Raw genomic sequence first — 72,089 nt, forward strand, 5'->3', positions numbered from 1 at the left:
ATCAGTGCAGCCTGTTTGTGATGGTACAACGTAGTACACTGACTAAAAATTATAGTATACCTATTAGGGATGAGCGAGTACAGCATTATCTGTATCTGTATCCGTATCTGTTAACCATATGAATTATCTGTATCTGTATCCGTACTATGAGTGGGTGGGGCCTAACCCGGAAGTAGGTGGGGCTGTTGTCTTGAAAGGGGCGGGGCTTTAACCGGTAATAATTAATTTGTAATATTTATAACATTAGCTTACTACCTTTATGTTTTTATGAAATACAGCAAAAACGTGTCAGACACTCAGTGTCTGGTTACTGGTTAGAGACAGCTGAAGGTTTAAAAAAGAAAAAATCTCCGACAGGCAGAGATGCAATGCGAGTCGCATTCTACCAAGCAAGCACCACGTCTGAACGAACCCACGTTTACCAGAACTCTACTGGTTAGTAAGTACGTATTATTAACGTTACAACCCGAAGTAAAAAGCTGAAGAAACCCTAAACGTTAACGGAAAAGTCCCGCGAACCCGAGTGACTGAGGGAGAGACAGAGAGCTGTTCTGTGTGTGACTGTGAGTGAGCAGCGCGAGACACAGCAACACAATACATCTGCATGTGTGTAGGGGAGGGGCGCTGTGACTAGCCTATCACAGAACGCTGACACAATCAGCTACCCAATGATGATTTTAATTCAATCCGAGCACAGATATTGACTCGTATTACTCGTATAATACTCGTACTCGGCAGAAGTGCTTTATCCGTACCGGATACTCGTTTCAGCCGAGTATCCGGCTCATCTCTAATACCTATATTTTAGATTTCATCTTAAATTTTGTCTTTACACTGTACAGTTTTGACATTTTGCTGTCCTTTAGACTGTAAGAATGGAATTAAGAGAAGTACTGTAGCAAATTTCTTAAATCAAAAGATTACACATTTAGTGCTGGACCTGTAGTAACTGGGTCACTTCGATTTAACACACCTGAGCCTGCAATGTCAAAGAGCACCAAGTATCCTTCATAAACTACTGAACATTCAATAATAAAGTGTCCTTCAATGTTATTTCCATTTTATTAAAAAAAAATGTTTGAAATGTTTATCTATTGCTATTTTGCTCCCATGTGGTAGTAAAAGCTTACAGTAGCATAGCTGCAAGTACATAATAGCTTTGCCTTTCTAGCTAGCATCTGGCATGACTAGCTAGTTAAAGTAAGCTAATAACAAAGGACTTTTAAAACATCCAGGAACATTAGATTGCACATTATTACATTTCCATCACTAGTTTCAACAAACTAAAAGTTACACAATAATATTCTTTGATACCAGTCTGTATTTTAAACACATTTATGCTAAATACTGACTATGGCTTAATACCACAAACAGAATGAACAGACTTTAAAACAAAATTAAAGAGAATGGTCTGGTATAGCAGTCTCGTTTGCTAATTTTAATAATGTCAGAATCCTTCAAATAATCACCTCCTACACCCCACTTCCATCACACTCTATGAACGGTCGTATCTCTCAGAGTGCTGTATAAACAGAGGAGAGCATGTTGTGATATATAAAGTGTTATCTATGAGACTGGTAAAAGTTTGTGTGTGTGTGTGTGTGTGTGTGTGTGTGTGTGTGTGTGTGTGTGAGGTGCTGGATTACAACAGTGTCCCTCTGTCCTCCCCATGGCCTCTCTGACTTGTCAAACAGTGTGTTACAGATGAGCTGCAGCCTCAACATTCTCCTACATCCCTCCTGTCTTTTCCCCCACCGTCGTCTTTTGGCAGTTTTATTCTTTCACACAGCACAGGTGGAGCGAGGCGTGTTTTTATTCCTTCTTAAACATGTCAAGCATGGGGACAAGGTGTAATCATAAGATTTGCAGATTGTAGTCTAAAATAAAGCCTGATGGACTTTAAGTAGATGTAAATAATGTCTCTGCTCTAAAATAATGATAGGATACAATTACAGGAGTTAGCAAGTTGGGAAAGTACAGTGCTTTGTACAGTACAATTCTACATAAATGTTTTAATGAGCGCTGTGGCTTTCAGACTGCACAAAAATAGTGCAAAACTATTAAGTAAGTTTTTTTAAACATCATACAAAGATGAAGCATCTGTTTTCACTTTAAAAAATCACCGTAAGAGCTGAATAAACAGAGAACAAATATGCGTATATATCTCCACCATATACTTTAGCTGCACTACAGTCTAAATACACAGTACTGTATATTATGCAACACTCATTACATTACAACAATAGACAAATATGCACAAACTATATGCCTTTTCGGGGAGGTGCCAAACAACTATGTAAGCATAGGAACTACAGTAAAGTGCACGTTCCCTTTCATAGGAACTACAGTAAAGTGCACGCTCCCTTTCATAGGAACTACAGTAAAGTGCACGCGCCCTTTCATAGGAACTACAGTAAAGTGCACGCTCCCTTTCATAGGAACTACAGTAAAGTGCACGCTCCCTTTCATAGGAACTACAGTAAAGTGCACGCTCCCTTTCATAGGAACTACAGTAAAGTGCACGCTCCCTTTCATAGGAACTACAGTAAAGTGCACGCTCCCTTTCATAGGAACTACAGTAAAGTGCACGCTCCCTTTCATAGGAACTACAGTAAAGTGCACGCTCCCATTCATAGGAACTACAGTAAAGTGCACGCTCCCTTTCATAGGAACTACAGTAAAGTGCACGCTCCCTTTCATAGGAACTACAGTAAAGTGCACGCTCCCGTTCATAGGAACTACAGTAAAGTGCACGCTCCCGTTCATAGGAACTACAGTAAAGTGCACGCTCCCGTTCATAGGAACTACAGTAAAGTGCACGCTCCCGTTCATAGGAACTACAGTAAAGTGCACGCTCCCTTTCATAGGAACTACAGTAAAGTGCACGCTCCCGTTCATAGGAACTACAGTAAAGTGCACGCTCCCTTTCATAGGAACTACAGTAAAGGGCACGCTCCCGTTCATAGGAACTACAGTAAAGTGCACGCTCCCTTTCATAGGAACTACAGTAAAGTGCACGCTCCCGTTCATAGGAACTACAGTAAAGTGCACGCTCCCGTTCATAGGAACTACAGTAAAGTGCACGCTCCCGTTCATAGGAACTACAGTAAAGTGCACGCTCCCTTTCATAGGAACTACAGTAAAGTGCACGCTCCCGTTCATAGGAACTACAGTAAAGTGCACGCTCCCGTTCATAGGAACTACAGTAAAGTGCACGCTCCCTTTCATAGGAACTACAGTAAAGGGCACGCTCCCGTTCATAGGAACTACAGTAAAGTGCACGCTCCCTTTCATAGGAACTACAGTAAAGTGCACGCTCCCGTTCATAGGAACTACAGTAAAGTGCACGCTCCCTTTCATTAACCCTGAATCATTATTGCTCAGGAAGCTACATTATCCGTCAGAATAAAGGTTCTGCCTTTTTAATTAATTGGAATCAATCCTTATTAATCTACAAACTTAAAAATATCAAATGAGTATTAAAACATGTAACATATTCTGAAAGTGATGACAATTAGGTCCGTTACAATGATTATTAAAAAAATTTCAGTCAGCCAGTGAACCTAAAGCAAACTTATGAATGCAGAGGAAACCCATACGGATATGTCATAGCATCAAAACTGCACACAAACTGTAACTGCAACTTAGGATTGAAACATTTTTATTACATTTTTATTAAAACTACAAGAAATCCACTGTTTTGCATGTATGATTGACAGCAACCCACCAGGAATACCGCTAGTGCTAGTGCAAGAAAAGCATGCATGGATTTTCAAGAGACATTGTGTTTGTTGTTCTAATAAATATTAATAATATGTACTTTTGCATATTTCCAGCAGCATAGTGCTCACGATAAAATGACAGTGCTGCAGGCTAGTCTGTAAGAGAGGTGAGCGTTGGTAATTACACCACTTCAGTGCGGCTTTTTTCTGTTTGGAATGTCCTGCTTTGCCACTGATCCCATAGTTGGACTCCTTTCATTGAGACAGGGACACATTTTAGTCTGTGGTGTTTTAGGTTCCAGCTGCAGGCTGAATAGCTTACTCTTGGAAAGTCCACAGCTCCAGCAAGGGGATCACCGATGAAGCTGTCGTCATCAGTCTAGCATCCTCAACAGAAGCCTGGTTGACTCTGATTGGTAAGTGTAATATTATCCTTCACACATTTTAGTGTTAAGGAGCTTTTCTGTGGGTTCACTGTGAGACTCAGAGCTGTAATGTGGATAATGAGGGTGGATGTGTCCTGGATGGCCTTCACTTTTGTTGGCACACATGGTAGTCTAATAACGCATTATACGGATGCCACTGGCAATTATGGGAGACACGGCTACTTGGATACTACTGGAAAACAAGCGTAGTGCTAGGGATAATGTGCTGTTAGTGAGTGAGTGAGAGAGAGAGAGAGAGAGAGAGAGAGAGAGAGAGAGAGAGAGAGAATGTATTCAGTATTTTCACCACATAGCAGAACTTGTCTGGAACCCTGCAATCTGAGAGAAGGAGAAAAAGAGAGAGAGTTTGGCCTATACTACATGTAAATCTAAACATTCAAAGGTATAATGTTCATATAATATAATAATATTTAAACTAAAGTGAGACAAGATGTGGGTTTATCAGGACAGACAGGGTAAAACTGTTTGTTGAATTAAACTGCCATAAAGTGAGACATAAGAATTGTAATTTATTTGGAATGATTCGTAGATACTTATCGACTGTAAGGTTTCCTTTGCTGACTGACTTCTGACTTCAATGCCTCTGCGACTCCTTTACTAAATATATTTTGAGCTAAAATAAAGATCATTCACAAACAACACACAAGTCAATGTTTGTCTGTTTTAAAATATTTGCTGTGTATCCCAATGATGAAGTGCGCTTTGTGCGTCATATCTCTAAATATCCTTGACACGTGGCGCTGGAGTATGAAGTTCTGTTTGAGCTGCCTGTGGCTCTGGTGCTGACAGCGAGGGTTGATATCATCTCAGGGAGATGAAGAGAAGCACTGTGCCAGTCATGCGTTATACAAGAACAGCCTTATCCTTGTGCCGGGATCAAGCCTCCATCAGAGACACCCAATACAATGCAGGCCTGGATTAAACATGTCATATTTCAGGTCTGTTTGTCATCAAACCTGGATGGCACCTCTTGCTATGGGATGCAGCGAGGAAGTGATGGCATTAACATGCTAACCCTTTTTAAGACTACGAACACTAGCCTAAACACTGTAGGAGAAATTGCAGAACTGTCTTCAGATATTCCATTCGAGGAACTACTGTATATCTGGCTGGTGATTTGATTTCATATGTTGACTTTTACAAAAGTATCTTTCAAGATACTTCACACTAAATCGAAACTAACTTGACAGTTAGTGTCAAAGTAAACTAGCTAAATATGGCAAACTCTGAAGAGTTTCACAAGAGCCCAGGCTCGATGTTCCTCTACAAAAGATAGCACTTTCCTCTAAACATGTTACATTGCTCTGTGATGGAAGACCTGCACCAGACACCATATACATTTTTGGGATCCATTTAACTGAATGAACGCAAGACTAGTACAGGATAATTCATAATTTTTCTTAGTGACGAACTAAGTGGTAGAATAGTGCTTAGTGTTGGACCGCTAACTGGAAGGTTGTACGTTTGAATCCCAGGTCTACAATACTGCCACTGGCACTGCCACTGCTCTGTGGAAGGGCCTTAACCCTCATTTGCTCAGTTAGATAAAATATATATTTTTAGCCACAGCAGATCACATGGTCCGCATATTAGATTAAGCACAGGTTTTACGCCAAATGACCTTCCTGAGAGTTATCTCTTCAGTGGCTGGGTTAACACCCTGCCCAGGAATAGAACCCGGGCTGTGGCAATGAGCACAGGATCCTGCTGCTGGACCACCTGGGGGCAATAAATCTCTCTCGCTCTCTATATATTATATACCTTTTCTTTTCCAGTTATAGTATAGGATAACACTATGGGACAGACACAAAAAAGTTGCCAATGTTTTGATTTCAGGGGCACTTTTAGGAATACTCCAGTGGTTTCTAATCTAATCTGCTGTAAATGAATATTAACCTAAAGCTAGAATTCTTTAGTTGATCTATCATTAGAAATTAATTTCAAATCTATTCACTGATTTAAATGTGTCAAATATCGAACATATAACATGAATTCAAAGCTACACCTGTTACGCGATAATAATAAAGGTCTAGATATAAAAGTTATTAAACTTATCTGTAAGTAAGTAAACTTATCTGTTCTTTCCATAAGGATGAGGCATACTGAGGCATTGCTGCGTTTACATATGGGTCATATAACTGCATACATCTGAAAAAATACAATCAGAAATCAAAAAGGACAATTTCTAAATCTTTCTGCTCTATTCTCAGTACAAAGTTATCATGTATTTCAACTTTAGGTTGGCAAAAAAAACAAAAAAAAAAAAACACTCCATTATACTTTTAATGCACACACAATTATTATTGTTGGTCTGAGAGATTCACCCTGACTCAAAGGACACACTTTGAATGATTTATCATCCCATTCTAGTGAGTGAATATGTGTGACACGCCGTAGATGATGATCCTTTATATTACCTACTGTAAAGGTCAACTTCAAGAACTACTCAGCAATAGATGCACAGTTCAAAGAAGAGAGAGAAACCATGACCTATTGTATATCATGCTGGAGTGCTGAATGTATGTGTATGCAGATCCAAACCTCTGTATAACTAATGGAAGAGAACTGGCAGACATTAATGTCATCTTTCTTGTGTTAAGGTTAAGGAGATGCAGACACAAGAAAAGTATCAGAGATCACATACACATGGAAAACAAGCCCTTTGTTAAGGGCTATAACTTCACCCATGATTCCAAATGAACACAAAATGTTTGGAGTTTGTACTTTCAGAACAGTGATTGAGATTAATATTTTTAATAAGGATTGATTAATAAACGGACAAGATTCACACACGGACTGACTTAAGTCTTGAGTCTTTCAGCTGTCTCTGCCATCATCAGTTCAAGAAGTGAAGAAACTAAGAAGCTCTACTAATTTCCTCTAAAACCTCTAAATTCTCTGCCATATGCAATAAATCAGAAAAAAGTACCTCAAACTTCACATTTGATAACAGGCCAGAAATGTTGCTTAGTTTGACACAACTTGTGTTGATGTAGTTATGATATCATCATTTCTGTATGTGTGGTAAACAATAATCATACTTATGATTCAATAATCATACTTAAAAACATATATATATCAAACAAGCTAAAGCTAACAGCTAACACTTAGAATAAAGACTCGCAAAAAGTGACATAAATGAATCTAAATAAGTGGTTCAGATTACTTCAGAGATATGAGAAGTGGTATTTAATACAGCAGACAAACTATCCAACCTTTCTTAAGGCTATTTAGGATTACTAACAAGTCCAGACTCGCACAAGTTATTCGTGAAATTAATTTCGACACTGTCACTGCTTGTTTCTAATATCTCTTTGTGAGATAATGACCCAGAGACCTTGTCTTTGTTGCTTGTCAAAACAAAATTAAAAGTTGAAAAAGAATAAAAGCTCGATTTATTCATGTTCGTTTGAAGCCTTGGCTTATGGCGCTTTTATCTGATTAAAGGAAGACGTGGAATAGTTTTCTTGGCTTCATCCTGTGCGAAGATGAAAAAAATCACTCATATAAATATTTATGTGTGTGTGTGTGTCTTTCCATGTCAGCACAGATATTCTGAATGATTCTCAATGAACAGCTATTATGCTAACACACCAAACTTCCTACGATGGCATAATCATATTTAAACACAGGAAGAACTCCTAGACCTTAATTAATCCAATATGTCCATCTTTATTCGAGATTACAATCAACTCTATTATACGTGCATGACAAGTGCACAGACGGTTAAAGGTGCCGTCTGCATTATTTTGTGCTCTTTCTATTCCAATACAAACCATATAATTTCAAGCACACCTAAAAAAAAGTTGTAATCTAGAATATTTCTGTGCAAAGGACATGTGTATTTTCTGCAATTTAAAGCTACTGATTACATTTTACCAGCCCAGAAATGATTAGTGCTCCCGCCATGAAACCCACATGTTTTTCTTTAAAACCCAACTCATGGAGTGTGTGTAGTGTACAAGGGTGGGGGTGGGGGTCGTTTTGGACAGGGCACGGCTGGTTTGTGTCTTTGAATGTAATTGGGATTTGCCAACTACAAGCTGTAAAAATGACAAACGGCTCCTTTAATAGCTTTAAGCATTAGGTATAAGTATATGTAACAGACTAGTGATTTCTCACAGAACAGTGATTTGTGTTTTCTAAGAAATCCTGGTTTAGTATTTTATTAAATTTAGGTTAAAGACTATTTTTACACACTTTTTTTTGCACATGACTGACTGCATAACCACACAACGACACACTGCCCTACACAGGTCATTTAAGGATAAGGGGGAACTTCAAGCTGTACAGGGCAGTAGATCCCCATGACTGAACTGGAGACCCCTTGCTATAGACAGAACATTCATCATTGTAGAAGAGGAAAGGTAGAACCTTGAGCACAGGCTCTGCATCGGCTCTGTAGCACAAACAGCGTGGATCCCGCTAAGCAGACCAGACCACCCAGTATGACCACTGAACCCCCTCCACCTCCTTTCTCTATCCCTCGCTCCTTCCCCCACACCCTCTCACTGCTTTCTGCTCTCGGATTACACTGCTTTAGTGAGCGAGAAAAGGAAAACGTCACCAAAAAAAAAAAAAGGAACTTGAACTTCAAACAGGGGCTAATCTGAAGGAGCACCAGCTAATCGCCTGCATCTGTTCCTCAGAGGAAAAAGAGAGCAAGAGAGAGAGAGAGAGAGAGAGAGAGAAGTGTAGAATTGTGTTAGACATGTTGTTTGTAGACTGTTTTGGTGATTTGTTATATTAAAGGAATACTCAAGTGTAATTTCTGTTCACTGCTGCTGTTACATATATGTGATTACAACAGAGCAGAATATTGACATGTTTACCTGCACTGAGAAAAGTACACGCTTCCTTCTTTACTGAAAGCTTATTTACAATGGATGTCAAAGCACATTGTTGAAATTCATCAAGAGATTCTTAGGAAAGTAGTAAAAAAAAAAAAGGGTTGCATACAATTTTCTTTTGAAAAAAAAAAAGTGAAATAAATGAAATAAATAAATAAATAAATAAATAAATAATTGAACACAATCAATCGAAGAATGAATCAAAACAATGATATGCATTTTTAATTTAAATTTAAACATACGCGTCCAACAGGATTAAAAAAAAAAAAAAAAAAAGGTAAAATATTCCCACCAAAAGTTCAAGTTAGGGTGAAATCTTAAGCTCTTGAGACCCATGTTCCTTTTTTTTAAAAAACCTCATCAACCCTCGCTCCCTTTTTTTTCCCCCACTATAGTGTCTGCATTCTTTCTCTTGACAGAAAAACAGCGACTGCTGGGTTTCGTCTCCAACAGAGACTCGGCTTGGTGATAGCAGCTGAAAGACATGTGGCCAATGCCCTTGAAGGCAGCTCAGAAACGTGTGTTAGCTACACACCCACACCCACACCCACACACACACACACACACACACACACACACACACACACACACACACACACACACACACACACACACACACACACACACACACACACACACACACTCCCCCTCAGGGTCACCCTAGCATGGCTGTTGGAAGATGATTAGGCAGATGCCAAAATCAAAGGAACCAATTGACTAAATTATAGGACTGCCTAAGACGTTGATCTCTCTCGCGTCCCTCCCTCTGTTCCATGTTAGAATGAAGAATGCATTTCATTCGAGGAGCTCTCTCTAATTTAACTCTTCTCCTCTGCAGATGGATGGAAGTGTCAGTGAAGCTGATTTCCCAAGTTCTCCCCCTTGTCAATAGGAGAAGTGGATGTTTGCTTAGAGGCACGTTCATTCACCGGGGGTGATTTCACTCTTACTGCTTTTAATTTTCCCTTTGCTATTGAAATGTAATGTTTTACCTGCTTTACAGTAAATATTTCTCAAACCATTTTAGGGATGCATTTTTTTTTTTTTAATTTTTGTTTTGCATTGAAAATTCAGTTTTGTTCTTTTGTCTTTTTTTTCTTTTAATTATTTTTTCATTAGAATTTAAATTCAGAGAAAACTCTAGGATTGGCAAAACAGGTATAAGGTGTTAACTATGGTTTTACAAGTGAAACGTCTCTACTTTATCTGATATGAACCAATAAAAAAAGTGCATTTATTTGGGCTACACTAAATTTTTTAAGTTTGGAGTCATTTTTCTCAGATTGTGTGGGCACCGTTATTCAAATAACCGTCTAAAACTTTTATTTCAAGTTTATTAATCAGCATTCGTATTAAAACTTATTATTCATATTGGAACTACAGTGAAAAACAACATTTTCACAATAAGATATAACAGATGTTCAATAACATTCCTTCACCAGGAGTTTGTCAGTAAACATGATCATTTATCTGTTTCACTTGACATTTAGTGGCTACAAAAAGCTTTTTAATATATTTTTGTGTCACTTTAAAGTTTGTAAGCCTTGAATGTTCTGAAGGCAAAGGTTGAAGGTAAAAGTGTGAAGAATTAATAAAGTATAATATATACAGTATTATTTAATACCTTTATACCATTTGGCAGATGCCTTTATGCAGAGAGTCTTACATTATATCTCACTAAGCATTCAAGGGTTACTCAGGGGCCCAGCAATGGCAGCTTAGTGGACCTGGGATTCAAACTCACAACCTTCTAATTGGCAGCCTTCTAATCCAAAACCTTAATTAACCACTAGGCTAACACATTTAGCATATTGGAATATAATTAGTCTTAGTTTAACTCTTGATAATAATAATTATTGTACTAAATGTAGTTGAATATTAAACATCTATACACATGTATAACAGGATTAAATGTCCAGGTCATGAGTGATGTTCAACAGGTACCACAGCATTGCATTTACACCATCAGAGCAGACGGATAACAAGAAGCACAAACAACGTTAAATACGCCATGAACTTAGCATAACTAAAAGGAAAAAAAACACAATAAATGGCTCCAGTTTTTTTCACAACTCTCAAAACAAAAAATAAATAAATAAATGACCCATAAATGGACACGTGAATGAGTGTGTGTGTGATTCTCTGTAAGGGATTCATGGCATGTTCTGCATGTCCTCTTCCTTTTAAACTATCTGTTTTTGTTACACAGGTTATACAGACAAAGATTAATACAAAGATTAGTACCAATACAGCAACTATGCCAGGCAGCTACCTAATATTAGTGACAAAACTATATAACTTATATAATGTTAAAATAGCTTCTTCAGCAGATGTTTAGTATCCTGCTTATTGTACAGTCAATCTAGCAGCCAAGACCGTTTTGTCTGCAATCATTAGCTAGTTCTACTAGCATTAATAAAACTTTGAAATGAAAACACTACAGCAAATTAAACCACGCAGCAACAAAAGCATGAAAAATCACCCAAACGAATCAGAAACACAAGAGCAAATTTGGAAACACAAAAGCATTAACTCAAAACAGAAAGAAAGGGTCAGTCCTTTTTAAACCTCACATGTTCGCTGCTGATTGACTACAATCTGAGACGATATTTACAGTCAGTGGAAATATAAGCCTAAATAAATCTACTGATCCTTTCATTTGTACATTTTAATAATCAGGGGAATTCATACAATGTTCTTTATGATATGCTGCCAGCATCGTCTGGCATTAAAATGAATATGAGACTGGTGGAAGACTGACTGTAAGAGTTATTCAGGACAAAAACAAAAAAATAAAATCACTTTTCACTGTAATAACTGTACATAACCACATTAAACTGTATTACATTATAGATAGAGATGGCAAGAATGAAAAAAGGTTGTTTATGTTCATTCTTTGTGATGAACATAAACCATGAAGAATCAGTAACAAGCTTGAGATGTTCAGTGTGGACTTTCTCTTTCAATTTTATGCCGAGGATAATGTCTCTAAATGGTTTCTTTTTTTTTTTTAAGCTTATGAGCCAATTTATCATTTGATTAGTAGGGTTGGAAATAAAATGAAAATAAAAATAATGAATGAAAAAACAGGGGAAAAAAAGTCACAACATTGCACAGACTTTTTAACTTTAATTTAAATCCATTACTTTTAAATATTATACATTTAGATCCAGATTTGCAGACTTTTTAAACTTAATTTTAAATGTATTACTTTATTTTTTTTTAGAATTTATTGTATGCCTTATTGCCCAAGTTTGTGGATACTGTTGGAATTTGTGAAATTCCCCACTGGAACAAATAAATAAATAAAATATATATGTATGCATGTGTCATCCATCTATCTATCTATATTTTTTTTACTCAGCTCACACACTGACAGTTGGATTAACATTTAAGTTACACTTAACCAGCCTCAAATATCCCCTAAACATTATTTTCACATTTGGCTTAGACCATTACAGCAGTACATGTAGCTATGCTAGCCAGCTACCTAAAGACGGCAGTGTGCTAACATCCATCAGCTAACCATACAACTTAGCTAATGTTAAACGAGCTTCAGCAAGTGTTAGCAAATCAAAAATCACTAGCAAGCTAGCTGATATTAAATAAAATGTTTAATATTTGATTGTGTAACTAAAACTAGCAGGCACACTGATTAGCTCATTGTCTCTGTATTCATTAGCTAGCTATGCTAACTTAGATTACTGTTCGTCAGTTAAGTTCATTTTAAGTAAGCTAGATTACAATTATATAAAAAAGATAACAAGGAAAATTATTTAATTACAGTCACACATTTTTACATTAAGGCCTGAGGTGAAAGATTAAAAAGACAATTTGATCTAGTCACGCAATAAAGAGAGACACTTTTACAGGCAGAGCTGCTCTGTGATTTTTATGAATGAGAATGATAGATGAGGGAAGTGTAAAATTGATTAATACACAGTTTGGAATGCCAGAAAAAGAAATGGCAGATTCCTGAGAAGAAAAACAGCAGTGTTTCTTTCAAAGGTGTTTTGCCAGAACACACAACCAATCTGATATATATCATTTGCCACATACTCTCAAAGCATTTTTAAGAATTTAAATCCTTTTACATGGTACGCTTGGCTTAGTGAAGTGGCAGAGTTAAGCAGGTTTTGCACATATTCATTGTTTCAAGTATTAGAGAGCAGCCAGAGCGCCAAAGGTTGCTGATAGATGAGCAAAAACAGTGAAGGGGAAATATTAGCTTTGGCCCACGAGCTGAGAACTGTGCTGTGTGCTCAGTGCTCATGCTGTGCCGTATAATCTTTCGCTGGGTCTCCCACAGTGCTTTTATCGAACACGCAGTCTTGGTAGGCGCACACACTGAAGTACTCGCCTATCCACACACAACATGTTCAGGTATGTGACCCGGTGCGTTTGATGTGAAGTGTTTCCTGCCTGACTGTCAGCAAAGCAAACGGTGATTTATTGCTGGCCCATACTTCACTCTCTATAACACACACACACACACACAGCTCTCCTTTCCTAAGACATATGCTGACACATGATCTATCTCTTCCCTCAAATGAAGCTCCTCACACATGCTTTCTCTCTCACACACACATATACTGGCTTCACTTTCAGGCTGTGTGAAGTAAATACAACAAATTTAACTATGTCTTTTTTTTTTTTTTTTTTTATTCAAAGCCTGTTCTATACTCTAAAACGTTTAGATTTTGCCTATAGATAGATGATAAAAGTAGTAAAGTGTGTTATATTAGCTGCTCAGTCAAAAACGTACTCCAGCGTTTTGCTGTCGTTGGGTTGTTTTCCTTTTAAATCTCATTCCGTCTTTAAAGCATATGCGATTTGCACACATGAAGACTTTGAGACAATTTTCCTATAGCAGAACTGAGTTTAAAACAAAAGTCAGACAGACACGGGGCTGTGTGCTTGCACCGACACCACAAAACCTAACCATAATCACAGTAAATACTGGTTAGAAACTACAGCTTTCTCTCATGTTGATTTCATCTCGAAACCTTTATACGTATTTAGAGTCCTGAAATTTCATTAACAAATTGAAATGTTTAGAATCACAATTCTAACAGCTTCCCTTTGAGTTTCGTGTGGGTTTAAGCCAAAAGGGGTTACTTTTGTTCAACATGTTTTCTTCGTAACGGCACATGCACCCGCACCCTCTATAACGGCATTATAAGGAACATCCATACACCTGCTCATTTGAGCGATTACCCAATCTGCCAATCATGTCGCAGAAGAGCACTGAATTAAAGAATAATGCAGACAGAGGTCAAGCGCTTCAGTTACTGTTTGCATTATATGTCAGGACTGATGAAAGAGAGACTGGTTCGAACTGACGGGAAGGCTGCAGGATCTCAAATAATAAAAAAATAACTCTTTACAAACGTATTGAGCTGAAAAGCATCTCAGAATGCACACGCATTTATATATTTAAAAACCTTTTGCACACCCACACACACACACACAAATACACACACACCCCTATCTACCCATCCATCTATCCTGTATTTATACTTATATCTATATATACATAATGTATATGGTATGTTCTTTGTGCTACACTGTAGGACTGAGAGAAACACAATTTTATTCCTCTGTATGTCCTGTAAATATAGCAGAATTGACAATAAAGCCGACTCTGACTTAATGGAAATGCGTCACTGGGTCATTTTGCAGTCTTTAACTGTCTGGTTTAGGTGAATGAGCAGATGTAAAGGTGATTGATGTAGTAAGTAGACAGTCAGATAGCTGTAGTAAGTAGACAGTCAGATAGTTGTAGTAAGTAGACAGTCAGATAGCTGTAGTAAGTAGACAGTCAGATAGTTGTAGTAAGTAGACAGTCAGATAGTTGTAGTAAGTAGACAGTCAGATAGTTGTAGTAAGTAGACAGTCAGTTGTAACACCAAAGCTGGGATCAGTTGTGCTGACTGAGGCCTCTTATAGGTTTATATAATACATTTCTAATATAACTGTACAAAATACTCATGACACGGTTTAAATCTACAAATAATATTTATCTTCCTGGAATTTGTATTACAGTAATTGAACCACCATTGTACTTTACTTCCACATTTTGAGGTTTAAATGCTGGTTTAAAGCTTTCATCACATTATCCACCAAGGACTGTGTAATATCTGTGATCATTTAGTCGGCCGTCTCTTTTTCTTTGTCTCGGCTCAAAAACAGCAAACTGTCTGGAACCCTTGATTGATATTAATGTATGACAGGCATGCTGGCATGCGCACACAAACACACACAATGAAATGTGGTTTATTTAATTCTTTATGAAACTAAGGGCACCGAGGGGCATTTAAAATCTTCCTGCTTTGAAATCTGAAAAGTTAGAAGGCTAAATTCAATACATAGCACAAAATATATATAAAAAAATTTATAATAAAATACTGTTGGTGTTATTTATACAGTCCTTCCAGACCCAGCAGATGTGTCTTATACTAGACCTATTACAATGATTTAAATGATTTAATGCTTGAAGAAGCTCAGCCTGTTAGATTTCTTCAAACGGTGCGTGTTGATACAGATGGCTTGAGGATAAAAAGCAAAAGGAACGAGGTGGGATGCTGTGATTTCATGCAGGTCAAAAAGGTCACACCATTATTTCTTCATTCCAACAAAACAAAAAAAAAGAGAGAGAACATTCCTTTAATCATTTATTTACTCTTAGTGGGGGGTTAGTGGCTCATATGAAGCAGACAAAAAAAAATGCATCAGCACAAAAAAATACAACCAGACAATGGCCGGTAATTGACGCATCATGTCATCTGCTGCTTAGTAAAACAAGCGATCCTGAGAGCTCCCATTATTTTTAACAATAACTATTTCATTAACATTTTGAATCTCTCTTTAGCAACTACATCTCTTGATGTTGATCTTGATAGACTTTTGCAGGCCAACATGCATGAGCTGAGATTCAGAGCGAAGAAACGAATCCAAAACACTTAAAAAGTCAGATCCAAACGTAATCTTCTAATTAGTTGAATTTCTACCAAATCATCGTCTAGATCAGGGGTCGGCAACTTAAACACTCATTTGGACCCGTTTCCCACAGAAAAAAAAAACCACAGGGAGCCACAAAACCCTTTTGACATCTAAAATGAAGATAACGCTGCATATAGCGTTTTTTACCTTTATGGAAAGTATAGAAAAACTGTAGTGTGTTGCATTTATGAAATCAATGAACTGCTACGGAGTAAACAAAATTTTATTTCTGCAAGCAAACAAAAATATTTTGAACAGTTTGAACTAACCTTAACAAAAAAGATGCTGGGTTGAAGGTTACTTTCAAATAAAATGTTCAATGTTTAAATGAGTCCTCTTCGTATTCAGGCAAGCGTGACGTCTCCAACCCCCCCGCAACACCAATTTTTTTTCATTGGTTGTTGCGTTAAATCTTACCCACATACAATAGTGCTATTTTCTGATTGGCTATTGTGTAGCGTCTTTTTTGAATGGCTGATAAGTGTCAGGCTCGACTAAGAACTCCAGGGGAGATGCGCTTGGTTCCTGCCCGGTTCCATAGAAACAGCGGTGCGGACAGATACATTTTGGGCGCTGCGTCATATTAAACATATGATAAATAATAAGTTTTTCTGCGTGAGAAATACAATGTGTGGCGGGAGAGCGGGACAAAAGACCTAAATGCGTGACTGTCACTCTCAATGGCGTGACACTTGACAGCCCTGCATGACATCAAAATTTTAACTTTCCGGCTGCAGCAAACCAAAAATGCGTCTGCTTCTGTGTGTCGGATTTCGCAAGTCGGCAGTTATGTCGCATATTTTGAGCGACAAAAAAAAATTAAACACGGTTTATTTTAATGTTACAAGAGCGTCATAATCTTAGAATTTAGAATTACATTTTTTAAAAAACTAACTAACTAAAATAAAATAAATTTAAATTAAATATTTATTTTCCAAATCTACAGGGAGCCAGGAGAGGGACGAAAGAGCCACTTGCGGCTCCGGAGCCGCGGGTTGCCGGCACCTGGTCTAGATGGAAGAGAACGCTGGAATTTTTTTTTGGAACTTGAGTTGTTTTTATCCTACCAATGGAGTGTTTCAGGCTTGATAGCCTCCAAAAAGTATAAGTAGGAAATTGGATTTCAGCGACAAAGCAGAATAAGAATTAAAATATAATTTCAACTCCAGGTTTGCTATGAGCTGAAATTTCAGACAGAAACATCACGGATCACAGGCTGCGGAGTGGATGCAGTGGAGTTCATCCTCCTCAAACAAACAATCTTGCTTCTAAAATCTGATTGGCTGAAATCCTGAAAATACATATTAGTCCTCAAGATAGCACCACAATATGGAAATTCTGTATTGATATGCGCAGTTTTTAATCTAAACAGTTAACACACTACATCATTGACTATTACGAATATTATTTATAGCCCAGTGAATTTTCACTGCAAATTCTGCAGCTTACCTGTGATAAAAACCAAAAGGTGACCTCTTCATGCCTTACTGATTTATTAACATGAATGTATCAGGCATTCGACTGAACAACAACAGATACAACAATTTGGTTCCAGCAAAATTGTTGAGACTCAAAAAACTGTCAGTTTCACTTGATACTTCACAAAGTCCTTGTTTCTGCAGTATGGTTAAAAATCATAAACCGGAGGAGCTGTAGCTCTTGTTTAGCTCCTTCAAATGTTCGGGATTAAAGCTGATCTGTAGTGTTAGGTTTGTGTCTTGTCAATACTGACCCCTGTGTAGAATAATGTATGGCCTGTGATTTCAGTCCAAATCGTTCAACTACAAAGTGTAATAACTTCAGCTATTATAAATAACATTACTTAGCAACATCACAGAGCTTCATGCTGATTATAAAACCAAGCTCATGTGAACAACATTATATCTTTTGGTGCAACAAAGCTTGCATTATTAATACACAAATCTTTTCTCTCAGTGATCATCATTAACGTTAGTCTTGACAGACATGTGTTTGGATAACGTATTCCATCTGAATAGTATGTACAAGGATGAGGGGAGATCTGAGGAGAAATTGGAGCCTATGGATGAAGAGAAGCAGTTAAAGTCCGTGAAGAAATAGGAGAGGAGATCTAAAGAGTGGCGGAGGCTCGGTGGGTCATATCTGGAGCTGATTAGCACAGAATGAGGCTTGGAGATGAGAAGAACTCTTCCCAGAAGTGCTTCAAATGACATTAGTGTCATACAGCATGTTCAAAAGCCTTAAATCAAGTTTGTCTACAGAGGGCATTTAAGTCCTCGAACTCATACCAAGAAGGCCTTGTTTCAGTTAGAGCCGCATAGTGAAGAATCGGTGGACTGTGGCAGGGACACGACACCATGTGGGACTGCGCAGCAGCATATAGAACAAGATAGTAATAAAAAGAACTCATTAAATTATACTAAGGTCATTGTTATATTATAGGATGAAACAGATGGAGCAGGGAATGTAGTAGTTATGATAACGCTAATGAGGCATCACATGAAGATGGACTGGCGCCTCATCCAGGGTGTATTAACATCTCACACCCAGTGTTCCTGGGATAGGCTCTGGATCCACCAACACCCTGACCAGGATAAAGCAAGTACCGAAGATGAATGAGTGGATAATGAATCATCACAGGATCGGTTTCTCCGTTTCTCTCTCTCTCCCCCACACACACCCAAATTCTCAGAGTGATTTAAAGATAGGGAATGAAAAGCTGAGGAATTTAATTAGACAGAGTTATGCACCATAGATCACACACACACGCATGGTCTCACACTGAGATAGCTGTGTGTGTGTGTTGCTCCAGACACATGTGGCTTTGTGACCTCTTGAGAACAAAGCTAGTCTCAGACCTGGTTAACTCTATAATGCTTCTCCACGTGGCTTATCGCTGGTTTGAAAAAAGAAAGATCTTCTCCAAGCTCATTTCTCGTGGGACAGAAGAATAATGGGAGAAAGCACAGACATATGAGCCACATGTGTATCAGTGAGCTCTGTTGCAGCTTATTAGAGCTCTGAGATTATGTTTGATGGTAAAGATTTTGCAAGATAAGTACATGTTATGAATGACATGAACCAGCTGTGTGGAGTGCAAGAGTGAGGGAGGTAAAGACAGGAAAAGAGAGCGAGCGAGAAACGTTCAGCTATTTAAGGTGTTTCACTTGGATTCCTTTAAGGCTCTCAGGGTCAGGAGTGATGACCTGATAAGGTGTGTGCGCGCACGTGCAAGCTAGTGTGGTGTAAAAGAAAGGGGTTTAAAGGAATAATGCAGCATTGCCAAGCTAATCTTGATCCACCACATCTGTAACGTGTGTATGACTACCACGGACAATTGTTTCAACACGGTTTAAACTGAAGGGTTGTTCACCCGAAACATGCTTAGTATGGAAGAAAAAAATGGAAAGAATGTCTTTAATCACACTTGGGTCCAAAAGGCTGATTCTGTGATCTGCTTCTATTTTCATCCATGGATTCGCATGTTGACGGGTATGGTGGCTTAGTGTTTAGCACGTTCGCCTCACACCTCCAGGGTTGGGGGTTCGATTCCCGCCTCCACCTTGTGTGTGTGGAGTTTGCATGTTCTCCCCGTGCCTCGGGGGTTTCCTCCGGGTACTCCGGTTTCCTCCCCCAGTCCAAAGACATGCATGGTAGGTTGAGTGGCATCTCTGGAAAATTGTCCGTAGTGTGTGATTGCGTAAGTGAATGAGAGTGTGTGTGTGTGTGCCCTGTGATGGGTTGGCACTCCGTCCAGGGTGTGTCCTGCCTTGATGCCCGATGACGCCTGAGATAGACACAGGCTCCCCGTGACCCGAGGTAGTTCGGATAAGCGGTAGAAGATGAGTGTGTGTGAGTGAGTGAGTGAGAGACGCAAGTTCACTTTTGTTTACTGAAAACAATAAATTAGTTTAGGATATCAGCATTGCATGTGTAACATTTTAAAAGATTAAACCATGGTAAATGAAATGTTACCTGAAACTGTATTATGTTCATATTGTAGCCTAGACATGCTTTAAACGATACGGCCTGAGATATCTTTCTAAATGTTGATAAAGCACCCAAAGATTATAACCTACAAATCAAAACAGAAGCCCTGCCATGTACCTGTACATAGACTGAATCAAAATACTTTCTAGAAGCTATTCGTCCCTCAACCGTCTTGTTTGCAGCAAAAACTGATTCATTTTTTTTATCTACAATTTCCTTTTCCAACCATCCTTTGGGTTGGGAACATAAAGTAGCAGCTCTGTTGGAATTTCCTGCTACTTGAATCGATTCCATCTTCAGACAATTTCAGGTTTTTTTTTTTTTTTTTATATGCCATCAGTAGTTTTAAGACTTATTCCAACAAGTAAAGTAATACTTTTTTTTTTTGTTTTTAAAGCAAATACGTATAAGTGGCGATATCTTTCAGTGGCGTCAAGGTGCCACCCAGTGACGACACTGCAGGTCCATAATACACCTAAATGAAGCTTCACCACCATGATCGATAATGATGTCATTACAGAAAAACACCACAAGCATTCATTCACAGCTTCATCTAAAAGTAAAACTTCTTTCCAAAAGGTCTCGACACGCTTTGAAGATCCGGTACTCAGAATAACATCAAGGGAATAATAATAATAGTGAATTGTTAAGGCGAGTGTTAGTGTTCGAGCTACACAGTGTTTCTCCACTGATGGAGGAGGAGGAGGAGAAGGAGGTGGTGGTGGGGTGAAACTTGTGGTCTGGCCCAGTAAAAACCACTGCCTACTAATGCAAACCGGCTGAACCTCCTCCAAACGACCAGACACACACAACGATCAAAACACAGGTAGCCCCTTTCATGCTATAATGCATAGCCTTTTCCTGGTGCAGATGCTACATGATCAGATGAAGCATGTTAAGCCTATCATCATCATCACCTATTTGAGCCAAGAATGTGCTCATGTTCCTGAACAAGCATGCCCATACAATACACACTCGCACGTCAAACCCACGATACGCCCCTCATTACCGTGAACATACTGCGAGTATTTTGGATCAGAAATGCAAAAAGCAGACTTGTGGTGTACTGTAATGCAAAGCCACAGACACACAGAGAGAGAGAGAGAGAGAGAGAGAGAGTGAGAGTGTGTGTGATTCAGAAAGCAGAACTGTGGTAGAATGCAGCACTACTAACTCTGCTGAACTAAACCCCTCCATTGCATTTGAAGCCTGACGTCGCTTTTCCACACAGATCTCTATACTTGCACATCAGACCCTGAAACCGACTCTGCATCATTTTTTCCTGGGTCTCCACTGCACAGTGATGCACAGTTCGCGAGTCAGCTTTCATGTTCAGGGCTTTGTAGTTAAAGCTCTGTAACACAACACCAAACCTCTTCATACAGATGACCAGTTAAATCATTGTGGATCATGGTAAACAACCTCATATACACCATGGCTCTTATCCTAGACAACCCTAGATGCAATTGAAGTATGGAGCGATGTTAGGAAGATGCCATCTTGTGGTGAAGTCTGTTTTAGTCAGACGTAGGTCTAAAAGATGGATTGTGTCATTTACTAGTCACCCATAATAGCCTGAAAAGGGCGGAAGAAGAAAGAAAAAAAAGATTTGCTATAACATTGAATAAATTAATGATATTTAACTATACCACAGTGGTATTGAATTCTCGAATCTGATTGGCCAAAAGGAAATTGCTTAACATTCAGTAGCTGAGGCTGTGATGCTGACTAGTTCAAATCACAGCATTATATTAAGGAGCTCCTTCAAATGCGTCATCATTTCTAGAGTAACTGGCAACGCAGGGACTTGTATGATGGATCTCACACACGAGCTAAGAATCAAACCAGAATAAACACACAGTATTACTTAACATAATTGTTAAGTGAAGGTTTTATATTTATTTTTTTTAAATGAAAGGGGTCAGCACTTCATAATAGACTTTATAAAGTCTCTCCAAAAAAAACAAAAACCTTTAAAAGATAGGAATCAGCTAGTTGTGCAAAAACCTTCCACATTGGATAAAATGACAAAAATCAGACAAAAGTAGAATGTGTTCATTTTTTTACCTGACGCTCTGCTGCGTGTACATCCCGAAAGTATTTACAAGAACCTTAGGGCACCAAAATGCAAATGCATGCTTTATAAAGCCATTTCCTTGGGCTCGAGGGCATTCCCAGTTTTGCTGTTCACCATTCGTCTGTCATTAATGAGAGTTAAAGTGCAGGCATGTTTCTGTGCCAAACAGTTTTGTCCAACAAGTTTTGGGAACCATCATTTAATAAAACTGTGAGTTTTAATCTGGGCAACTTTCTTAACAAAACCGATTGTGGCTAAATAAATGGAATGGAAACAGTTGATTTCAATAATATTTAATTAAAAAAAACAAAAAAAACAAACAAAAATAAATCACATCCAAATGTATTTTTGTGCAACATGTCTAGATTTTTGTTGAGTGTTTAAAGCGGAGAAAACAGCAACAGGATTCTGAATAATTCATGTTCAGGACACCAATTGAAGATGAAATACAAACTGCTGGAATCACAGTTTAAAAAAAAAAACAACAACAAAAAAACTATTTATAACCCTCGATCTTTAAAATTTGAAGATGTACCATTTTTAACTTCCCGGAGCATCAGTGAGATAAAAAGTAAAAGTTGAAGATGAATGAGTTTCGGGGCAAACCAAGAGCAGCCCTTTTTATAGTGGCATAGTTTTTAGAACTTGTAATGCAATACAGAATTAATGTTATTGTAGATAATAAGCTTATATAATGTATATACAAGACTTAACTCAGTAACTCTTGGCCTGTGAGCTGGTTTCCTCATGTACACATTAATCCAAGTCTTTACGCTGATCTGAGTCAGAATTCAGTGAAAAACTTTACACACTTGAAAGAAACAGAATCTATGTCAGCAAACCTGGCACTAATGCGATCACTGTTGGAACACTGTTGCACTGTTTATAGCTTCCCCGTTGACACGGTGATTAAGTGGCAGCTATATATAAAATGAAGGTGCATGAATTAAACACCATGATTACAAAAAAAAAAAAAGTTTAAGGCAATTGCACAAATGTTTTTTTTTTTTTTTTTGGAAGATTCTCCCCATTATGAAGCTTTCGTGTGTCCATGGTGTCCTGGGATTATTGCTGTTAACAGTAACGTGATCATTCCAATAAAAGTTGAGCTTTTGGTAATGTTGGAGTGCAGGGCTGACTTGAGAGTGGGCGTGTGCGTCGTAATGAATCATCGCTTATACAATGTCTCAGCACATCCACTATAAAGCTGTCTGGATCTGAGATCAAAAGGTCAGACGCTGAAAGTCCATGGGTCCAAAAAGTGAGGAGGGGGGGAAAAGAAAAAAAAATGGCACTGGCCTCAGTCAAAATGGTGTTCAGTCCTAAACATAGAAGAGAAAGAGACAAAGCAGTCATTATGTGTATACGTGTGTTACAATCCGGTGATGTACTCTATCTACACACTATGGTGCTAATGATAATAGCATGAACTAAAAACGTGACACAATTGAGCAGGAAAATTGCATTTATTCTGGTTCTGTCGTGACACATTCCAGGACATAGCCTGTAAGTGCTTCAAGAGCAATACCAGTAACTCTTTACACTAGAGCCAGTACCAGACCAGCAGCAAATGACTTCAGCATGCACTGAGAGGCATCAAAGCTTTCTGTACAGCACATGCCAGACATGGAGAAGAGGACAAAGCCGAGGAAAATCTGTTCTCAGAGCAGTCATAAACGGAAAACTGAGTCACAGAGAATGACATGCAGATTTCACTGTAAAGCAACACAACACAAAACACCACACAGACACAAAACCCACTCAGACACAGTACAACAAAAGCATCAACAGGATGCAGCAGTAGAAGACAAGTAGCCTTGTGACAATTTTTTTAAGGGAGAGGTCCAGTGTGCTGCACAGAAACCTACCTGATTAGACCAAAAACATATGGCAGCTTATGTAATATAATAATGTATGGCTAGGTAGTTAAGCGTTATGAACAAGCACATGTTTGTGTCACACTTCATCAATATTTCAAGGTCATCTGTGCACGTTACAAATCGTGCCTCAGATGTTGGTTTAAGCTGTGATTTTATATTGCAAATTCCAATCCGGCAATATTTAACAATATGGCTGTGCATCTAAAATTAAAAATCAAATTGCCTTTTATTTAAAATGATTTTTAGTTAGTTAATGTCTCTCAATTGCAGCAGCACAGTAAAAGCAGAAAGGAAATGACACCTCAAAGCAAAAAGCACTATTTACTAGCGTCGAAGCAAGTTCATGCTGCTGATACAAGCACACAAGCACATAGGCGCACACACACACAGCTAAACTAGCACAGTGTGCGGAGAGTCCAGTAACGGAAAGCACTACAGTTCCAATGGAGGCTCGGCTACGCTCCCTCCCTTACCTGAGTCACTGGTCACCTTCGCTAGACGAGATCTCCGACTCTTTATGAACCACTACTTTGGTGACAGACATGTCTGGATGCTGCTCTTTGATCTCTTTTATGGCCTGAGCCAGAGCCTTGTTCAGAGAAATGCCACACAAGACCAGCAGGGGGCAGACACATGACAATCATCACAATCAATCAATCAATACGTGAATTAAAGTGTTAATGTGATTCATTAGTTTAACACTTTGCTGCCATATTACACACTTTCTACTTCAGAAATTTTGAAGATTAAACAATTTATTTGTGATCAGTAAAGATTTTCTTTGATATGTTTAGAATAGAAGCAAAGCCCAAACCCAAATTCCATGTACTCACACTTACACCCCCCCCCCCAATTAAATAAATAAATAAATTACATATGGATTCTAGTCACAAACCAAGGACAATCTGAACCCACTTCGAATGCATGTATAAGCACAGATGAACTGGCCGGACTCAGTACCTGGTCATGATCGATGTTGGTGTCCCCAGAGATGATGATTCTCTTCTCGATCCGTGTCTCGGAGATGCCTCCCTTCACCGTCTAACAAAGTATAAAGATGTAAACAAGGTGTAAATACAAAATGTATGTAAAGGAGACACTCAAATAGACTTCACTCTATTTGACTGAAAGTTTTATGACGTTGAGACACACAACAGTGAATTCGCTTTCTCCGGTTCACTTCACTGACCTTTGTTATTTGCGTGGTGGTCAAGGTGCTGTTGTTCTCAGAGGTGATTGTCTGAGCACTCATCAGAACTCCAGGGTCTGTGTCACCATTAGCATCCACCTGCACATTTGTACACAAACAGGACAACAAAAAATATTTACGAAGTAATTACAAACAAGTCAACGTGGATTATAACCTATAAATGTGGGTGTGATGTGTAACTACAGTTAGGAAGAGTTAGCAATATGAAGTAAAGATGAAAATGAGTACCTCAGAAGACTCGTATGTGATGGTTTTGGTCTCGGTATGAACAATAGGCACCTCAGTGGTCATCGTTTGCACTGGCTTCTCGGACGCCTCTGACTTCTGCACAGGTCGGAGAGATCAGTGTTAGGAATGCATGATTAATAAAAATAAATAAATAAATAAAAAAAATAGTAACAACGTCTGCAGTTTCGCTGGAAAACAGAGACAGACGGATAGACATGCACATGCATTTTTCATTCATTTCATGCTGAGCTTAGGTGAACTATGACCTATGAATTATTAAACAATTCTCAAACTCAAAAAAAAAGAAAAAAAAAAAAAAAGTGATTTTTGTGAGCAAACGAGCGACAAGGCCGCTAATTATTCTCTTCCATGGCACCGACATAAAAATAAAATCTTCTGACCCATCTAATGACACTCAATGCTAGCAAATCTGCTACACCATTATCCTGCAGGATTTCACATCATTATGCTGGTACTTGAATATAATCCTCAATTTGATAAAAGGGCTACAATTTGGAGCTTTGGTTGAAGTATTCCTTCACAGGGAGTACAGGCAGTGCTTCCTCCACACTGAGGTCTCAATAATAATAATAATAATAATAATAATAATAATAATAATAATAATAATAATAACAATAACAATAATAATAATAGGGGGCACGGTGGCTTAGTGGTTAGCACGTTCGCCTCACGCCTCCAGGGTTGGGTGTTTGATTCCCGCCTCCGCCTTGTGTGTGTGGAGTTTGCATGTTCTCCCCGTGCCTCGGGGGTTTCCTCCGGGTACTCCGGTTTCCTCCCCCGGTCCAAAGACATGCATGGTAGGTTGATTGGCATCTCTGGAAAATTGTCCCTAGTGTGTGATTGCGTGAGTGAATGAGAGTGTGTGTGTGTGTGTGTGTGTGTGTGCGTGTGCCCTGCGATGGGTTGGCACTCCGTCCAGGGTGTATCCTGCCTTGATAAGCGGTAAAAGATGAATGAATGAATGAATAATAATAATAAAGTTGTAGTATTAAAAAGCTAAAATCACAGATGGAACAAAACATACTACATGCAAAGGGATACTGTGCCTGACATTTCTGTTGAACACACTTTTCCTGTTCATGCTAACATACTTGGCATCACTCCAGTGGTCATGCAGTGCTTTACACACTATAGAACACGTCACTTCAGAAAGAAGACAAAAGGAGAGGAGGACACTAGTCCCTTTTTTGAATTAGTCAGAGCTTGTGATGGACATGGAAAGACTGTGAGGTTAAATCATACTTCTACAAGGCAATGGCACTAACTGTGTTGACTTCCTGAGTCATCTTCATCACTTCCTGTAAAACGTCTTCCATCACGCTCTTGTCCGTGTTTTCTTCCTTTTCGGTTTCAGTGTGTAATGGCTCTGAAGGTATGGAACTATGGTATGAAGCTTGGTCACAGGGTGACACGGTCACAGTCAGGTGGCTTTCATCAGGTTGGACTTGTACTTGAATACCGACAGGTGAGCTAGTGGAAGCATAAATGTCGATACTCAAACTCTCTCTTGATACATGAGAACAGTTTTCAGCATCTCCACAGAATAAGACAGATTTCTGGGTAGAGATTTGGCTCTTATGACCTGTGAACTCGTCCTTCACATCTGGAGAAACATAATCCTCTTCAGCTACCACAGACTCCTGACTCACACTCTGACTTTCTTCATGTACAGACACTTTTTCTTCAGCTTGCTCATTTATTTCTCTGTACACTTCCTCTGGAATCGTTTCTTCTGAGAGCTGAGCAACAGCTTCATCCATCACCAAATCACTCTCCGATTCCTTTAAATGCAACTTCATTACTGCTGTAACTTTTAGTTCGTGCTCATTTGTCTGGTTATGAGCAGAAGCGTCTTCAGTATATATCTGAACAGGAATCTTTTCCTCAAGAGCAAATTCTTCTTCTGCAATACGAGTTTGAGCAGACGGATCTGTCTGATCTGGAAGGATTTGTGCAGGAAATCCATCCTTCTCAATAAGGTTTTGAGCAGAAAGTTCTATGTTCTTAAAAGCAGCTTGAGCAGAAATTTGCTCCTTTAGATCGGAGTTCAGAACCAGAATTTCTTCCATCTTAGAAGGGGTCTGAACAGGAAGTCCTTCCATCTTATCTGGGATCTGAACCAGAAACTCCTCTTCCTCGATTTGGGTCTGATTAGGAATTTCAATCTTCTTATAAACATCAAGTTCTTCTTCCTCAATACAAGTCTGAGCAGGCAGTTTTACCTCCTTTAGATGGGTCTGAACAGGGAATCCATCCTTCTCTATAAAGGCCCGGGAATAAAACGGTTCATTCCCAATATGAATTTGGGTGAGTGGTTTATCCTTACCAGCTAGGTTCAGAACCAGAAGTTGTTCTGTGTCAGTATGGGTCTGAACCAGAGGTCCTTCGTTCATACCAGGGGTCTGAGCAAGGTACTCTTCTTCCTCATTATGGGTCTTAATGTAAAATTCTTCAGTAGGGGTCTGAGCAGGACATTCTTCTACTTCAATATGGCGAAGAGCAGGAAACTGTTCCACATCGGAAGGCATGTGAACAGAAAATTCTCTCTCCTCGATATGAGCGGGAAGTTCTTTCCTGTTCAATGCAAATGTACTTTGCACAGTAGATGCTCCTTCCATGTGCACCTGAGCATCACCAGTAGAGGACGCCATTGCAGCGTCTTTACCATCACCCTCGTCTCCAGATTCCTCATTCATATCAAGTACTGACGTCGCTGTTTCAGTAAGTGATTTTAAATGTTTGCCTTCAGATTCTAAGGTCTGCCTCTCAGACAAACACAGAGAACCTGGAGGACCAACCTCTGAAGAACTAACTCTCACACTCAACACACTGTCTTTAGCTGTAAATGGCAGAATATTCACCGTAACTTCTGCTTCCTCTTCCGCTCCTTCTGCAGTGTTCTGTTGGTCACCTGAGCTCTGTAAGAGACAAACAGCACACTCATCTATGGTATTCTATTACAAACAGATTTGTGCTAGACATGAATTTGTATATTAATGCATAGGTTCGTTCGCGTTTCTCGTCAAGCGCGGCTACAAGCAGGTTGCTTTAAGAGCATGACAAAAATATATACAAAGATAAATGTGGGAATGTAGTGACTACAGAATTCCCTGAACCGTCATCCTACTGAGATCCAGACAATGTGAAGCTTGGCTCTCAAATCTAACAGCAAGAAACATCTCTCCTGAATAACACCCATCATGTCTGGACAGAATATAATCTCCCAGAACACTTGACTCTCTGCTCACATAAATAATGAGCAATGCCAAAAAGCGATCATATAGAATCAGTTAACACTAAATACAGTATTCAAGTCAACCAAGCAAGAAACAGTTTTTAAAATCCTATGAAAGCACACACTAGATGATCCAACCAGCCTGGGAGACCACACACCTTAACACGATTTCACAGAAACTCGCATGAATAAACGTGACTTAAATGACGTCATTCGCTTCTGTGGCATGTGTTCTATTCTGCAGCGAAACTCGTGTTGCTGCCATAATTCAACAAGCTTGTTTTCAACAAGTCACTTAACTTTGTACATGTTTACAATTGCTCTAGTTTTATGCAAGTTTAAATAAGTGGATTAATGTAAGCTTTAGGTCGTTTTATGTAGCACCACATCCTGGAGAAACGTTGTTTCATTTCCCTGTGTAATGCGTCAGCTTCATATGGTTGACATTACAATAAAAGCTTTTTGACTTGACTTTAAATGCTCCATGTTTCATTTTCAGTGCTCCCTTTGGCTCGGGGTGTGTTGTAATGCACTGCCATGTTTGTGGGCTGTAAATGTACATCATCCGGTTGGTGACGCTTCCTGATCTGCTTGCTCTCATTCTTATTCTGGGTGTTCCGTCATCCTGTCTGTTTGATACCGACGAGGCTCCTACTCGATTGGGGCAGGAAAATAACAGCAATGACACCAAACACTTCAACAAGACTTGAATCGGGCCAGGCCCGCACTATCACTGGAGGGAGCAAATCAAGCCCAAAATGGGGCATTAAGTAGTCTAGCGTGTAGCCAGCCCTAGTCATTTCAAGTGGCGTGTCTTTACTGTCATCACTCAAGGTGCAGCTTGATATGATTATAGTCTTGCTTTGGCCTGCTATCTCTTGGAAAGCTTTATCTGTAGCTGGTGCCATCTTGAGCTTACTGCCTAGCACATTGCTAAAATGATCATGTACCACACTGCTCAAACTGCTTGGAATTGGAATTTTATCATCTATGGGGCACTGGTCTGGGATTGTCAGGGTGTTCACTTCATCTGGCCTTTTGTTGCTTTCTATTTTTTCCCCCGCAACGTAATACACCGTGTGTGTGTGATATTTATAAAGGAGAGCGTTTCACCCGGTTTTCCCCTCACACCGCTGAAAACACAACTCTTATGGGTCATTGCCCCACAAGCACAAACCCATTGCATATACAAAACAGGCACTGGAGAGAATATCTTCACCACATGATTTGTTACAAACCATTCTAAGAATGGATGGCTTCCAAATATACGAGTTAGAGCTTGCATACAACTCACCACACTAATATCTACCCTGAACTCAAAGATACCTTTAGACAGACCATAATGCATTTAATGTCGGCCCCCATGCCCACACAGACTTCATGCATATCTATGACATCATGTTTCAGACATTCTGTGGTTACAGCAATGGATCCCAGTGGATAGTGGGAAAGCAAGGACTGGCAATACTTTACTAGCTTCCCACAACCGCTATATCTGGACAACACTCCCTTTCCAGACATGGTCATTAAATACAAAAGATCAAAACACAACCATCTGAAGGACTCAAGGCGACTGAATCGAGCACTTTTACAGATCATGCTAGGACAGCACAATAATAGAACAGTTGATTTAAATGCTACCTCAGCAGAGTGAGCCTCCGCAGGCTCTGGTTTTTCTTCAGAAATGTCATGAGGAGGTTCAGATTTGGCATCTTCTGCAGTCTACAAAAGCAAACAGAGGAAAAAAACATAATGAGCGTCGCTATGTTTACAATATTGCAAACCCAAAGTATATAAAGCTTGTGGGTGCGGGTGTGCATGTTTGGGATGTGAGGCGGATCATGCAGACCACAAGGGAAAAATGACATGAGCAAATAGAAAAACCAAAGGAATGCGAAACCCACAACAAGGGGGTGAAACAAGTAACATTTTTTTTTATAAGTGTAACAAAATCCCAATACTGTTAAACAGATCTGCGCAAAGATTAGCAACCATAGGGAAATAAACAACACTCGGCCACATCTAAAGTATTTACAAATCAACAAACTCTGTGCATCACCATTCATGCCCTGATACCTCACAGCAAATCAAAGCTCTACAACACAATCAAGCCAATGCAGACCACTCTAAAACCGGCCACTTTAATACTCCAGTACAGTGTGCGCACTGTTGGTTTGGGAAAACCTCTCACACAGGCATGCATGTGCAGAATTTCCTAAGCCAACTACCCAGCTTACATCCTGTCTGGGTAACAGAGGTCTCATCGTGGCTGTGTCATTCGGGCGGGGGTAGGAAGAAGGGAAAGAGGACAGCTTCTTGTCCCATTCACTGCTTTCTGAGGACTCTGGGAACATCTCCACAAACAACCTCTTCAGCTCGCAGAGTTTCGCCTGCCTATTGATCAACTCCTTTGTGGCATCAGCCTCCTAACACGTCGGTCACGACAGGGAAGGCATAATCAGTTGAGGTATAAAGCATTTGGAGTTTAGATTGTTATTTTAATCACAATCCTCACATAGCGTTTAAGTTTCTTTATGTCTGCCACACGGTGAGAGTTTGGGAGGTTAGAAATCTGAGCTACACTCACATTAAGTTACACATGTTAAAAACATTTTAACAAACCAGAGAGAAATGTTATGCACCATGCAAGCAAACACTACTAGACAACTTCCAGTCCTAATATGTAAAACAGGATCTCATTGTTTTTCACACCATTGTTAGAGAACATAATATTTTCCAGTAGACACAACCATTCATAGAGAAGCTGGTTGAGTAGGTTCAGTTCAATCTTTTCATGCCCTTCTAGCATGCAACACCCACACAAACACTTCACACATATTGCTTTGCAAACCTCCAACATGAGATTGCTGTGTTTGATAAACACATTGTCTCCCTTTATCTGACTTTTGATGCTACTCTAGAAGCAGAAAGGGAAGAGCAGTTTATGACAAATGTCCCCAAGGAATAAAACAATATCGAAAATAGTATAGAGAAATGTTAAGAAATTAAAATGTCTGCTGTAATAGAGAATGAACTGACATCTATTAACAGTTTCAGCAAAAGTACAAGAGGAACTTCCATATTTTCTTTTAGCCAAGCCTGTTTAGACTCACACAAAAACACAAAACAATGCCTTTACCTGCAACCTTTACTCACTTAAAAGCAAATAATCGATGATTTCATGGGAAAATGACTGCAAATAAATAAAAGATAGAGATGTTGTTCTGGATGTAACTGCATGGAAAATCAGTTTGAGATCATGTTGTATCACTTTATTAAAAGAGAACAAGATTACTGAAGATACTGCAATAGAGTACCTGTGTTATCAGTTCTGATTCATCCTCTGGCTCAGACTAAAAGCCAAAGTCAACATCAAGAAGAAAAAGCAAAGAAAGAATGATTATCTGACATTGTGCTAAAATTCCAAAACTCACAAATAACAATGTCTGAAAATCTCAAACATTTAGGTTTAGCTGCTAGTTAATTTAACTGTCAAACAACCAAACACAGAGACAGAGAGAGACTGACACACAGAGAAAGACAGAGAGAGAGAGACAAAGACAGACACACAAAGACAGAGAGACACAGACACACAAAGACAGAGAGACACAAAGACAAACACACCTCAGTTGTTGTCTCGTCGGATGGATCGCTGTCTGTCTGTCTCAGATACGATAACAGACAGGACAGTTTCCATTGGAAAGCAGCAGTGAGGGGAAAATCACATTAGATTGCTGAGTGTCAATATGAAACATGCAACAGGATACAGACGGAATGATGGAAACAGGACAGAAGAACAGAGTACTAATCTGAATACAGAATCACATATGGAGAAAGGATTCGGAGCCATTTACAGTCCACATTCAATAGATTTAACTTTCATGCGTTGGAAAATGTTGCTTGCAAGATGATTTATACCAACATTTCTGGTACAATGTCACATCCAACAGACCACCATACAGACATGAAATGTGGAAAAGAGCAAAAAACTGTCTGTGACATACTTTTACATTGTCTGCAGTGGAGTTAAATGAAACCTTTCATTGAAATTTTTTGATGTAAAACAAATTTTAAATACCTAGATTGTTTTTTGGTTGAAATAATATACATTAAGCATTTCAATTCAGGAAAGCCTGTAGATTTCAAAAGTATGTATAATTTCAGGTCACAGCACATTTAGAGTAAGGAAATATATTCCAGAGAGGTTTTCTGACTGCTACAAAAATGACCATTTGAAGTTCAAGATCCAGAATATGGTCAATAACTGACTTGTGTATCTAGGTACTGGAAAATAAGTGCACACAAGGCTTAATGGCCTGATTACAGAGAAATCAAAATTCAGCAATACAAAATAGGCAGCTTTTTTCTTCAGGCTCCAGGAACTAGAAGAAGTTTACTCAGTCTTGGTTTTCTTGAAGGTGTTTATGGTCATGGACTGCCTTTAGTGGACAACCCAGAGATTGTGTTATAGGTATATAAATCGATCAAACCTATTAAATTTAAAAGAATATAATCAGACCCTGGGCCTATATTCATCCGTTAATAATGAAGATGTAGCTTGATATTTCACTGTGGTCCAGCATGCATCTCAGGTTTTTCCCCCAGTCTCATGCATGCAGGTTCAGTACATGAAGATGATGGCAGGTGATCAGAATGAAGAGACATGATGCTGACCTGAATGGCCAAACACATAGACGTACACACACACACCTCGTCGTCTGAACTGTCCTGAAAGCTGTTGGTGAATGAGGTGGTGAGTGACGTGGTCTTGGGCTCCAGATAGCAGAGGCACAGTGCCAGTGGGAAAGAAAGCGTAAGTGCATAGGGTACAGAAAAAGAGGTAGACAGCAGAAAGAAGAAGATGAAAAGGAAGCAGGGCACGAGAGATGGTGATTTGATGGGCAGGAAGTGTTGGAAGCGCTCAGGCAGGAAGTTCATCTCAGACAGGTCAGGGAAACTCAGGTAGCCGTCTTCGTCCAGGAGAGACGACAGGTCTGGGAGGTGCAGTGAGAAGGAGAAAAGAGTTCCCCCCTTGGGCAGGTTCTGGTCTGAAATTTGCTTGCCCTTTGCTGGGCTTTCGGAGGCAGCGTGCTCAGAGCTGCTCCGTCTGCGTTTCCTCCTTCGCACTTTAGTGGAGGAGAGTGGTGAGGAAAGGAGGGTGTGTTTGGAGTCAGGAGGAGAGCACTGACGATATGGGAGTGAGGACAAAAATCGAGAAGTACAGGGTGGATGTGGCCAAAACACCCATGTAATAGTGCAAATGGTAGTGTATGAACAAGTGAACCAAACATGCATGAGCATGAGTGTAGGATGAAAGAAAGGATAAAAAGAGAACAAGCTAATTAGACAAAAGTGTCATGTTAAAGTGCACAATATAAATTCAACAGACATCAGAAATACCGTTTGAATATCTGATTCATAATACACCAGCAACACCTTAAATCTCGATCACAACATGTACTTTCACAGAGCTCGGCTACTTAAAAACCCTCAGTTCTTAAAGGGCAACTCAAGCAGTTTTAATATAAGATCATGTCAATCATTTCTGATATTAATGAACAGGAAAATCAAGAAAAGGCAAGCCTCTTAAAATTACAGTTTGTACAAAAAAATGTATTTACATGTCCACTGGTCATTGTGTTTAAAAGTTATGGTGTTTAAACATATACTATTTAACAAAACCATCCAAACAGATGAGAGAAGGAGGAGATTGTCTGAAAGTGTGGTTACCTTGGTAACAGGAGTGGGAGGTGCAGGCCCAGATGTCTCTGTAGCAGGAGTGCTTTCATCTTCTACTGCGTTTTCTTCCTCCGCCTTTTTCTCTGGCGTTACCGTGGTGATGAGGGTCCCTGTGGCAAAGGCTGGTTTAGAGTCTTCCATCATATTGTCATCGTTGGCCATGGCTGGTGCTGGAGAAAAGCGGTGTGAAAACAGTTAGACTGGCAAAAGGGAAGAAAGGTGAGAAAACGGTGATAATTATAAATTGAACCAATACTGATTCCAAACTGACATTCGCAAAAAGTTTGACCAAACATCTGTGTTCACCTGCTGGATAAATATACAGGTATCATGTTACCTATATCTAGACTGCGAGTGGTGGTGAGCCGTTTGCTGGAGGAGCGCTGAAACTGTGGTGCACACCGAGAGATCTGGGAGCTGGCACGGCGCGCCTGTGTTTGCGTCCTACCGCTGTAGCGGAACTTAGAGCCCAGAGACAGGAACTTCTTGGCAGGAGGTTCAGGAGTCACCAATCTGCAGAAGAGGCAGGGAGCTATAATGGTTTTACCCATAGACTAACTAATTACCATAACCAATTCCTTCAATATTACCATAACTAATATCCTTCATATGTGCTTGATCTTTTCTTTGTACTTTACTTACCTGAAAAACGTGTGATGTTCCACACACACTTTCCACAGCCTCTTTGCTGCTTTGTGATTAGGAAGTTTGAAACCAATGGTGCTCTCGAACTGCTCCAACTACCAAAAAAATAAAAAAGACGCATCTGTTGATTAGAGGAAATTACTGACCAGATATAGTTCCAATCAGACAAATATTTATCAAGTCAGAAATATCAGTCATTTCATAACAATATCACGTGCCAAGTGTTTCACCTCTCCAGGGCGTATCTTGATATAGAAGCTGTTTCGCTTGTAGGATATCTTGAGGATTTTGGGCCAGGCAAATCGGTTAATGCGTAGTCGGTCTCTGTAGATGAGAAGGCCGCTGCTGCACACCCCTAACATAATCTCCACTCCCTCCGAATCCTGAACAGAGAAAAACAAATGGAGGGTGACGAGGGCGTAGAAGGAAAAGGAATTAAATGACTAGAACAACTAGAGCAGAATGAAACAAATCTAGTGGGGAATGTACAGAGGAATGAGCATAAATCACTAAATGACCTACACCATCCAACACAGGAGGGAGAGAGCGAGAGAGAGCACAAAAGAGAAGCACAGAAAGTGACTGATGAGTTAACGCAGCACAAACTCAGCAACAGTGGGGGAGGATCCAGACTAATTAGCAGGCATTAAAAATGGAGAAAAATAAAAAAATAAAAAAATAAAAGGAACGTGGCAAATGTGATCAACATAAAATCATTAATCTTGATAACATACCACAACTGTACAAATAATTATGAGTGAGACATAAGAATCACAAGATGTTAAGGCATTTGCAGGCTACATGAATATAGTGCAGAGAGAAGAAAAAAAAAAAAGAGGGAAAATCCTGCACAGCACTGCAATGCAGCATGTTGTGAAGAAGTTCTCTCTATTCAGTATCATGCTCATGCAGAGAAAACACAGACACGAGATGATGCACACACATTTACTCACATGTACACGCTGAACCAAGACTCGTGCGCACAGAAGACGTTCATAATGCTAACCACGTCACATGAGAATGCTCAGGAATAATGTGATGAAATAACTAGACATTACACACACAGACATGTGTGAACATACGCACAAGACACAGCATCTTACCTCTTCCTTAGCTAGACCTAAGCACTCAGAGAGCTTCCCTACCAACTACGCCATCGATGAGCAGAGGAGAGAGAGAGAGAGAGAGAGAGAGAGAGAGAGGAGAGAGAGCGCGCTGAGGCAAGAGCAGCACTGAAAAGGGAGGTGCATTTACATTCAGGAGGGAACACTAGAGAGCGATAAAGCTAGAGGCATTGCACCCCCCCCCCCCTTGATTTATGAAGGATATTGTTATAAAGGATATCGAAGGATATTATTTATGTCCTCTTTGCCCACAGGATAGAACATTACATAGTGCATAACCATCAAAATAATTAAATAATATAATTATTAATAATATATAAAAGATTTTATGAATATGTCTAATATTTTCAGCTTGTGCATTATGAAGATGTAGTAGTGCAGTAATTCGCAAAAGTAACCAAGAAATATATTTCATTCCTCTTCGGCCTCTCCAAATGCTTTTAAACGGAGTTAGATTCCTGCAGGTCCTTATATCGTTCTTTCCCATGAGACCAGCGGTACTTGTGTCCGTATTAGTAAGCTTTCATACAGAACTAAAGCAGAGACCAGCGTGCTGCACTAAATCAGCAGCAGACCAGCGGAGGGCAAAAGCAGTGTCGGTGCCACGGCTTTAAAGGTGGGGTCTCCGTTGTTTGAGAAATGCTTCAGAAAACTGCGTTGGGCCGCCAAACAAAACTAACGTGTTGCCAATGAGCAGAAAGGGGCGGGTCTTGTCAATAAGGACGGAGAGAGTGTTCAGTGCGCATGTGTGACATTAGCAGAAAGCGGTTTTAACATTGACATGGAGGATAAAAACAAAGAAAGAAAGCGAAGAAAGGCTTATGATAAGGCAAGAAGTAGGACGTGTTAATATAGGATCAGCTTTCCAGCGCTGGAGAGAACTCCGTGTTCCGCGTGAAATGGAGATAAACCTTTCATGGTACAACACGCAGTACTACAAAAACACATTTATAATGAGTAATACTATGGTAATACAAATGTTTTTTTTTATTCATTTCAAATATCAACATTGGCTTTCAAACAACGGAGACCTCACCTTTAAGATACACAGCATCCACATAAAGAGCATATTAATTTCCAAAATCCCAAAACAAACAAAGCCAATATACAGCCATGTTATTTATTTTGACTGCCATTAGATGGTGCTACAATCCCAACAGCAGCCACAGACTGTATACTGCATTTGTCGTCACATTCAATATTTAATTTCACTTTAACATGACAGAATTCTGGAAGGACAAGTAACAAAGCCTAAAAAGGCTACGCTAAAGGAAACTTTGGGCAAAATAAATATGGTAATCAATAACAATGATTATGTTGTTGTTGGTGATAATTAAATAGAAAAGAAAATATTTCTCCACCTTACTGACGAGTCACTGCTATCTGATATTTTTGGTACATATTGTTTATGAAAATCTCAGAACAGAATCTCAGAATCTCTCTCTAGATAACCCTGTGATCCCTGAATGCTAATTTGAAATGTTTTTAATGAAGTCAAGTTGTATTTTATGTTACCTTGATGAATGGTTTATAACTGTTAGCTGACTTTGGGAGTTCAAAATAGGATGGGTTCAAATAAATATATATATAAAAAAATAAAATAAAAAGAAAAGGAAAAAAGTATTCTAGACTTCTCCAACACTGGTCAAAAAAACCCAAAACACTCCCCTAAACAGCCTTAAGGTTTTCTCTCGCTTCTTACCTTTGCATGATGCAGATCTACTCCATACATGGAAAGCTTCTTGGCATTCTCCAGAAACAGCATCTCTGCCTCAGCTGGACTCATTCCTCTGTAAAGAAAGACAAAAAGAGCAAGCGTGAGACTAAAATGCGGAATAATATCCTTATTCAGAAAATAAAAGAAACAAAAACCATGAGATGAATACAGTAAATGTTCCTAAAATTAGGGGCAAGGAGTTGCCTTTGTCAGGAATCTGAGAGGTTAAGAAGATAAATCAGTAAAACAACTCATTAAACTGTTGTAACAGCTAACAACGAATCTACTCAACACACACTACTCACTTGTGTGAGAATTTTATAGACTCAGAACAAAGCTGTAATGTGTAGATGGAGAGGAGAATACAATAAAAGCTTCAGTGTGACTTATGCATTTATGCACTGATGAATGAAGAAAAAAAAAAGGGCTTATTTTTCCAGTTAATGAGAAACAAAGCTTACATGCTGCTATGAAAAGATCTCCAGTTTAAACAATCAAAAGAACTGGAATGGATCTCACGCACTTCGTGTTACTGCTGTAAGTCTGAAATATACTCTGCTTATATAATGAAAAGCATCTAAAAAGGGGATAGATGTATTTAAGCATATTGGAATCCACACACAATACACAGCTGGTTCTTGTATACACTATAGTCATTGTCTCAGTTTAAACAGATTTACTGTCTACAGGTCAAGTCAAGATGACGATACTACGGAGAGTTCTGCTTACTTGTAGTGGCGATGCAGGTCCATGACCTTCTCCTCCAGCTCTTTGGTCTGGTTGGGAGCGAAGCGGAGATCGCTGATGTAATCGCTAGCCAGCTCATCAGGGTCGTAGTCTCCCAGCTCAGACTGGGCAATGTATGAACCCAGGAGAGAATGAGTGACAAAGGAGCACGGCAAACGGCCCGACACGACATCGTCTCTTAGCTGAAGACATAGGTAGTACCTGACCGAGAGAAAGAATTTTCACGATGCCTTGATGTAATCATGTCAATATCTGGGTTTCCGACACGTGACATACGAAATGGCAGCAGAATAGTGATGCCAAACAAAGAGAATAATAAAAGCAGGGTTGCAAGACAAGAATATGACCAATGTTTTCAGAATGTCATTTATCTGGATATACTAGAGCACTGTTAAATGCTTCATGCAGAAGTAAAGCTAAATAAATAAATAAGTACTTGGGAAAGAGGAACTTGCAGTTTCTTGGTAACATAGTTTCTTAGAACTTCAAGAGGATTTATATAGCTGTTTGAATACAAGTAAAAACAGGAAGCAACTTGTTTCAAAGTTATTACACAACACTAAATGTCACTATATTGGGGTGGGTTGCAGTTATTGGAAAATAATCAACACGCCAATAGTGGTGTGGCCTTGCCTGTTTTTTTTGTTTGTTGTGTGTTTGGCATAAACATCTATAACAGCATGACTTGACATGTTTGATTCCTTAATATCATTTTCTCATACCGGCTTTAGTTAAAAATCTGTGTTAAAGTGCTAAAGGGAACCAAGCAGAGAATGTGATTAAGCATGTTTGTGGAAATCTTGAGGCGCTTCATGTGAATTTATGTTTCCATCCCAAAGAAACAAGCTGTAGTGGAAGCAAACACTGAATTCTGTTGACTGTTACCGGCTGATATCTTCAGACAGCTGAGATGGATCGGGGGGATAAAACTTCACATTAAACCCAAAGTTCCAGGGACCAGCTAATGAACACAGACACACAAAGGGTGTTCAGAAAAAGACATGGCGTCAAAAAAATAAATAAATAAAATGTATATTTTATATATATTATATATAAAAAATAAAGGAAACATACTTCTAATTTGTTTCTTAAGTTCTTTCAAAGGATCCATCCAGTTCTGGAAAGAAACCACATAAATGAAGTACAATTTAATTAGAATGTCATAAATAAGGGTGATGCTAAGGGTTTGAAAGCATATGGTACCTTCTGATGTTCTGCGTCACGGTACGTGAGCCCAAAGTAGTCCTTCTCCATAAGGTTGAGGTGGTCACATACTTTATCAAACAGGACCTGGCCCTTGGCTTTCTTCTGTTGATGAAAATGCAGAATAGAAAACGTTGTTGCTAAACAATGTTAGTGTGGCAAGATTTATTTAGAAAGTCAGATTGTTATATATGGCACAATAAGGTAAAGCCATGATTAGGGTGGTTTGGTAGTTTACTGGCTGAACAAACACTTTGAGGTTTCAAAGACGGAGACAAACAGCTTGATGCACTATAAACACGTCTAGTTCGATCCGCAGTAATGTCTTGCAAATAGTTTCTGCAAGCCAGTTACTTACTCCGACAGCCTCATCTAATGGCATTACCGTGTCGTGTTAAAACAATCCGTTCTGCTGCAAAGCTGATTGCAAATTAAAATTAAACAGAGTTGTCGAGCACTGGAAGCATTCATCACCCACAACAGAGCAAAAACTCTACTAGATTCTACTTCTTTAAATTAGTCCTAGAATGAAAGTAATAAGCAGTGCTATGATGATTTACACATGCTTTAGATTATGCAGCATGTAATTTTGCAAGCTGTAATTTTGGATAGCAGTGGGTGAAAGGCATCGGGAAAGGAAAACCCCAACGCTTGGCAGCTCTGGCAGCTTACTGCCTGTATGTACTCACTGCGCCAAACTTCTAACATTACACACAATCCTCAATGTCTCTCGTACATCAAATCTTAACATGAATACCCACCCCTCCTTAAAGAATCTGAACACTTGCAAAGTATGGAAGAGCTGTAATAATTCACACAGATATAAAAATAAATACACTGTCTAGAATTGTACAAGCAAAATGCTCTGATCCTTTCATCATTACAGGTAGGCCATCAGATAATCTCTCAACTGCAAGCCAAAACACAGCAACTCAAATAACAAATCACTTCCTAAAAAATCTGACTCTCGGAGCCCTACAAAATATGCATTAATCTCAAGCCTGTGGCATTCTTTAGTGTCAGGCTCCAGTAATCCAGACTGAAACTAAAGGAAATTAGGAAATTCTAAAGGAAACACATTAGAAGCCCTACTGCATCAGAATCCTTTTAAAGAACAGAAAGCCAAACATCTTGTGGAGGTTAGTGGATTTTCCTGCTTAAATACACTCGATTCAAGAAACTTTACCGTATCATCAGTTACATACATTACTGTAGTAAATGAGGATAAAACAAGTGCATAAATATAAAGTAAAACCAAATCGTCACCTTCTGACCAATCAGCATTCAAGAGTCGATTTGTTTAATATTATCACAATCATTTCTGGTTCTCGTTACTAGTCAGAGGTCCACTGTAGCCACACCCACTGCTCCACCCACCTCCACAGTGCAGGTGTAGTCCGTGCCATCCAACAGCGTGACCCTGCACTCCATGGTGTTTAACTGGTGCGGTCCAGGAAAGTTTCTGTGATATTCAGACCGCTTCACTACACTGCTGAAAAGACAGAATAGTTGATAGTTGTAAAGACAAGTAAAAATGATTTAAGAATAGACCTCCGAACGAGTATCCAAAAATTAGGTTCCTTTATGCTAACACCTTCATCGATGATTCCATTAGCAAATACGGCACAAAAGGGATGTATAATAAACATTGGTGTATACTTTCAGTGGCTGGAGTAATAAAATCCCTCCTGGTAAATCCACTAAAATGTTACATTCAATTACATAATGAGAAATTTAGGAAAACTGTGCTTATAAAGTCATTTCAAAAGTACACCAATGTTTTTTTCCCCCGAGGCATTACATCCATCGAACTGTAAATCTTTGCTGAAGTAAATTAGTTTTAGTCAAAAACACGCGTCGCTTTAAAGGCATGCCACCAGTGTGAGTCAGTGTGAGTCAAAATGACATTTTGCAAATTCATTTTTACAGCTCAATGGCTCCAGAACTACAGAAAGATGCAAAAGCAGTGAAAAGATACAGACAACCTGAATTCAATTCTAATAACAGAACATAACATGCTGAATTAATTCGGCTCTATTACAGAGGCTGGTTTACTTAAAAGCAAAGGCAATAGGGATGGACAGCTTAGAGGAACGTAACGAACCATAATGAACAACTTGGTTGTACAGGAAAGAACAGACATGGGGATGAGAGTTGGTATGTGGGAAATCATATTTGTAGAGTAATGAGCTGTACTATTATGTCATACAGTGAATGTGAAGCGTCTAGGGAAAATGGCTTTCCATTAACTGTAATGAATGTTTTTCTGTACTTTATGGAAACAAATGATACTTTTCTAAAAGCTTGACAGTTAAACTCACAGATTTATTACCGTCTTAAGTACTATTCTAGAGCTGTAGTCTATCTTCCCTTAACAGGCTTTTATATTCTCATGCCAGCGGGCGCATCACCACTAATCCCATTTAACCTCAATCTTTTCAGCTACAGAATAGGTGAAAGGCTGGATCTCTTGAAATATTTGCCAAGTCCTTAAGGAACGAGGATTTGGTGATGGATATTGTGTGAAATGTCTCCTTAAATCCCCACAAACCTCAGAAACTGCTGCTGGCAAAAAGACTGGCTTTCTGGTTGCATTACATCACTTCCCCGTGCAAGCCATCTGTAACTACTCACACAATGCCATCTGAGAATAAAGTCTAGATCTTTAGCTATATTTACGTTTACAGCAGTGGGGATAAATTACAGTTTTGGAAATAAATATCAGAATCTCTCCTTCTCTGTGGTGTTTTCTTTCCCTTTGTCTGGAGAAATCTTTCATTTACATTTACTCATTCGGATGGTACTTGAATCCAGATGAGGCTCTAACAGAGGTATCTTCAGATCAATAGTACATAACTCTAACTGTGGAGCTCCTTATAACTGGATTCTGAGTGCCTAGTTGGTATCGGGTATTGTACATGTGTGCGTGTGGTCAAAATTGCGTCTTCACCTATCGCTCCTGGAATACTTGATGGACGATGAGCTTGGGACAGCTGGAGCTGCTGGTTATGATTGCGACTCTGCCTGCCTGCTGTATCCCAGTCTGCATCAGCAGTCATTGCAATTCACACTGTAATTAACACAGACAGGATGTCAGTTTTCCAGTCTTTGAAAAGCACTCAAAATCAACCAATAACTTCCATCCATCAACATTACTTCATTGTGTATACACATAAGAAAGAGCCAAATTTCTGAAACATCACAGTCACAATACACAAACGAATCTCTCTCTACAGCGCACTAATAAATAATGCATGTGTTTTATGCATGTCTTACTCGGAGTAGAATACAAGGCACAATGCCGATCTTCCTGTTACACGGGAACACATCCATGTCTAGTGTATCAATGACGCAGGCCAACAAAGCATTTTCACGCTTCAAATCTCAAGGAAAATGAAAACCGCACTCTGAACGCTGGCAAACGTCTGTAAAAGCTGCGATAGAGTTAAAGTGAAACTATTCATACTGGAACAGGCATCTCGTTAACCAAACACTAACAAACATCCTTTAACAGTGAGGAACACTAGCAGCAGTTACGCACACAGTGGAGACTCTAAAAGCAAAGAGAAAATGCAGAGTGAATAATTCTCTTTTCCCTCCCTCCCTTCATCTGTCCATCCATCCATCTCCCTCTCACACATACACAGCTCTATTTATTTTAGCCGAGTTTAAACACAAGTCTAGGGGTTCAGGGCAGCTCATTGGCACATATGTAGTCAGGGCAGGATCTCTGAGCTTAAGGATTCCAAGATTGCGGTGGGAATGTCAACACTAGGCCAAGCTACACAAAATGGTCACTACTGGGTTAAAGAGCATTTCAGAAAAAGTGTAAAAGAAATCTACTATAGGTCCCAAAACATATGGGAGAACAATGCAACAGCAAATGTAAGTACAAAAACTGACAACATGTACAATTCTAATAAACAAAAATTGTACTTGATGGCAAATTTCTGTGGAATTAGAGAAACAGAACACTTCAGAGGATGTGTGTCTCCTGAAAAATACTGTAACTCTACTTTGCATTTGTTTCATTACAGCACACCGCTCGACCGGGGAGGGTCAAAACCATCACATGCTTCGTCTAAGACCTGTAAAGCCACGCAACTTTGTAATGCTTTCTGAGCTGTTTGAAAAGATGGAGTGTCCCAACACATTTGTAGGAGAGAACTAACTGTCCCCCTACATATGCAGGATCTCACAGTGACCCATGATTGGCTACGGTCACTTTGATTGACAGGGGAAAGACAGGGGGAGAAAAAAAAGCTCTTCCCCCTCCATTTGGTTTCAGTGTATTACATAAGTAATTAAATCATTCAAGTGGACATAACCTAAGTAGGTCAGAATGAATCACAGGGCAGAAAAATAGGGTATGGAGAGAGAGAGAGAGAGAATGAGTGTATGCTGGAAAGGACACAAAGGTCACTCTGATTAATGTGTATGGACATGAAGATATAAAACTACTCAACTGTACTAGATATAATTTCAACCGCTCTCTGTTTTTATGAATCAAACTCAAACCCGATCTTTTCTCCCCCCCCCACCCATCCTTCCTGGCTTTGTTGAATATTTTCTGCAGCATCCTTTAATAATTACAAAGCTCTCACGCTAGTTACCAGAAAAACACCATGTTGTTATAGCAACTCACGGTTTTGCACTTAATCCAAATCTATCCATGAGGATAAGATCATTAAAAAAAATTAAATAAATAAACAACAAATAGTAAATAAAATTCAAAGAGGAAAGATGTCCTAAAGCCAGCTCTAAACATAGACAAACAATGCTTGAAATCATTTCATCCATTAGCTCATCAAAGAGTGACTATCACTCCTGGCAGAACGCTGCTGGCTGCTGAATCGGCGCTAATTGGCATCGTGTCCCTGGGGCCAAATCGACACTGGAACAGTTACTGTGGCAATTTTATGCCAGTTTGCCATAGAAGCCATGCTGCTAAAATAAGCCTGGTGTGGATCGTAATGTAGAGAGCGGGATGGAAGGAAGTAAGGAGGCCAGAAAGCATTTGTACTCTTGCATTTTCCAAGTACATCTGGAAATGTGTGTGTGTTCCTCCAAAATTAGTAAGGTGTCAAGTGAATTACAGGGCTTCTGTGGCTCACAAAGATCCATTTCAGCTCCACCAATCCTAAAACAAATCAGACTTACAAAATAAATTAAACTAAAGAAATACATAAATTAATATCTTTCCAACATGAAACATGATCGCTAAGAGATTAAGAATTTGTATTGAAGGGGAAAAAAAAAATTTCAGTTTCATTACTCAGTTCTGATTGAAATCACCATTTCTTGAGAATTATCCAGTGTTTTGTGTCTCAGATGTTGTAAATGACAAAAGTCAATCTTTGTACAAACGCATAAAGCATGGAACAGAAGAGAGACAAAGCTGCCGGTTTATCCCCCAGCTTCTCATTCACCATGAACACTCACTCTTCTGAATAGCAGCCATGTACGCGAGGTCAAAAGGTCATGCGGCTGTTGCAGAGAAATGCTATCCGGCCACACAAAAATGGCAATTATTTATGTTGCTCAGTGGCAGGCACAGAAAGCCATGTTACACAATGTGAGAGTTGTTAGTTACATGTCTGTGTGTACGCGTAACTCATAACCTGATATACAGGACTATTCTACTGATATAAATCACTAATTCATGCTTAAGTTTTACAAATAGAAAGATTATAATAACATGATGACAAACGTTTTCTGAAGACATTAACACCAGTCACAAAACAATCTATCCTATAAACCAGATGCTTAAATCTCCTTTTAAAACGGATTAAACTCTGTATAATCGTTCAGATTAACCATCAGGGAATCACTGTGCCCGTTCTGCCAACTGAATACACAGGACCTCTGACACCGAGCTGGATAAAGTGATTCATCACAAGCCACAACTGAGTGATCCACAACCACAAACGAACGAGCGAGCTGTGCAAAGACTCATCGAATTAAATCAATATTTATGATTGCGATGCACCAATTAAAAACCACTTCATTGGGAGGAGAATTGCTGATATTCCGTGTTCCTGTGGAAGTGGGTCTGTCTCCCTCACCATCTTCCTGAAAACTGTTGATTTTAGGATGTTTTGTTTTATTTAAAAAGGTGTCCTACCAATGAATCGTTTTTCATGACCTCTTTTATCCCCCCATCGCTAGGAATGTTGACTGACAACGCAGATCTCGCACATGAACACAAGACGCAACACGTCTTTGCTTCAACCGCTGCGTAAACAGACAGCGTGTATGTACACAATTAGAGACATACTGATCCAATACCCGACATACTAGGTTTGGAATCATGAAGGGTGTCCAATTAACTATGCAAATGAAGACAGGACACAAATCTCTTTGAGCTTCGGTGTAAATCTTTATGCTGCATGATTTACAGGTTTTATTCCAGGCATGATTTTACTGTTGTGAACCAAAAAAAGTAAAATCTCAAGTCAAGCTCAGCATAAGATGTGATATGCTTTTTGTGCCACTACTGTTCAAGACAGTTGATCACAAAATGTCTGTTTATTTATTAAAATCTGTCACTGCTGCGACGAGGCTCGTTAGAGGATTACAAGAAACTCAAGTCATCTAGGAATACGGTAACAGCGATGACAAATCATAAACTAAACATTTTATACAGAAAGGGGAAAAAATCCTTATTAATTCAATTCTTTAAAGAATGTTTCTGTTTATCTGATGAGGTAAGGAGAATCATTTTCTTTCATCACAGGTCTACAGTTAAAAGATATTCGGTGTATAACTTTTCAATAAAATTAATGTTTTTCATGTCATCTTACACAGAGTGACATAATAATAATAAATAATAATAATAATAATAATAATAATAATAATAATCTCACAAGACTGATGACATGGCACAGTGTAAGGGTGTAAAACCTAAACTTTAATACTTATGTACCGGTACTGAGGGTTGGGATGTTCTCTTTTGTGCAGTCGTGTCTATTTTGGTGACCTCATAGGAGAGTAAAAGAAAAAGTGAAAACTGAAAACAACAAATATGCAAATGTGAAGTGCGCATGCGCGCTTCAGCCCGTTCATAATAACGGTAATATACGTTTAATGTAGTATTCAATAAAGTCACCTAAAGTGCAAACGGTGACCTGCTGTTGGATTCTCACGAACTGTAGGCAACTTGGCACACGACCAGTACAACATACACGTGTTGTTTTACCCAATAAAATGGCATTAAAGCACAAAACGCTATTACATACCGTTATATAATGTAACGGTATCAGAGCTAAAAATCAGCAACTTCTTTATTCACAAAGGCTGTCTAACAAATCACAGAATTCGTTTCAAGTTTCAGATATCGATACTGAAATATTTCTAAAGGCGATTTTTAACTAAAGATTAAATAAAATGCCGCACGCGCACAAACAGAAAACAAACAGTTAGCTTAGCTTTACGTTTGGATCAAAAACAAGCCGCTACACGCTACTACAGACACGTAACACTTCACACACACCCCCAGAGAGCACACCTTCAATACACGGCGGTTTAGTTACGGTAAATGTTGACATTACCGAGAATTCGGTGTCCGGTCACGGAGCCACAGCCAGCGGTTCGGTTTACATTGAGTGAGACCGCCTTATCAAACGCGCACGAGCTCCAGATGGTGCGCCTGATGTAGCGTAGTGACGCAAATACTCCAGCCAATCACAGCGCGCTGTACAACGTCAGAAGCGCCGCACGAAAAGAACGCGGAAGCGCGAAAACTCAGCGTTCACGCGTGCGTCAGCAGGATTAAACTACCGTGTTGATCCATAAGGTTCCTCTAAACACCACGATCAAAACCTGGTAACATTAGATGCCTACTAGTACTTGCACCCACTTAAAGGTTGTCAATAAATTATTATATATATATTTTTTTTTCCCAACAACTGGTGACAGGCATTTTTTTTGAGCCACACAATTTTACTGCTGTTCCTCTACTTCAAATTGTTTATTAATCTATTGCCCTTAAGAGTATAGTGTCCATAAACTCAGTCAGGTTCATGTTCAGTTTATCTACATGCCTGCCTTCATCTGTCAGTACCATGGTGAAGGACAGACGGAGTGTGTGGCATTTAATAACTGCTCTGGGAAAAGTTTACACTCCCACTAATCTAAATCCAGGTTTGGACGTCTTTTAATGATTAGTGCATTTTAAAACCAAACTTAAAAAAGACAGACACACACACAGACACACACACACACACCCCACACACAGAGACCCCCCCACACACAGAGACCCCCCCACACACAGAGACCCCCCCACACACAGAGACCCCCCACACACAGAGACCCCCCCACACACAGAGAGCCCCCCACACACACAGAGAGCCCCACACACACAGAGAGCCCCACACACACAGAGACCCCCACACACAGACAGACACACACACACAGACAGACACACACACACAGACAGACACACAGAGACAGACACACACACAGACAGAGACACACACACAGACAGAGACACACACACAGACAGACACAGACACCCAGACACACAGAGACACCCAGACACACAGAGACACCCAGACACACAGAGACACCCAGACACACAGAGACACCCAGACACACAGAGACACCCACACACACAGAGACACCCACACACACAGAGACACCCACACACACAGAGACACCCACACACACAGAGACACCCACACACACAGAGACACCCACACACACAGAGACACCCACACACACAGAGACAGACAGACAGACACACAGAGACAGACAGACAGACAGACAGACACACAGAGACAGACAGACAGACAGACACACAGAGACAGACAGACAGACACACAGAGACACACAGAGACAGACACACACACACACAGACACAGACCCACACACACAGACACAGACCCACACACACAGACACAGACCCACACACACAGACACAGACCCACACACACAGACACAGACCCACACACACAGACACAGACCCACACACACAGACACAGACCCACACACACAGACACAGACCCACACCCACAGACACAGACCCACACCCACAGACACAGACCCACACCCACAGACACAGACCCACACCCACAGACACAGACCCACACCCACACACAGACCCACACCCACACACACAGAGACACCCACACACACAGAGACACCCACACACACAGAGACAGACAGACAGACACACAGAGACAGACAGACAGACACACAGAGACAGACAGACAGACAGACACACAGAGACAGACAGACAGACAGACACACAGAGACAGACAGACAGACACACAGAGACACACAGAGACAGACACACACACACACAGAGACAGACACACACACACACAGACACAGACCCACACACACACAGACACAGACCCACACACACAGACACAGACCCACACACACAGACACAGACCCACACACACAGACACAGACCCACACACACAGACACAGACCCACACACACAGACACAGACCCACACACACAGACACAGACCCACACACACAGACACAGACCCACACACACAGACACAGACCCACACACACAGACACAGACCCACACACACACACAGACCCACACACACACACAGACCCACACACACACACAGACCCACACACACACACACAGACCCACACACACACAGACCCACACACACACAGACCCACACACACACAGACAGACAGACAGACCCACACAGACAGACAGACAGACCCACACACACAGACAGACCCACACACACAGACAGACACAGACAGACCCACACACACAGACAGACCCAGACAGACCCACACACACAGACAGACCCAGACAGACCCACACACACAGACAGACCCAGACAGACCCACACACACAGACAGACCCAGACAGACCCACACACACAGACAGACACAGACAGACCCACACACACAGACAGACAGATAGACCCACACACAGACAGACCCACACACAGACAGACCCACACACAGACAGACCCACACACAGACAGACAGACAGACCCACACACACACCCACACACACACCCACACACACACCCACACACACACACCCACAGACAGACCCACACACACACACCCACAGACAGACACCCACAGACAGACAGACCCACACACACAGACAGACAGACCCACACACACAGACAGACAGACCCACACACAGACCCACACACAGACCCACACACAGACCCACACACAGACCCACACACAGACAGACACAGACACACACAGACAGACCCACACACACAGACAGACACAGACAGACCCAGACAGACACAGACAGACCCAGACAGACACAGACAGACCCACACAGACACAGACAGACCCACACAGACACAGACAGACCCACACACAGACAGACAGACCCACACACAGACAGACAGACCCACACACAGACAGACAGACCCACACACACCCACAGACAGACCCACACACACCCACAGACAGACCCACACACACACACCCACAGACAGACACCCACACACAGACAGACCCACAGACAGACCCACACACACACACACACACAGACAGACACCCACACACAGACAGACCCACACAGACCCACACACAGACCCACACACACACACAGACCCACACAGACCGACACAGACAGACCCACACACACAGACAGACACAGACAGACCCAGACAGACACAGACAGACCCAGACAGACCCAGACAGACCCACACACAGACAGACAGACCCACACACAGACAGACAGACCCACACACAGACAGACAGACCCACACACAGACAGACAGACCCACACACAGACAGACCCACACACACACAGACAGACCCACACACACACAGACAGACCCACACACACACAGACAGACCCACACACACACAGACAGACCCACACACACACAGACAGACCCACACACACACAGACAGACCCACACACACACAGACAGACCCACACACACACAGACAGACACAAAAGTGAAACCCACTTTACTTACTCACCCTCAAGTGTTAATGCAGCAGTTTCTGAACACAAAGCTTAGCTATTTTAAAAACAGGTTAAAGTTGTAACAGACAACAATTAGACGTTTGGCCAAAGGGGTCATTAGGCAAGGTTGTAGGATCTGTTTTTATTCTACTGTGCCTTGTCAAAACAGATTTGGAAGACATGTCTTGACAATCCACGTGTACAGTAATAACAGTATACTGTGCGAGTGACAAACAGCATGATGCCTACCCTCCTTCCTACACTGCTGCTATGATCAGGGATAGAAAGAAGGACCACAAGTCTCTTTTACATGCATATGGCTTTTTTTGTACTAAATCTCTCTCAATAATGAGCTTTTTTCATACCTCATTTCTGCAGTGATTCCCATTTCAACAATACAGAAAAAGAGCATGAGGAAAAAGATATTAATTAACAGCTTGTAAAAAATAAATACTGCAGTCTATATTATCATCTGTATCTGGTCATAGAACTTTTCCTTAATTCATAATATAATGCTCTTCAGCTCATATTCTACTTCTGCGGTGTTGAAACTGTCAACTCGACATGATCCACTGAGTATAAACTCATGCTTTGGATCAGTAGGAACTCAGCAACAGCCTCATATTCAAGGCACCTTAAGCCACTGAATCATCATCTCAGAATGCAAAGAAAAGAGGGAAAAAAAAAAAAGAAAAAAAAAAAAACTTGTTCATCAGCATTATGAATAAGAGCAGACATCAGCTAATCTTTGTTCTCCACTCTATTTTAGGTTTCCATCTGTTTGGAAATGGCTTGCTTTATTCTATACAAGCCTGTAGGGGGCATCGCAGGAACACGTCATCCTGATCAGACTTTCACCTCGCCACGATTACGTGCACGTGTCATATCTGCGGTCATAAACTCGTCACAGATATGAGCAGAGTCTGCATGTACACATGATCTCAAGGTGGACTGATTCAAACAGAATTCAATGTGGTCCATTAAGTCTAGCAAAACGTTAAGGATCATGGCACAGATGTTTCCGAAACAGCTCCAAGACTTCTGGTGAAAGCAAATTAAAAAGGCCTAAAGGTCGTTCTTTCGTAGCGGCACATGTTAACCGTATGTGCTTAATAAGATATGCTGAGCCAGCGTGTGCTGAGAGCTTGTTCAGGCCAGTCAGTGTTTCTCAACACAGGGTCAGCACTTTCATTACATCATAAGACATACAGCACGTCTCAGGAAGCACATCAGCACTTTCTGTAGATCATGAGACACACTAACGCTTTCTTCATTTATAAAAGGAAAACGTTAAGAGGCACTGTCTCATCAGGACATTAAACACGTGTCCTTCTGCTTCATAAGTTGGTTTCTGCCAACCAAATGTAAACTTTGAGAAGAAAAACCTCTTCATCGATACACAAAATAACATTTTACATTTCCACCATTGAGCATTTGAAGGCTTCGGCATTGAGAAGCCGGTGCTGAATCTATAACGAACTCAGATAATGAGCTAATTTATGAGTTGCTCAGGAGCTCCTGGTTACACAACTCCAAATTGACTGTATATGACTATAATTAAAAGTTCTTTCTACAGTCACACTCTCTGGTGTCACCCAAATGAAGATGGATGCCTGGTTCCTCTCAAGGTTTCTTCCTCATACCGTCTAAAGGATTTTTTTTTTCCTTGCCACGGTCGCCTCAGGCTCTCTCATTAAAGATAAATACAAATACATTTACATAAAAATCTTATGTTCTGTGAAGCTGCTTTGACACAATGTCCATCGTTAACTAAACTGAATTCGATTAAACACGGCAGTGACGTCAGTACGATACAACGTCGAGAGGTTTGAGCAATCGCAATGCAGTAAAACACATTGTTAGGCAAAATCTGCTGTATGCATAATTATCATTTTAAAGGACTAATCTGAAAATCAAACTAACATAGTACACAGTTTTAAAATCACATTTCTGAGTTGAAATTCTTACTTGCTTATAAAACAAATTAATATGATCCAATTCCTTTAAAATGCTATACGATTTTTATCCTAAAATCTTAAGAGCACATATTTACAACAACATGTAACTTTATTTTGGCTTTAAGGACAAATCCAAGTTCAGCCTTATATCTAATTGAGAGGCTTTGATCTGATGCTATAAACCCTAAATTCTGAAATATACAGCTGTCATTTTTATTCCCCCATTTTAAGTGTCTGAACAAAGCTCTTATGAATGATGGTGTTATTTTACACTAATGCCTGCTTCAATTTTTTTCTTTTAGCTATTTAGGGTGCAGAGAAAGAAAGAAGTTTAGCTTGTGACATTATTCATATCAGTAAAACACGGGCAATACCGTTACATAAACTGTCAAATTTCAACTTAATTAAACGATCATAATGGTGCTACGAAATTAAGTTTCCACCAAACGTGCTGGAGAATTAAAAAAAACAAAGACAGAACCATAGGGTCGTTCAAGCTCAGAACGATAAAATTTTACACTCTGACTACCGGTAACATACTTACAAGCAGCAACAGCCATCAATCAACGCAATCTCACACAGGTGAAGGAGAAGATGTGAGGGAAATTCTATACCTCCACACACTAGTACAAAACTGTAGCTTTAGGGTACACACACACACACACACACACACCTGGGAACAAAGGTCTGTTACTACCATCTAACAAAGCTGTAAACACACTCAAATACACTCCCAAGGTTAAGAACGTTGGAACAATTCTACTCCAGTGTACATTAGAATCATTAAACTAAGGTTAATGAGTTGTCAAAGACTGAAAGCGATATCATGCTGACAAGGTAGCGAAGAAAATACTGAAAGTCTATTGTATTTGACGAACAATGCATCAGTACTAAATGCATGTGGGTTCCATATTAAACTAACTCATTGTGTTTATTTTCCATAAAAGATCTTGATAACTGCTATTTTATTCTTGATTAAAGCATGGTAGTAAGAGTAGCAAGGCTGGTAGTGACCGGCCATGCTTTAAGCACCAAAAGTCAATAAATTCCTGCTTCCTTGAACCAATGCAAGAAGTTTACAATGCCTAGTAGGTGTCAGAGATAATTTCCTAAAGTACAAGATAAAATTCTGGAAAGGACTTTGGGAATTGTTGCAGAAATTCTTATCTGTTCCTTATCTGTGTATGATCAATAATCAACGGCCGGAGCAACCGCAGATTGTTTAAAAACAGATTCTAATTCTAATCTAAAAAAAAAAAAAAAAAAAAAAAAGTTTCCTGCCAAGACTAACACCTTTCTGGGAAAATCACACAAACGCCTACTGCGAAGACTTTAAGACACCTCTCTGCTATTAATACCCACTGATGATAGGGTGATATCTCCCCCCGAGTGCTACATCTATTTATGGGCAAAATCAGAGTACAGCTCATCCTCATCCTTGAACGTCAGCTGGATCAATCAGAGCTGGAAGTCATAAATGCAGACTGAGCACCCAAACCGAAGTCTAGAGGATGATGAAAATCGCCACGGCGGAGCAACTGAACAGACAGAACAGGTTTTTTCTGCACCTTGTGACCTCTGAATCATCTTAAGAACAAGAGAACATGGCGAAACAAGGACTGTGGACTACCTTCAACCTTTGAGCAACATCTTATCATTTGCAGACCTGATAAAGCATGATGCTTTGTTCCTGTGACCTTTCACCCTTAGAAAAACAGTCTAGAAGACACACTTACTATCCAACACCTTCCATGTGATGTAAGGACACAGCCTTAGTCATTGTATTTGAATTTTAATTAACATAAAGATCTTACGAAGTGTACATTGCAATTACACACAAGAATTTAGAGGAGGCTTGATGGGACTAGAAATGTATTTAATTTCTTATGCTATGGTGTTTATGTCTAGTCCAATTAGGGACAAATGTAAAATTTGAAGACAACTTTGGCTACCCTGCTCCAGTCATCATCAAATACACTTGCGGTCCACTTTAATAGGAACAATAGGAATGTAAACCAACTAAGTCACACGGCTGTCTAATCAGCCAATCATGTGGTACAAGCGTTCAGTTAAATGTTCTTAAATTTGCCACGTTTAATTCGATATGTAAACAAAGATATATACAAAATAATAAATCATTTAGGCAAAACTTTTATACAAATTGTTAAATTGTGTAACAGATTATTGGCACATTCGTAGTCAGTAAGAAAAATAAATAAATAAACGCCTGCTTAAAACAAGAGCACATTCTCTCTGCAGGTCTTCTGCTTTTCAGTTGGAGTACTCTTCTAAGCACTCCTAAGTTATGTTAGGTTAGGTTAAGTCAACTTTATTATCCCCGAGGGGCAATTTGTTTCACAGCCAGCAGCAGAATCAATCAACAACACAACAACAAACAGTACAAGGAGGGGGGGGAAAGAAGAAGAAGAAAAAAAAAAAATTAAGTATTTAAAAACCCAATAGCAACTGGTACAAAAGAATTTTTAAATCTATTTGTCCTGCAGAACGGTAAAGAATATCTCCGTGAAGAAGGTAACAACATAAAAATCCTGTACAGTTATCCTGTAGTGAGGCATTTCCACTGAAGACAGAGAAGAAGAAGAAAAAAAAAGTATAACTTATTAATAAAAGATAGTAATACAGCAAAGACAGACAGGAAGTGAAAGCCAGAAACAAAGGGGAATCATTTCCTCTTTCCAGACCACAGCCACCACTTCTGACACATCAGCTGGTGATCACCTGACTCCAAAGACTAAACTAACTATAAAAACATTCCCAGATGGACAGCGTGAAATGTTTTAATAGTAAACATGGTCAAATGTTTCATGGTTAAATATAGAGAGAGATGGCCAAAAAGGGGAACTGTGCGCGTGCTGAGATGTTTCCTGTTCCATAATAAGCATTCAAAGTAAGTCTGTTTCCACAAAACAAAAGATCTACACACAAACCCCATGAAAGCATGTTTGATGTCTCTTACAAAAAGTGAACTTACCAGAACAGAGGTGATGAGAAGGTCCACACCACAGATTACAACAAATTCAGTACATACAAAGAGAAACAGAAAGAGATTAAAATCCTAATCCCAAATCATCCCAGAATTTACCGTGCACGAGCTCAGCACACTAAATTCAATGCAATTTCCTTTTATCCTTACTAGATTCAAACGATATTAAAAGCTAACTAACCTAATCGCAATGTCAATCCCAGATATTAAAAAAAAAAACTAAATTAGTCTTATAATAAACGCCCATAATAAACTTTTCAGCGAGCACGCGCATTCACACCCATCAATTAAAAAGTGCGCGTGAACAAGTTACAAACAGAAACAAAACATTATCCTGGCTGAACGCAGCTGTTTAAAGCAGTTAAAGACTTCACTCACGTTATGAGCGACGATAAACAGAAGTTAAAGCTTCTGGGACTTCCGACAGGACGCACTTTCGAGAAGTAATTGGGGGGAAAAAAGCGCTCACCTGAAGAGAATCTGCTTTGATCCACTCGGACGTGCTGAAGGAGTCTTCCTGAGATCAGGAAACCACGCCCCATTCACGCTATTGGCTGGATTTGCTGTATGTCAGCATATAAGGAATAAATCCCGCCCACTTCCACCTACTGTAAACCTGATACTAAAGAGTTCATGTTAATGTTTCTGAAATAAATATAACTTTTTTTTTTTTTTAACCAAGTCACAACAGCCAAAGTGGACAAAGGTGGACATTTCAAACCTTTCCAGACACAGGCGGTATATGTAACATTATAAATAACAAATCAAACAATTTTAAACATGACATCAGCCAGAAAAAGTACCAAAAATTTGCCATGGTTTCTCTCTAGAATACCATTGTAGTAAATGGCTTAAGTGGGAAAGAATGGTGGAGTAAAATAAAATAAATAAATAAATAAAAAAAAACCTACCTAAAAGTACCTAAAACTAAAATATTATTTCAAAAATTACCTATAAGTCGATTATTTATTTTTAATGTATGTTTAGTAATTAGTGGTTAGCACGTTCGCCTCACACCTCCAGGGTTGGGGGTTCGATTCCCGCCTCCGCCTTGTGTGTGTGGAGTTTGCATGTTCTCCCCGTGCCTCGGGGGTTTCCTCAGGGTACTCCGGTTTCCTCCCCCGGTCCAAAGACATGCATGATAGGTTGATTGGCATCTCTGGAAAATTGTCCGTAGTGTGTGATTGCGTGAGTGAATGAGAGTGTGTGTGTGTGTGTGTGTGTGTGTGTGCCCTGCGATGGGTTGGCACTCCGTTCAGGGTGTATCCTGCCTTGATGCCCGATGACGCCTGAGATGGCACAGGATCCCCGTGACCCGAGGTAGTTCGGATAAGCGGTAGAAGATGAGTGAGAGTGAGTGAGTGGTCTAGAATTACAGATAGAAGTAATGACATGATTAATAGAATAGAAAAAAAAAAATACTATGAGGCAATTTCCAAAGACAATAATCATAACAGAACTAATCAAGGGGGTAAAAGATAAATCTACCATAATGAATCCAGAAAGTTCACTACCATTCATCACCAACAGAGGTCAGTACAAACCAAAACATACGCACTTTACAAGGACGCTTTATTTTTTAATTAAAGACAAAAATCAGCAATAAAAATTTATTCTGTCATTTGTATGGTTTATGTAATTTATTGACTCTTGACCAGTAACAATTGTGCATGAATTTGACATACATTCAACCACAAAATATTCTATAGGAAAAAAACAACACTTCATTTATGGCCTTCATCATTTTCCAGCCAGGGTGAAACCTGAGAATTCATCTCTAGCAGTTATTGCTGTTTGATTGCACAACAATATCCAGGTACAATGAAACATGGTTCATGAGGTTGCATAATAATATTTTGTTGATGTATATGCAAAGCAAGATGGTTTTTCTTTTACAAATACAGTGGCTTTGACTAACAACTGAAACGAGGTCTTTGATTTTAACTGAAAAAGTCATTTGTGTGGTAAAAGTTGGTGAATCTGGAGAAAACACATCAAAAACACAACTGTTTAATAATTATTACAAGGATAGTTACTTAACAAGTGACACAATGCAGGACAAGAACAGCATATAAGCCTAACAATTCAGTGGAAGGCACAAGAACAACTCGTTTCTACTTTTGGACTTGGTCATCTAAATACGGCACAAAAGTGAGTGATGGTCTCCTCAATCCAAAAGTTGGATTGTACCTCCAGCCTTTTTAAAATACTTATATCTAATTTTTATGAGTGTTTTGTTCAGCACAAAGTCTTATTTAAGCTACAAACTAAGTAAACTGCCCACAGAAGAAACCTACTAAGCAGTTAACGACTACAAATTACTTAAATGCCTGAACATATAGACTAGTTCAGACTTGCTCAGACCTTCTCCCCCTGTTGGAGATTTGTCTTTGGGTCCATGTCTGCATCGGCTGTTTGAGAGTTTGATATGGAAGGTTCTATGTGCAGCTGTGTGATTGAGTTATTGGGGGATATATGTGTATTCATAATATAACTCTGTGTTCCTGCCTGTTCTGGTCCCTCCACACCTGTTTCTGGTGCCCCATCTGGAGCTTCAAATGAGTCTCCTCCTAGTGCTGCCAGTTTTATATAGCCCTTACTACCCAAGCGGTCCAGCCTCGGGCAGCTGAATCTTCGTGACCTTTCTTCATGTCGTGCAGTTCCCAGGTCAGAAAGGGCATTCAGGGACAAGTGGGAGCCCAAAATCCTGAACCCTGAATCTGGCAGCTGCAGCTGTTGCTGGCATATACTGGACACATCACTTGAGAGCTTGGAATCCCGAGATACCGACAAACCTGCCCTCAATACCTCAGCTTTGGTTTGTATGGCAGTGCTGAGAAGTTCTTCTGAGCACCCGGAGCCTTGGCACTCTGGGTGCAGTTTGTCTGCCAGACTGCATGGAGTGGCATGCTCTGCTTTGTGAACTTCCCTCGCTTCCATTTCATGGTTGTTGAGTTTAATCACAGGTAATGTGAAAGCATTAACTGATGAAGAGACTATAGAGCGTGTCTCCCACTCCTTGGGAGCAGGTGCTGGTTCTTTCCTTTGACTCTTTGACTCAAACCTGTTCTGATCTCTGTAAATGGTGTAGATTGCCTCAGTAAGTGACTGCCTTTCTCTACACCAGCTAAACTTTCTGGCAAACGATGATCTGCTGTAATCCTTTTCTTTACACGACACAGTAGAAGGCCACGAGCCTCTTGAAGGCATGGCTGTCTTATATGAGGCTGATGTAAGATCTCCTTCCTTGGACTGCGTGCATCCTAACAGCCCGTTAAGAGGGGCATGGCCTTTTGAGCGCAAGCTATGAATGTCTATAACCGTAGAGTAAATGTCCCTCAGGTCAATGATTTTGGTCTTCTTGTCACGGTTCTCGTGGAGCACGGCATTGGCGCAAATAAAAAGGAAGATACCAATACCCATGACCAGTGGTCCAAACACTTTGAGGTTGTCGGAGTACAGATAAGTGGTGAACACGCCTTCAAGATATCCAACAGGTCGGAAATTAGGCTTGGTAGCATTAATCACACCATCGCTGCTATTCCAGTGCAGCTTTATCCACAGCTTGGTGTTGTTCGTTAACTTCAATCCTGGTCGGAGGTTTTTTCTAAAATCACTTGCCTGTTTCATTGGCTGCTTCTCTCTTGGAAAGACTTTTGGGTAAGCAGAGGTTTCTTTGGGCCAGTATCCAAGGACAGCCATCGTAATTCCCACCATTAAGACGATCAATCCGACTGCTGCAACCAGGCCAGATGCAGAGACCAGCTTCAGCTTACCCTTCACCACCACCACATTGTTCTTCATCTTCTTCCTTGCTTTCCTTCTTCGCTTGTTCTCCGCTCGGTTCTTGTTGCGCAGTGAATCCTGCCGCCGGGAGATCCTCAGGAGCCCGCCTGTCGCTATCATTGTGACTGCTAGACAATGGATCTGTCAGTCAACCTGAAGGAGATACAAAAAAGTAGACATATTCCACATCAGAAGTTTACTTGCTACTACTATTTTGACAAGTTAAAGAAAAAAACATCATTTCTAAACATACAGTAGTTTAGTATCATGTCAATGATGCCCAGGAATACTCAGTCGTCCAGTCCTGCCTGCTAATGATAAGCTCCTGCACTACACACCTTATAATCATTCTTCAAGGCTATAATGGTCCTTTCTTCACGGGCACTCATTTATTCTTTGCTTCTTTGTACGGTATGTTGGCAGATCCAAGACCAAAGAAGTTGAGCAGGCACATGTGGAAATATAATATAATAAAATGTCTGCCATATTTGAGGATAGAATCTCCTATAGTTTTATTAAAATTCTCACAGACATATGGAAAAAAAAAAAGTAATGTCTCTGTTAGAAAAACATCAACAACATAACATAACATAATTCATACAGACATATGACATTTTGCTGAAATTCTTCTGAAAAAACTTCTGGCTGGCCTCGATCCTATGTTAAAACATACTTGATGGTACATCATAGCATTGTTAAGATGCATTGTATGTACTTGTAGGGTCTATATGAGGCAAAGTGAAAATGTTTTGATGGTTCATGGTGGCTCAATGCCTTACTAAAATGCTTTACATTGTAGATTCAGCATCATGTCTGGTTAGTACAGCTGAATTTTAAATGTACAAATATAGATATACACTTGCCACTTTATTAGGAACACCCGTAAACCTGATCATTCATTCATTCATTCATCAAATCAGTCAATCATGTGCAGCAGTGCAGAGCATGAACACAGGCAACTACTGTACACATCAAGAGCTGTAATATACTGCATGTACACCAAACAGTGTGATCTCGGTGACTTTTACCATAACATGATTGTTGATACCAGATGGGCTGGTTCGTGTATTTCATAGACTGCTGATTTTCTTGGATTTTCACACGATACAGTCTCGAGAGTTTACACAGAATGGTGTGAAAAACAACAACCTGTGAGTGGAGGGTCTGCAGGCTGACACCACTTGTTGATGTGAGAGAATGGAGAAAAATGAACAGACCATTTTCACACCCAGTCTTTAACTGTCTAGTTGGTCGCCTTAGATTTTTGTTTTTGGCTGACAGGAATGAAAACCGATGTGGTTCTCTGCTGTTTTAGCCCATTCACCTTGATGTATTATACAAGCTGAGATGCTTTTCTTCACACTCCACAGTTGCAAAGCGTAATTAAACTGTATGAGTTTTTTTTTATCATTCTTTGCAATACACATATTTTCCCCTGACCTCTCTTATTAACGAAACGCTTCCACCAACTGATGCTCACTTACTGATTTGCACCATTCTGTGTCAACTCTAGAGACATTTTTGTGTGAAATTCCCAGGAGATTAGCAGTTTATGAAATACTCAATCCAGCCCATCTGGTACTAACATCCATGCCACAACATCACAAAGAACATCACAAAGAACACACTTTTTCTTAATTCTGAGGTTTGATGTGAACTGAAGCTCTTGATCTGGATTTGCATTGTTTTTTTTTTTTTTTTGATTAGCTGATTAGATAACTGCATAAATGTGCATGTGTACAGGTTTTCCTAATAAAGTGGGCAGTGAGTTCTGTATGTTCTGTATATATTTTATGTATAGATTTGAAGAAACTCTTGATCTTATTTCCATTTTAAAAACGTGCTACGCAATGCTAAATCAAAATCAGATAAGCAATACGGTTTAGCTTGAACCCATGGAGCACTACAAACTCTCACCAGATCATTTCTAAGATCTGCATTTTGTGTTTTTTGACAGCTACCACCTCACATATGACAACCCCTAAACTGCCTCATCTCCTAAACCAACTGCTTTGAGAAGATGCCATGGCTTAATTGCACTGAATAATGCACAATTCACCCCCGACTTTGCCGGTAGGTGATCCATTTGCTTAATCATTCATAATTATGTGTGGCTTAGGGTGAATTTATGAATAATTCATCTCATAAATGTCTGCCCTGGCACACAGTTTTTTGGAAATGCCAGGGTTTTAGAATGGCAGGCTGTTGGGAATGTGAGCTTGAATGTGCTGGCTGAGACCCCTGCTGGAGCTCCATAACAAACCCAAGGGTCAGGGACCTTCAGTGAGAGTCCTTTTAATGCATCTCAATGCAGAAAGACACAACAGCTTAATCAGTATTTATAATAGCCATCTATATTGTAGTGTACATCCAGACAGTATGGCAGCATCTTAAGTTCAAGGTTTGTAATTTCCCAGCAGCTATCTGCAGATCTTCCTCCTCAATGGTGCCTTTGCATAAGCATAATTTTTGTTGTTCCAAATTTATAAAGGTATTAAAGACCCCGTGATGAAATACATCATAAACTGCTAATCTACACATACACATACAGTACAGATACAGATACAAACAGGTGGTCTCTGATTCATGGCAGAAAGCTTCACAAGGTATGTATTCAGATATGAAGCTGTTGAAGTGTCGCATGATGCATTTTACCACATTTATTCATTGAACCTTAGTTGCTGATTGACCACAGTCGCTGTGGTTTAAATTAGGATACTACATTGTTTATATTTTTGGGGAAATCGAACCAACTAAATTTGATGGAAAATACTGCAGGCAAGTTCAAACAAGAAAAATAATTGTGTGTGTGAGATTTGAAAAGAAAACACTCCCCAAAACATACAGTTGAGACCAATTATGGCTGCGAGTGTTATAGCTGTCAGAGACAGAAAACACACACATACCTTCTTCCCGATTTAAACTTTAGCTTAATATACGAATCCGTGTAATATTTATCATGTTTTTCAGATCAAACTAATACAGGAATGCCAATTTTTAACTTGTTTGTTCTGAACAAGCCCATTTACAAGATTATTAATGATACAGGACTTGATTGATCTGCACTTTTTTTGTTCTGGAATATAGAGTTTATGGATTAATATGGGCTGTGTAGGTTGGCATCAATCAATGGTCATGCACATACAACGCATAAGCACATGTTCATATATAATACTTGTGATATAACAAAAATCTCTCTCTATTCCTCTTTTTTAACTAAGCAGAGCTGAAAGAACAATGCAAACTGTACTCGCATACATACTCCCACACTCACACCCTGAAAACTCCATATGCCTTCCTCATAGGGTCAGTAAAGATCCAGTGCTCATCTTTTGGCCATTTATAGGTTGGCTGCATTGAAGCATGATGTTTCGTCATAATACAATATCACCTCCTTGTGTGAAGAGCAGAGGAGCAGCCTGCCTGAAAAGCACAAGCCTCTCCTTAGGCTTAATGCATGTGAAAGCACAAAGGTCACTGAACACTCACACACACACACACACACACACACACACACACACACACACACACACACACACACACACACACTCACATGCACCATACTGATGTATTACTAAGGCTATTTGCACAAAGTACCATGCTCTAAAGAGTTGCATATTTTGCGTATCAAAAAGTTCAAAACTCTTCTTATTCTAAAGACATAAGAGGGCATAAATGTAGAAAAATTACTTACGGTAACAAAACAAAACCTTCTAAACAGCTAAAATGTCTCTGTATCAATAATTACAAGATTATTAGATTGTATAGATCATCGAATGAATCGTTACTATAGAAACGATAACCTGTTTGAGAATTCAACATTATAGTGTTTTTTATTTATTATACAAAATCAGTTCTTGTTTTAAAAATCTGGCACTAGCATCATACTGTTGCTTATTTGAGAAACTTGCATACAATTTTGTAGTCAAACAATTAAAAATAAATATTGATATTAATTTCAGCTATGTGCAGAATCTGGTTGTAGATTTATGAGTCTACTTCTCCTGAATGAGGTGTTTTGATATTATGTTTAACATTCTCTGATCAAAGACAATGTTAGTCTTTTCTCGCAGGCAAAAATGTAGAAAATGTAGGTTCATTTCAGGGAAAACATCTTAGTATTCTAGCACTTGCCAAATTTTAAAAAAGCTGAGCATAAAAATTAACTCTTCGTAAATGAAAAACAACAACAACAACACTTTTGCTCTGTCCATGGTGCTGATGTGATAATCACAGGAAGATTAATGGGCTCCATATGACTGAAACATACACATTAACCCGGCTTTAAACGTTAACATTACAGGCTGACATAATGAATGTTGTCATTCTGTAACGATTGGATATTCAATCTATATTTATAATGCTTGCCTTAATTTTATCTTTAGAAACAGTTAAACCAGTAATGGACCATGTTCATGACAATAGAAAACATAAATGCACTCTCGAACACACACAGCCTTGAGGTTTATATCTTCTGTTCTGACACCTGAAGCTGGAGCGCTAATTAAACGCTGGAAGGATGTTGTGACTCAGGTGTGTTAGAAAATGGAACAGTGTGGAGTCTGTGCTTGTAGTCCTTGAGGAATGGATTGAAAATCTCTGGTTTGTATAAACACATTATAACACCCCCAACTTAGACACACATATACCCTTAACGCTGCCCCGTTACACATATTCGGCTTTATACTATAAAAACACAGGCCTACTGGGAAAACGGTTCTTGAAATCTTTTCTGAGCTCCATTTTTATGTTAATACCTCCTTGGTCTTTAAAAAAAAACACAACCATATGTGACATTTTGGAATGATGAAACAGCTGTGTGTGCTTTCATTTAAAGCTTTGATTTATTTATCAGCATCCTCCATGTGCCAGTTCCATTTACCCTGAGTATTAATGGAACACACACACTGACCAGACCTTATTATGTCCCATTCTTAGGACAGCACTGACCCTGACATAGTGGTGTGCATTGTGAGTATTGGGGTGATTCCAGTATTATTGGGAATTGACACACCTGCTGTGAACAGAAATGTACTCTAAATGAAGAAGAAAGAAGCAACACCAACATACTAGGAGTGTCCATTAAATGCATGTGATATATTCACACCATCCCCACAGGTGCCACCATGTCAGTACCACTACTGGAAATAAACGAAATAATTTTATAGTTAATGGAATCCAAATTATGTTTGTCCTTGTTGTTGTTCTTTTGGTGCCATCAAAAGTACCTTTCACCTGAAAGAGTGCACTTTAATAATAATTTAAAGTATATAATTAGACTCGAAGGACTGTTTAATGATCAAGGCGCATCTAATATACATTCCCAATGTTAAGGAAGGGACAAATTAAGAATGGACCACCACCTGAGTCTCTGGTATGCATGGGGTAAAATGAGGATGACAAATTGTGCCTAGCAACAGATGGGCTACAGCCAGTAACCATACCTACAAAGAAGAACCTGATAAAAATGTACCTTACAATAACAAATCGGTGTATAACGAGTATTAGACCATGTATTATCTGAATAAATTATAGTTTAATTATACCCCAAGCTTTATTATATTGTTTTAGAGCTGAGCCAGACTCAACGGAGTAAAATAACCTTGTGCAACTGACTGACCATTTGCATGACTGAAAGAATGATTATTCATGTATGTTCAAATGTCTGCTTACAACCAGTTGTATACTTCTGTCTGACCAGTTACTCCGACTTTGGATGGAGAGAATGGAGGAGCGCGAGACAACCAAACGCACATAATCACTGAGTGATTTGCATAAGAAGCTTTTCATATATTCATAGATTCATAGAAACACCAGAAACTGATCAATATGAAGGATGCGATACCATTAAATAAAGAGATTACGTTGTGTTTTTGCGCGGTATTATCGCGGTTATGCGCGCTCGGTGTATCATAAGACAACAACGGTCGATCTTGAAGGATGAGTGCACATTATTTAACACAATTATGCTATAAAAGTTCCGCCATCTTAATTGCACAACATGTTCACAATTATTGCACGGCGATTTTTAATCTGATATAGTTTCCTTTCGAAGACAAAGCAAGCCCTTGTTCGCGCGCGCCTTACCGAAATGACGCCTCTCCATCGCTCGCGCCTCTGAGCTCTCGCGCCTCCAGTTCAGTAGTAACGAGCCATGGCGCTGGAGGATCGCTCGCGCTCGTGCGCCTCACCGGCTTCGGAAATAAACCCACAGTCAAGATCCAGTCGCCTAAAGGGGCGGGCTGAACCCACGCGCATCCCGCTAATAAATAGATATGTTGCCAGATCATGCGGTTGTAAACACCCTATACCCTAACTGTAGGATCATAAGTTAAGGGGTTGGAGTGGTAGAGCACATCCCATATCATGCTTGAATGCCACTGATGTCCTCATCACACACAATCACCGGTCACTTTATTAGGAACACCTGTACATTTACCCAGTCATGTGGTAGCAGTGTACTGGATGCGGAAGGCCATTAGCTTCAAAATCATCATTATCTCACTGACCAAACCTGAATATTTACAGACAAGACATTGGTCACATCTTGAATTGTCTGGTTTGATTGAGTCTGTGTCTACAGTAGTCTCAAATCCCTGTTCAAATGCAATGATCTGTGGCTAAAGAGTGAGTGACGTGACATACAGCTAAGTACGGTGACCCATACTCAGAATTCGTTCTCTGCATTTAACCCATCCAAAGTGCACACACACAGCAGTGAACACACACACACCGTGAACACACACGCGGAGCAGTGGGCAGCCATTTATGCTGCGGCGCCCGGGGAGCAGTTGGGGGGGTTCGGTGCCTTGCTCAAGGGCACCTCAGTCGTGGTATTGCTTTGTTAGGAGAAGCGTATAAGCCTGGAACGTCAGGTAAACAAATTTCAGTCTTACTAAACATTTAGAAGAAAACAATGCCATGTTACAGTTATAACACAAGGACATCACTTGCATGTTACACGAATAGGCAACAAATAAATACTACAATACAATCTTACTGGGTACCCTGGTCTTGCTGGTGAAATGATCAAGATTGTGTTAGTTTTCAAGATTCAAGATTCATGATTTTATTTGTCACATATGCAGTGATATAGCCTACAACTTGCATTTAAATGAGATTCGAACCCACAACCTTAGGGTTAGGAATCAAACTCTCTAACCATTAGGCCACGACAGAGTTGCCATGTTGTACATTCTGAGATACTTGTCTGCTCACAATGGTTGAGTAATTATTTGAGTATAGATGACTTTATTTTGTCACATATACATTATAGCACAATGAAATTCTGTCTTTGCTTATACTAACTTTGGAGGTCGTGGTCAGAGCGCAGGGTCAGCCATGATACAGCAACCTGGAGCAGAGATGTTAAATGGCCTCGCTCAAGGGCCAAACAGTGGCAGCTTGGCAGTGCTGGGGCTTGAACCCTGATCCTCTGATCAATAACAGCCTTAATCACTTGGTTATCCACCAATGCCCCATAAGTTAGTGTTAGCTTTCCAGTTATTTCAAACCAATTGACCATACTCTTCTGAACCTGAAGCTTACTTTCTGCATGATTCTATAAATTGTGCTGCTTCATGATTGGCTAATTGCATGAGAGGTGCCAAGTGAGTTTATTTCACCATGTTATCCTATCTGTTTTATTTGTTTTAATAACTGAATTCCATAAGTACAGATTTTTTGGCAAGACAAATGTATTGCTTGTTATTTTTTAAACTTTTGAAGTGATGTAAAAATGAATAATATGGTTATGATTCTTCTGTGCAATTTTGCATTAAATATATATAACGTGATTCGTGTCGTCTGTATATGAATATGTTCTCAGGGAATAGTGAAAACTGATTCGGAATCATATAGGAATTATAATCATATATCATAATCATAATTTGGCAAATTAACAAGCAAATTAATTTGGCTGGACTTTAAACTGGGACTTGGTTACAAACAATGCAATCTGGCAACCCTTAAGAGAAATGTTGGATTTAAGAGCTTGCAAAGCAGTCTTCACAAAGGATTCATAAATACATTAGAATTAAAATGTCAAATGTAATGAGTTATAGAATAGTGTAAAAAAAAATCCTCCATAACTGCGCTCAAAGCCTGATGAGCTCCAGGCCTCTGAGTTTGTCTCATAATGTTTGGATAGTGAGCAGCTAATGCACTGAACAGGAACAGGCTATTAAACAAAGGTGTGTTTAAAATATTTGGCCGATGAGCATTGTCTTTTTGTGACCTTGTGCTTGACTGGTTTATGAGTGGTCTTGTGGACAAGAACAACGGATATGCATTTCACTCATGGGCCTTTTGCTAGAGTGTAACAGCATGTTGACATTCCAACCCTGAGTTCTGCAGAAAGGATGGCAGTGACACAGCACAGGCAACCCATTAACGCTGAAAAATACATGGGTCTGTTGACAGTAATTCTTTTAAATGAACTGGAGCAATTGATCCACCAGCCAGTTTGCATTATTTATTGATCTGCACAATTATACTCACAAAAAAAAACCCAAAAAGCATTAGCTATAAGTTTGTGCTTGGTGAATAGGCTGCTGTGCAAGCTAGCAGAGCTCCTTTTGTTAGGAGAAGCGTATAAGCCTGGAACATCAGGTAAACAATTTTCAGTCTTACTAAACATTTAGAAGAAACCAATGCCATGTTACAGTTATAACACAAGGGCATTACTTGCATGTTTACATGTGTAAATACTACAATACAATCTTACTGGGTACCCTGGTCTTGCTGGTGAAATGATCATGATTGTGTTAGTTTTCAAGATTCAAGATGCATGATTATGTTGGCTTTGTAGAACAAAACAACATTCTGTTTTCCTATTTCAGCTTAGACAAAATTTTTTATGTTGGCTTTGTAGAAGCCAACATTCTGTTTTCCTATTTCAGCTTAGACAAAAATGTATAAAATTTAATGCGGCCTAGGACTTTCGAGCCAGATGCACCATATTCGGATATGTTGTAGACCCTGGTCTGAAGTTTTATGCTATTACTTTTATAAGCAATCCGAGTACCGGTACTTCCGGTACCGGGTCTCAAAGTGGCCTTTTTTCCCATAGACTCCCATTATAAACTTTGGAGGTTCTACTTAGGAACTATCTACACCAAAGTTGGCCAGCTCCTTTAGGGTGATACTCTGAACAAAGTTTTAAATTGGTGTACCGACTGGCCTTTCGGTTGTGCCGCAGCCCCACCCCCAAAATATGCAAAATCAAAAAACTTTTTACAACATGGACATGTGACATATCAAAACAGTCAGCCCAATGAGGGGAACTTCCTCAGGAGTATTCAGATGATGTCACATCCTCGTCTCCACTTGCCTCCAAATGTTTTGGCACCCTATGTTTCTGTCCACTTTCCTCCAAAAGAAACACTGACCCTTATGTCCACTCGCCTCCAAAAAGCACCGGCCTTTGCGAATACTTGCATCGTCAAAGCCAACATCAAAGTTTACAAATCGAACTTTACAAATCTAGTTTTATTTGTCACATATGCAGTGATATACACCCTACAACTTGCATTTAAATGTCTGAAGAAGAACGAACAGAAATGAGAAGAAACTTGCATGAATGAATAAAAAAATAAAAACTGAGCTGACTCTTGATGATCAGTTAGCACACGGTTAGCTTAGATCTAGAGTTAGATAGCATGCACGAAGCGTGTATTATGAAGTTCATGTTTATAACAAGCAACGCTGGTCTTTATTTCAGCTAAGAATAGAACATTTAGCAGTAGTGCTCACTCTCATGATCTTGACATGATCTCCCAAGGTGATTCTGACATAGAAGCAGGGCAGTGACCTGCCCCAGAGGACAGATCTTTACAGGTGTGTGGATATAATGTGACAGCTCACAGTGTGAGGTTCAGCACAGAGCACCTGCTGTAGGAAAGACACTTCAGAGCTATTTGCAGTGCAACACGCTATATATTGGGGTGAAAAAAAAGAAAACATTTATTTAGCTAATCCAGTCACCTGGAAAAGGAAGCAACTGAAAGGTAGACACAAGCAGGGAAGGGTTTATTTAGTTCCATTTTATTTCATTGCTCAAACTCACTCATACACATCTAGCTGAACAAAAAAATGGTTAAAATCAATATTAATTTATTACTGTACTTATGTCCTGCTCAAGTTGATTTACACTTGACTCAAGTATTATTGTAATTCAATACTTTTAATCTTACCAAAGACATTTCCAAAAGTAAAAATATATTTTTTACTCTTTACAATTTCCTCCTGACCTTCAGATTACTCCTTACAAATCTTAAGCAGAAGATTATTTCTTCTTTTCCTTTTCTTTATAAGACGCTCACGCTTGCTTTTTTTTTTTTTCATGATTTGTGCGTTAGCTAGTTAATTTAATTTTGTAATTTAGCCAGTTAAATGTGCAACCTAGTTATTTTTTTTTTTATATTAGTTTGTTTTATTAGCTGGCAAGTTAATTATTATTTTTTTATTTTTTTGTTAAATTTGATGATTAGGTATGTTTTATATATTAGTTTGTTGAATTAGCTAGCTTATTAGCTTTTGTAATTCAGCTAATTAAACTAGCTTATGTTTTTAGATTGTTAATGTTATTTTGAATTAAATATAGATGATTAAAAAAAGTGAATTACTTTTCGTTGACAATGTGGTTTAGGGTACAAAAGGTTTATTAAACTTTTGCTAATCAGGATCGGGGTGTGATATACTGGTTAGGTCTTTTTTAATTTTAATTTTGTAATTTTTAACAAAATTAAAAATCATTACATTTTACTGTTGAATGCTTGCTGACGTTTAAATGTAGATCCTTCCAAATAAATGTAAGGAAGTAAATTTATTTATTTATTTACAGTTTCCCTGTACATTGTAACCTACATGCATCAGGATATTCCTTAACTCAACCAGTCTCTCTCTCTCTCTCTCTCTCTCTCTCTCACTCTGTAAATGAGGTTTGGGACCAGCACATGGTTTCCCTAGTCCCCGGGTTGACATTTTGCAAATGGGATCCGGTGGCTGAGATCACAGCACACCTGTTCCTCCTCGTTAAGTGAACATATCTGAGCAGGGAAAAGAGTTAGAATTCATTATTCTTGCTTCCAACTGGAGCGATAGAGAAGTCATGGGCTAATTTTGTTTCCCATTAGAAACGGCTGTTCTTTATTGGACGGAGCTGGAGTTGAGGCACCTGGTCCTGTAGTCTGAATAATTTTATTACTTCTGTAAGATCAGGGAAAATCTGAGGTAAAAAGAGATGTCAAGGCAAATTATTTTTCATTTTGTTGTCTCCAGCTTGTCCTTGTGGGTAAAAATCTAGAAAATCTTTACAGAAAGAAGGATACATGAAACAATGGCTGGTTCCATCTTGTTTCTGGATTGAGATCTATCTGTCTGTCTGTCTGTCTGTCTGTCTGTCTGTCTGTCTGTCTGTCTGTCTGTCTGTCTGTCTGTCCATACAACCAAGTTAGTCAAGTTTGCTGTAAAAATAATCTAAAAAACTGCAGTTCTTATCAATAATTTCCAAATGTTGGTCATGGAATTCTAACACTTATGAAACTCCCAGTTCTTCATAAATATGAATTATATATAAACTTTGAAAAAAGAGAGAGGAATGAGAGCTACACTGTTTATGACCTGGCACATGCCCACAGCTTGCATTATACATAAAAGCCACTGAAGTATGAAACATAATTGCTAATTTATTTTAGTTGCAAGAGAGCAAATCCCATCTGCATTTAATAGACAGTAGTTTTGAATGCATTACCTATCATAACAGATAACAGATAGCTAAAAGCTTTAAAATACTACTCGATTGTGAAGAAGTAGTAGTTAAAAATGCATTATTATACTGTAGCTTTGTTTTTAGCTTATGAAATATTTCATGCTTGTGTTGCATTTCATTAAAATGATGATGACACCATATATGGTCGTATCATGGATCCCATATTTATGATTAGGGTATAGATAACAATTCAGTGCACAGAACTAGCCTGATTCTGTATGTATCCTAGTTAAAGTGGTCCTCAAATCCTTCCTTTTATATTAACATCAATTCTGTGTGATATTCAGATCTTTGTTCTAATAATACACGTAATCCTTCCATCATGGCCTTACAGTACAATGTTCCTCCAGTCCTCCTGTCTAAGCAACGCAGTTTCAAGGCTGCTCGAGTGCATCATTTTGCCTGCAGGATTCATCTTTATCTGACAGCTCACCTGCAGACACTGCCGTGGGTGGATGGGATAAGTATCAGTTTTCAGGAACACTCTGGAGCCTTCACAGGAATGAGATTTGGGCTCCTCAGTCAGATTTGAAGAAAAAAAAGAAAAAAAAAAAACACACATCGTGCAAGGCAGAGACATGAGAACTCAATGACAGCTGAATATTTCAAGCTACAGTGTAGAGTTAAAAATACAATAAAACACGATTACTCAGACACAGGTCAAAAATACTCTGTAATAGGATATTCCTGAGTTGCCGTGAGTCACCCTGACAATCCTGTAATTCACAGGCAGTCAGTGCTGTGTCAGGGGTTGGAATTGGTGGGAAATTTATATGGAAAATATCATCACGTCCCAGCTGAATAAGGCAAAGAGTGATCAGAAAATG

General features: G+C 39.6%; 2 protein-coding genes across 18 annotated transcripts; both read right to left on the minus strand.

The window, feature by feature from the left end:
• Positions 1 to 22,343: 22,343 nt before the first annotated feature.
• On the minus strand, positions 22,344 to 56,238 carry epb41l3b (erythrocyte membrane protein band 4.1-like 3b). 17 transcript variants are annotated; one of them, XM_060870132.1, is made up of 19 exons: positions 47,366 to 47,496; positions 42,766 to 42,885; positions 41,193 to 41,307; positions 39,816 to 39,920; positions 39,687 to 39,729; positions 39,498 to 39,573; positions 38,595 to 38,813; positions 37,851 to 37,938; positions 35,243 to 35,407; positions 35,022 to 35,119; positions 34,717 to 34,892; positions 34,371 to 34,549; positions 30,282 to 30,362; positions 28,267 to 28,323; positions 25,385 to 25,480; positions 25,136 to 25,234; positions 24,907 to 24,987; positions 24,420 to 24,535; positions 22,344 to 23,388 (listed from the first exon to the last, which is right to left on the minus strand). In XM_060870132.1, exons 3-18 carry the CDS (start codon positions 41,244 to 41,246, stop codon positions 24,425 to 24,427), a joined length of 1,728 nt encoding a protein of 575 aa, XP_060726115.1. In that variant the 5' UTR covers positions 41,247 to 41,307; positions 42,766 to 42,885; positions 47,366 to 47,496; the 3' UTR covers positions 22,344 to 23,388; positions 24,420 to 24,424. The 17 variants fall into 17 exon arrangements, with proteins under 17 accessions (XP_060726115.1, XP_060726124.1, XP_060726105.1 ...); XM_060870141.1 differs by lacking the exon at positions 24,420 to 24,535; XM_060870122.1 differs by lacking the exons at positions 22,344 to 23,388; positions 24,420 to 24,535; positions 24,907 to 24,987; ... (2 more) ...; positions 28,267 to 28,323; positions 30,282 to 30,362 and adding exons at positions 31,901 to 31,993; positions 32,265 to 32,300; positions 33,351 to 33,824 and having other exon boundaries at positions 47,366 to 47,497.
• A 1,103-nt stretch (positions 56,239 to 57,341) lies between these two features.
• LOC132861656 (transmembrane protein 200C) lies at positions 57,342 to 65,786 on the minus strand. The gene is made up of 2 exons (XM_060893233.1): positions 65,580 to 65,786; positions 57,342 to 59,645 (listed from the first exon to the last, which is right to left on the minus strand). Exon 2 carries the CDS (start codon positions 59,610 to 59,612, stop codon positions 58,065 to 58,067), a length of 1,548 nt encoding a protein of 515 aa, XP_060749216.1. The 5' UTR covers positions 59,613 to 59,645; positions 65,580 to 65,786; the 3' UTR covers positions 57,342 to 58,064.
• Positions 65,787 to 72,089: the final 6,303 nt, after the last annotated feature.

The sequence above is a fragment of the Tachysurus vachellii genome, chromosome 1 (genome assembly GCF_030014155.1).
Source record: "Tachysurus vachellii isolate PV-2020 chromosome 1, HZAU_Pvac_v1, whole genome shotgun sequence".
NCBI classification, from domain to species: Eukaryota; Metazoa; Chordata; class Actinopteri; order Siluriformes; family Bagridae; genus Tachysurus; species Tachysurus vachellii.

Coding starts and splice junctions, on each gene's coding strand:
- epb41l3b (XM_060870051.1), bottom strand. CDS start 41,246: ATGGAGTGCAGGGTCACGCTGTTGGATGGCACGGACTACACCTGCACT. Junction 39,730..39,815: donor GTGACGCAGAACATCAGAAG/GTACCATATGCT, acceptor GTTTCTTTCCAG/AACTGGATGGATCCTTTGAA. Junction 35,120..35,242: donor CTGGAGAGGTGAAACACTTG/GCACGTGATATT, acceptor TTTTTTTGGTAG/TTGGAGCAGTTCGAGAGCAC.
- LOC132861656 (XM_060893233.1), bottom strand. CDS start 59,612: ATGATAGCGACAGGCGGGCTCCTGAGGATCTCCCGGCGGCAGGATTCA.